Source organism: Parasteatoda tepidariorum, chromosome 3 (genome assembly GCF_982258835.1).
Source record: "Parasteatoda tepidariorum strain Cologne lab strain chromosome 3, Ptep-v5.0, whole genome shotgun sequence".
Lineage (NCBI taxonomy): Eukaryota > Metazoa > Arthropoda > Arachnida > Araneae > Theridiidae > Parasteatoda > Parasteatoda tepidariorum.
Window position 1 is genome coordinate 59497169 of NC_141757.1, and position 70061 is coordinate 59567229.

At 30.1% G+C, this 70061-nt stretch overlaps 1 protein-coding gene across 1 annotated transcript; it reads left to right on the top strand.

The window, feature by feature from the left end:
* Positions 1-478: 478 nt before the first annotated feature.
* On the top strand, positions 479-24757 carry LOC107450360 (peptidoglycan recognition protein). Its single transcript, XM_071185462.2, has 5 exons — positions 479-676; positions 8373-8482; positions 18706-18918; positions 20986-21191; positions 24109-24757. The coding sequence occupies exons 2-5, from the start codon at positions 8392-8394 to the stop codon at positions 24583-24585; spliced, it is 987 nt and encodes a 328-aa protein (XP_071041563.2). The 5' UTR covers positions 479-676; positions 8373-8391; the 3' UTR covers positions 24586-24757.
* Positions 24758-70061: the final 45304 nt, after the last annotated feature.

The window sequence follows — 70061 nt, forward strand, 5'->3', positions numbered from 1 at the left end:
AACATATTTTTTTTGTGTTTTGAGGGGCATACATCGTTACTGTAACGTACTCTGTCAAAATGTAAAACTTCGAAGGTTACCATTTACTCATTTCTAAGAATTCCATTTTCTTAAAAAATTTTCACAATTTGATCATCACGTTTTGTGCTTTTATTAAGGCGCGGAGTAGCATCATAAACATCAACAGTAAAATATAGCACTATACTTGTGAAACATTTCAATTATATCCTTTAATATCCAAGACCAAGTATCCATTTTTGAATAGGACATGCAATACCTAAACGGCAATCTCTATTGTCTTCAGTGTTCTTTTCTTGGGTTAAATTCAGTGCACGCAGTCTAAATGAAGACTCTAATAAAATGGATGCGGAACACAATCGTGGAGTATTTTACAACTTTCTTTCATAATGGGAAGACTGGGTTATTTTGATGGCTCATAAATATGCAAATAAACACACTGAAAGAATAGGTACTTCTTCAACACCAGAGTAATGTCTTGTACTTCATAAACTTCCCTCTCCTTGTATGAACGAGATCCGAAAGTCTGCCACTATGGTCTGAGACTTTTATTGGAAATGGTGAATTTTTTTTTCTTGTTTGAGGTAACGGTCAAAAACCGCAATTGATCAACAATTCTGTTTTGTGTCTACTACTTTAAAAAACGTTGTTTTGACAGGTATGCTTTTGATAAACTATTTATTTGCTTTTTTTTAGTAATGCTGTTTTTAACTAAAATCATGTTTTTGAACTAGTTCAAACTATTTAAGCGATTCGGGTCAAATTTGTTTAATAAAAGGAATATAGTTAAGGAAACATCTTTAAGTCAATGCAGTTGTAGTGGTTTTTTCCTTAAAAGAAATAGTTTAAAAAAACTATTTTTGTTTATTTATCATGCAGATAAGACCACCCTTTTAGTGCAAAGGTGGGCAGTAATTGTTTAGACTGATCATTAGTCTATTTTGGAATGTGTATCAGACTTGTATTTGTCACCGAAGACGAATAATAGCCATACACTTAACATATAGTACCATGTATGAAAGAAAATTAATGAAATAAACATAAATGAGGAAGTATAGTTATTTTATGTATAATAGAACAACATTTAAATTAATCAATTAAAACTCAGTTATTACACATTGTTAGTTTAAATAAATTATTGAATTTTGAAAATTCATATTCTTGAATTTATTATGATATAATCGAGTAGGTATATGTGAATTGAAAAAAAATTATGAAGAAGCAGTAAATGTTTAGTATGCAAATTGATCTTTAATAACAGGTCAAATATCTAATACGTAGTTACCGTATACGTAATCTAACATAATACTGTTTAAAGTGAGCTAAATTCTTTTTTTTTTCAAGTTTTCCAGCTGCTGTTAACATTACCGCATGATTATCAATAAATTATTAATGTTATGTATTCCCTGATGAACAAAATCTTTATAAGTCAAAAAATGTTAAAGCATACATTTTGCAATCACATAAAAGATTCGACAAAATATTCCATCAAAAAGCGTGAGTAGTTGACAACTATGATATAATACCCAAAAAAGTTCGTAAATACTTATAAATATTATATTATCTACAGTTTTAACACATTGTCTACAGTTTTAACACAAGTCACGTTGTAATACGATTTGGAAAACGTAAAATTTTTATTATATGCAATCTTTGCAATAACACAAAAGTTTAGAAATTGGCAGCAATTTTTCTCCTGCTTTGCAAGAAATTAAAAAAATACCACTTCATTTTTTCCTTGTTTTTGGAATGCAAAATATTCGAGATTACACCAAGACCTGCTAAATGTTAATAGAGCAGAAATTTACACATGTAATCTCTTACAGGCCTGATTTATTAAAAATTAAGCGAAAATAGCGGATGTAAAACTTTAATTAATGTTAATTATAGAAAATCTCCTAATTTTGTGTTTTCTAATATAAGAAAAAGCGGTAAGTAAGATGGAAAAGAGTAAAACTGGTATTAAATTCATTTCATTTATATATTCGGGAGGTGCAAAATAAGTTCGTACTATATTTAATGATAAACTTTTCATCTCTTATTTGCTTTTGTCTCCAGTTAATATATACAATTAGTCCCAAATACGTATTATAAGTGAAATCTGGCTGTCAAGGTGATTTAATTATTATTATTATTTTTTTTTTGAAAATCAGTTAAAATGGAATGATTTTCATATCGGTTTTTGCTCTTCTCCGTCTCGATGTATCAGCCTTATAAGAATCATAGAATTTCCAGATTTGCCAACATTTAAGGCAAGTATGCCAACTGCAGAGCTTTCTGCAGAAGTTTCAGTAAATTGATGGCGAATGAAATAACAAAGCTAGTAGAATAAGGATAATTAAGTCCACTCTTTGAAAGAGTCACCGCTATATAACTGCTGTAAAGTTGTTTTTAATATGATACTTTGAATTTTCAATATATAGTGGTTAAAAAATTACATAAAAATGAAAAATACTAGCTAACTAATAATAATGGTAACCAAATTAAAAATAAATTTTGTTACCACTAGAAAATATTTTTTTACAATGCGAAGCAATTTGGCATCTCTGTTAAAGTGGTACCAAATTTTATAAATTAATGTTTGGATTAAAATGGCATTGACTACCACGACACTTGAAAAATTCTATGACATAGTCCCACTAAGTATGCTGCGTAAACTTCCAGGTTAACAGCCCTGATTATGGATACATATTAAAACTGTCTATAGCCACATACCCATTCATCATCATCATCAATATTTATCTGGGCGCCTGGGGCCGTTAGCGGCCTTTTTCCCATTCGTCTTGAATTGTGATATTTAGGGTGGTTCTTTCTGGTAATTGGAATGCAATCGGAGTAAAAGGAATTTAAATATTTTGAATATTAGATAAAATTACGTCACTACAAATGTAAGCTGCCATCGGCCTGAGTTTTATGTCTTCTCTTAAGTTTTCAAAAGTAAAAATTTCGTTGAATCCTGCGGTGTCACAATTTATGGTTTTTTCAAAAAATCTGAAATTTAACTTTGCAATATGATGATCTAAAAAATCTATGTTGAGGTCGCGATGCATGTTTTTATTTCGGATAAACCATCTTGCTTTTGTTATTTTCCTGAGGATTTTGTTCTGGCATGTTTTGAGTGCCCCATTAACTTACTACGGATTTTTTGTAGTTTGAGAAAATATTTTCCTAGTGGTATCATATGTAAAGTATTATTATTCCAATAAATTCAAGATAAAATTTCATCCACCACTGCATATATAATTTAAACAAATATATTAAAAGCTTTACAGTCAAATGTTCTTTAAATCTGATGAAAAGTTTATAAAAATTATCTTTGTTTTTAATTTTACTGCTTTAATTATCAATGAAAAATTTTATTTGCAAACATTTTAAATGTTGGAGTGTATAGTCAGGAAAATAGACTATAGGAGTTTAGACGCCACTGTATATACAAATGATCTGATAAGCATGTTGTATTTTTAAATGCTAGTGATAGAACATAATAGAATTGTCCAACTAATAGTTCCCCTATGCTTTTACTCTTTGAACATTTCGTTACACACCTTCGTAATTTCAAGTTTTTAAATCTTATACCTTTTACAAAGCAAAGCAGAAAGTATCAAAGAATTGAACATCCTAAACAACGGCAGAGGTTACGATTTTTCAACACACATTTTTGACATTTTTCAAATAGTCAAACAGTAATTTTAGAAAATATATTATTTCATTCACTAATTTGGTGTCAAGCTGTGGTGGCTCCAGGGATAGAGAATTCGCCTTCCAATGAGGTGATCCGGGTTCGAATCCCAGCGATGGCTAATCAATACGAACTCTCGCACCGACCACAGTGAGGTAAAATATCATCAGTGGTATACAGATGTGGTTAGAGTCCCCTTTCCGTCCAGCTAACCGTGGGAGGTTTTTGTGGTTTTCCTCTCCTTGTAAAGCAAATGCGAGTTTGTTCCATCAAAAAGTTCCACACAAAGGCAAATTTATCCCAATACTTGATTCAGGAAATCCTTTGTCTTCAGTATTGGGTTCAAAATTACAAGGTTGAACAGTAGTTGTCATTAAAGTTAAGTTGAACATTAGTAGTCGTAAACCCAAAATTGGGTCGGGTGTTCAACGACAGTTATAAAATAAAATAGTTTAAAAAAAGAAGCAACTGAGTTGTGAGATTTTTCAATGACCTTTACCCACTTGTTGAAGACGAAAATGTTTAAAATGAATACTTTGAAAATCATAAAAATATTTTTTAACTGGGGAGAGTTGGACAAATATTCTGAAATATACCTAGCTCTATTTTATTATTTATTATAAAGAGAAATTGAGATCAACTACATTGTTACTTACTTATTTTGAAGAAAGTCATTATCTAGAGAAAATATGGATATAAAACTTTTTTGGTCACGACTTAAGACTGGAAATAAGATCATTCTAGGTCATTATTTAAGTATGCAAAAATTTGAGGAAAATAAGTAAGTTTTTAGGTATAGAAAGAAACAACTGATAATATACAGATATATTTAGCATGAAATTTTAATTTTCAGCCCAGAGCTTTCAGAATTTTATAAAATTAATAAATACATAAAAATAATTTTTAAAATGTTATGTACAGTAAGCAAACTAAAAATAAAAAAAGGACTACCCTGAATAACTTTTGATCTAATGATCGGATCTTCGCGTTGTAGGACTTTATGGTTCGAAGCGATGACCTGAAATATGCTAATTGACTTTGCACTGACGATATTCTAAGTTACGAAATTTGATAGAAATACATACTTTTTCTGAATAAACACATTTTTATTTTGACGGATTAGGATTTCTAAGCCCTAAAATATAGGGTGCAGCGCAATCTGGGGTATATAAACTAAACTTAGTGGCGTGTCAGCCTATAAAGTGCAAATGCCTACTGAGCTATCACAGTTTTTTTTTAACCTTTGGCCCGGGGGTGCAGGAGCAGATGTTCCGGTTGGATTGTCAACGTGGAACTCTCAGTGTTTAGTTTCCAAGCATGCTTGGTACTCATTTTATAGACCCACTGAAGGGATGAAAGGCTGAGTCAAACGGGCCCGACCCGAGGATCGAACCCAGACCTGTGGCACGAGAACGCGAAGCTCTACCACTCAACAATCAATCAAGGCATCAATCTGGGAAATATGGTCTCAATAATTTGGACAAGAGAAATTTTGAAATGAAGAGACATTTTTTAAATTCCGATTTTGAACGATTTAGAGCAAATTTCGAATTTTACCATTTAAAATTAATTCTTTAAATTAATGTAAAAAATACAATTCAAAATTTTTTCGACTAATATTAGATAAAATAATAAAGAGTAATGAATATTTACTAAAAGTTATTTGATTTCTTTTTTCGCATATAACTATCAGAAACAAATTTTATATAGGATAAACAAATTTTATAATTCTGTGCAAAAAGTTTTCGATTCGCTAAAAAAGTTTTCGAGAAATGAAATACATCAAAGTAAAAATTAAAATTAAGAATTTCAAATTTGGACCTCTCTTCTGACCAAACTATTGAGACCAAACTATTGAGCGGTTCGTTGAACTCTGGATTGAAAAATCGCATACGGAGAGAATTAATTATTGCTATTTAAGCAAGCTCATCTGTTAAACACTGCTATTTAAACAAATGAGCCATTGTTTTCGATGTGTTTTCAAACGCTGAAAGGAATAAGACCTAATATAAGAGTGACCTACTAGTTAAGAGTCTACTACTTATTATCTACTAGTTAAGTGGTCTACTACTTATAAGAGTTTTACGTATAATAAGTGTAATTCTGTACTTGCATATGTTTACGCATCTAACATTGCTATGTTAACTAGAGAGGCAAATAAAAAGCTTATATATTTCTCACTCTGCATTGAATAAAACCAAATACGAGGTTTGCTATTTATATTTCTGGCCTTGGCAACAGTAAGTGTTGCTAGGTGACCGCAGACGATTATAATCGAAAGTTTGATATTTTTAAACATAAATTCAGCAGACGATTTACCATTATAGCTTCATTTGTGTTGTTGACAGTAAATTGAAAAGTTCTTCTCCTTCAAAATATGGAATTGAATCGTGAACATTTTCGTGCCATTATTTTTCATAGCTTTCGACGTGGATTGTCAAGACAAGAGTGCTTCGATGAACTTAATTCTTTATTCAGCGATAAAGCGCCATCCTACAGCACTGTAAAAAATTGGTATAACGAATTTAATCGTGGTCGATGTTCGATCCAGGACGAATCCCGTGCAGGTCGTCCGAAATCAGTTGTTGTGCCAGAAAAGATCGATGCTGTGCGTGAACTGATAAAGCAAGATCGTCATGTGACATACCGTGAGATAGAGGCGTCTTTGGACATTAGTATGACTAGCATCAATAAAATATTGCATGAACATTTGAGCGTAAAAAAAAATTTGTTCGCGTTGGATCCCGCATAATCTGACAAACGCTCAAAAAAAGGCTCGTGTCGATTGGTGCAAGGAAATGTTGGAAAAATACGTTCAAGGTACATCAAAGGCTGTGTATAAAATCTACACAGGTCGCGAATCATGGATCTATGCATATGAGCCGGAAACAAAACAGCAATCAATTGTATGGGTCTTCCAAGACGAGGCAAAACCAACAAAAGTTGTTCGAGGAAGAAGCACATCGAAACAAATGATTGCCTGTTTCTTCGGCATTAACGGTCATGTGGCAACAGTGGCGTTAGAGCAACGCAGGACGGTCAATTCTGAATGGTACACGACCATTTGTTTGCCAGAAGTCATCGGAGAAATTCGAAAAAAGCAGAAGAACAGGCGAATCATTCTTCATCATGACAATGCGAGCTCTCACACATCGACTCAAACAAAGGCATTTCTGACGGAGCGAAAGATCGAACTGATGGGTCATCCGTCGTACAGCGCTGATTTGGCACCCAATGACTTCTTCTTATTCCCACACATCAAAAATAAATTACGTGGACAACGATTTTCGACCCCCGAAGAAGCGGTTGATGCATTCAAAACGCATGTTTTGGAGTTACCTCAATCGGACTGGAAAAAGTGCCTTGAGAATTGGCTCAAACGCATGCAAAAGTGTATTGATCATCATGGAGAATATTTTGAAAAACAATAAAACCAATTTCGATCCTACATATTTGTTTTTTCATTATTTGGCCAGAAATATAAATAGCAACCCTCGTATGAATAGGAAAATTGGGTCAGGAATTGCAATGATTTTTATATATAAAAGTACTATATCAGACTTAGAGTTATTTACACTTTTACCATTGATGCTAGATGCTATTTGCTATTTACTAGTAATAACTTTTGAAACCCGTAATTATAATTCATATTCAATCAATAATACACTATTTATTTAATAATATGCTTATTTAAATGGAATAAATAGGAAATTCAATTAAATAAATATTGAAATAAAGTAATATAAATTGCGAAATGAATTTTTATCGAAGTAAACAAAAAATGCTTATTTTTTAAATAGCTATTTTAAAAAAAATGCATAATACAAAATAAATAAATAAAAACTGAGCCTGAAGCCCCTTCAGCACTATGATTTTTATTGTCAGACATAAATCCTAATTTTAAAATTATAATAGATAAAACTATTAAAAATTTCATTCTTCATATTAAATATTTTCAAAATAATTAGTTGTCGTTCTTTGTTTAACATGTTCAGCATTACTAATGAATCTCAAGGTTTGGTCAACAACAAAAAAAATCTATCATTTATAATTCTATAAATAAAATACTAAGTATCGCTTCTCTAGATAGCATTTTCAAGAATGTAAATGTATTCACTTCAAAAATGATACTTTTTACACATTAAAATCTATGCAACTTGCCAACTACTATTAGACCATTTGACTTAAGTTTAGTTTTATTCGATTCAATGGGGAAAAAAATTCATATTTAGCGTAATCCCATGTAAATGTGTGCCTAATATGTACATAATACAATGCGTAAATATGTACAAGTACAAAACTGTACTTTCTGTACATTAAGTCAGTTATAAATTTTAAATTATCAATCCGATAATTTCGTGTTTTGTCTGATTCGATTAACGTCAACAATACTTAATTTACCAAAAAGCAATATTTAAATATCTATTTCTTTTACAAAACCCGATGCACCACGTCCTACGATTTTTTACCACGTATTAAGAATAGGGTTTGAAAAGAATAGTTTAACGTAGGTCATATATTTCCTTTTTAGGATCTCCAGATTTTGACAATTTTTAAACTATCTATCCTATAATACAACAATGAAAACATTTAATATAATATGTTAAAGGAACAATCACCATGTAGTTTTATACGCTATTAAGTTTTTCTTAAACAATGACTTTTTCAATCCTAGATTCAAAAAAGGGAGAATTATGAAGATAAGTAGTTGTTATGGAATGATAAATATCATTTATCTATCTTGGTTCATTGTGCCTATCAACTGCTGCTATTGGCCTAATATACGTAAGTCTAAAATAATATATCATTTCATTCTCCAAATCTATCTTATGTTTGTTGTCATTTCAGCAATTTACGTAAATCATGCAATGAAAATTTTAACTATTTTATGAATTTTTTATGCTCAGAAATTATATTCTAGGAATCATTTAACATCAGTCTGCTTTGCTCTGTGGTAAAAAAGTAATACTCGTTTGTTATTCTTTTATCAAACCCGATGTTAACCATACTTATATAAATAATGAAAGACGTAGTGGTATTTACTTGATTAAAAAACTTCATTCGCTTCAGATTAAAAATAAAAATCGACAAGTTTCAAGCCCTCAAAAATAAGCCCCCATTTTAGAGACTTGCCAGACGTGAATGAAAAGAGACAAAAGTGATTTGAAATATAAAATGCAAAAGTTGCCAACGAGAAATGGAAAATAAAGGTGAGAAAAAAAACTAGAAAATCCTCTTTAGTCGAGAGAGAGAGAGAGGATAAAAATAAATAGGAAAAACAAAACAAGAAAAAACACGGTTTCTGAGAGAGGAGAATCAGGGTAAAATGCATTTCCACGCGCTATGCAGAAGTGGTGAGGAACTAATGTCGTTAAAAAGGGAATCAGCCTTCATATGAGAAAAACAAGATCATCATAGATGATAGAACATCAAGATGAACGAATTGACGAAATTAAATTAATGACCAAGATTCCAACAATGGGCAGCTATTGACATTTTCTCGAATTCTTGATATCGGTCATATCTATGTCCCATCAAGTAATATATTACCGGTTCAGTTTCTTAGGATTATTTATATAATAGTAGTGGTATTTAGTCTAAATCAAATGAATCATAAGTCAGCTGTGAGTAAATAAGCTAAATCTTTTTAACCATGCTTTTCAAATAATAAATTTAAATATTTTTGTGCAATCAACCTTTGAATAACAATATCTAAGAATAGTACAATTCGGAGGTTGAGGCTCTATATTTACTTTCTATTGTATTCAGTAGTAATGCAATGCATATTTTAAAAGAGATCGTGAAATTTGGTTTTTGATTTAATAAAGGTGTGACTCTCACATTTGAAAAACTTTTTTTTTTCTTTTTATCATATGTTGGTTAAATTAACATTGAATCACATAAGGTAAATATATATTTATTTGTTGTTTGCTTTTGTGAGAAATTTTGATTTGAACTTATGTGACCTTTACTTAACTGCATTATATTATTCAATCCAGATCAATTCGTGCAGGAAAAGTTTCTTATGAAATTATACAGATTTTTTTTCTTCTTCTTTTCTCTATTCTTTTTCAATATTCCCACGGATGTGATGAAGCATTATCCACGGCAGCTTAAATGAGTCAAAATTTTCAGTGAGTATAGTTTTGATACATTTCTTGTGGGAAGTAAGCGAACACAATTTTTTTTTAAAATTGAAAGTGAAACCGTTTATTATATTTTTCGGACGTGACAAACTAAACGGAAATGCAGCTGAAACGGAATGGTGAATTTACTTCAACAAGGATGTTCATTAACACGCGGATACTGCTTAAATTGGCGTACTAAAAGGTTTGATTGGCCTTTCAAAGAATGCAGTGTTTCTTTTTAATGTATTTAATCATTTTTCTTTTTATTCAATCAACTACAGTTCCAATATTGAACTGATAGTTGATTGGTTAAACAAATTTCTATTTATCGGCATTCTTTACTTCATTTCAAGAAATGAATAACAGTATTAAATTATATCATGAGTTGCTTGAAGATCATTAGCATACGTCAATGATGTGTAGAATTTTGAAGCTTTAATTTCTATGACCCCCTTGGCCCACAGTGGGCTGTAGCGGGAATATGTTTACTTTAATGGTGTGCAGAGAAGAAGGCAAAGAGGGCAACGCACATTTCCTCAAAACCTTTGTTTTTAGGAAACATGTATATACTGCTAAGGAATTAACACTAGAAAGACTGAAATATCTATATTGCCCAAAAGCAGTCAAAATGACTGCACTGTGAAAAAGTAACTAATGTATACAAAAATTTATTTAAAATTAATTTTTAATATTTTTGATATTATTTTCATTTATATAACAAGTTATTAGTAAATATAAACAATAAAGAAAATGATATGTTGTACAAAAAGTCACCAAATTCTAAGAAAATGTGTCATCATTGTTTTTCTAATTGAAATCAAAAAGCAGTCAAAATGACTTCCTTAGGCAATCTAGTGTTAAACCAAATAGTTTTTCTTACGTACTTTGTCCTTTCGCAGAAAATGAAATTAAAATCAAGTTTATAATTTTTACTAATATGGAAAACTCATCTTTTATTCTTTCTTTTCGTCTTTATCTTGTTTAATCTTGAATAGTGTTGAAAATGTAATCTAAACGAGTGCACTGCACATTTTAATGAAAACATGCAAATCATTTAATAACACACATTAGAATGAAAAAAATTTAGTTCCAATCATCAATGTTAAAATTTAAAAAGCATATCCATTTTATTTTTTAAAAAAACTATAAATTAAATTTATAACCGTAAAGGTTTACTTAAAATTAAATAAACAGATAAATAAATAAAAATAAATAAATAAGTTAGGTAGTAGCTGAATAATTATTTATTTCCATTATAAAAAAGTTTTTTAACCGATAAACATTTGACTCAAGCAAAATATTTTGTTATAAATAAGTATAAGACGTCTTGCGCAATAGAGTTATTACACATTATTTATTTTAGAGAATTATAATACAAAATTCTTAAATCTATCTAAATTTGAAATTTTTATTTCTTTCGCTGTCTTCATTTATTTATTTTTCTTTTTAAATTTTAATAAATATTTTCCTGTTGAGAAAATTAATTCGCTCTTTTTTATTAGGCAAGAGATTACCAGAGTCACGGAAAAGATTATCATATTTTAAGTATTCTAACAATTTATAAAAAGTTCATCCGTTTGGTTTTGATTTACAAGTTTGCACGAAACAAATTATTCTATTTTTATCAGATCGTTATCTTGAATAGTGTCAAAGAAAAATTTTACTAATCCACAATCGGTACAAATTTGATTTTAATATGTTTTGAAATTGTTTTGTTCAAAAAAGGGCTGCATTCTTGAAATTTTATACTTACATCTCAATTGCATTGTTTCTGTCCCAAATATCAGCAAACAAAACTTTATTCAAACAACTTAAATACTCATAAAAGCGACTAATGTAAAACAATGTACTGAGTTTACCATTCAAAATTGACGAAATCACTGAAACTTTCGATGTCCAAATTGTTTGTCATCAAATCATTATTTCTGAAATAAGATGTTTATTTGGTTTTTAAGGGACATCATAGTTATTTAAATGATGCCGAAATAACAATAAAATAAAATAATGATTTCTATTTTAATATTTTTACATTGTTTTCCCGAACAAAAAAATAACTGAAGCGTTTAGGAGAGAAGAATACCGCTTTATGTGAAATTCCACATAAAGCCGTATATAATATAACTATTGGAAGGTACTATACACATTTGTATTGTCGTTTTTGACTTGCGAACAAATTTTCAATGATAATTTAAGGACTTTACTTTAAAAAAAACTACTATGAATATTTATAATTCTAACAGAAATAAAGTTATTTATTATAATAATTATAGGAGATACCCTAATTATTTATGTTCACATCAATATTATATGAATATTTCAAAATATAAAATTAGCAATTTAAAACTTCAAATATTGGATAAAAAATTTCAAATAATTTATGCTTAAAAATTAAAATGGTTGATATAAATATAAAATTTCAATTTAAGTTAAGTTTTTAAAAATAATACTTTATTTACTATACTGATATAGCATAGAATTAAACTAGATCAACATAGTTTGTCAATATTTTTGTTGAAAATCACTCTAGATTTATGTAATTTAGTGCTTCGGGAAAATTTTATTCTCAAATTTTCTGTACGTATTTACATATGTACATATTACCTATGTTCTCTACATATTATTATATTAATTTTCAATGATAATTTAAGGACTTTATTTAAAAAAAACTACTATGAATATTTATAATTCTAACAGAAATAAAGTGATTTATTATAATAATTATAGAAGATACCCTAATTATTTATGCTCTCTTCAATATTATATGAATATTTCAAAATATAAAATTAACAATTTAAAACTTCAAATATTGGATAAAAAATTTCAAATAATTTATGTTTAAAAATTAAAATGGTTGATATAAATATAAAATTTCGATTTAAGTTAAGTTTTTAAAAATAATATTTTATTTACTATACTGATATAGCATAGAATTAAAGTAGATAAACATAGTTTGTCAATATTTTTGTTGAAAATCACTCTAGATTTATGTAATTTAGTGCTTCGGGAAAATTTTATTCTCAAATTTTCTGTACATATTTACATATGTACATATTACCTATGTTCTCTACATATTATTATATTAATTTTCAATGATAATTTAAGGACTTTATTTTAAAAAAAACTTCTATGAATATTTATAATTCTAACAGAAGTAGAGTTATTTATTATAATAATTGTAGAAAATACCCTAATTATTTATGTTCTCTTCAATATTACATGAATATTTTAAAATATAAAATTAACAATTTAAAACTTCAAATATTGGATAAAAATTTTTAAATAATTTATGTTTAAAAATTAAAAAGGTTGATATAAATATAAAATTTCGATAAAAGTTAAGATTTTAAAAATCATATTTTACTCATTATACTATCGATAACTGTTATAGCATAGAATTTAACTAGATCAACATAGTTTGTCGAAATTTTTGTTGAAACTCACTCTAGATTAATATATAGTGCTTCGGGAAAATTTTATTCTCAGATTTTCTCTAGATATATACAGGCCAGGGCTCGAAAAACCGCCCGTCCTCGGCGGTCAAAAATTTTCCGCGGACAACGAATTTCTCGAATCAGACGTCCGCGCGGACGGCCATTTTCCCGTTAATGTTCGTGATACACTTTCAATTTTTGTTATCCTACAAGAGTCTAGAGCCTCACTTCTAAAATGACCCTCTAATCTAGAAATTCCGTACAGCAACATACTGCGCATGGTGGATTGATGCTTTCTCCGTCTGGAAATACTGCAGCAGTTGAAAGGGACTTTTCAGCAATGAACTTACAAAAAAAACACATTACGTAAGCGTTAAATACAATTATGAACATCCACCTAAATGGAAAATCCTTTTCAGATTTCTGTGCAGAAACCTCTGTAAATCATAGGCTTGATTGTGGAACTGGCAAACGTCATATTTGATTCATTTAAAAAACGCAGTATCCTCGGATATTTTGACATTTAAGATAACTTGACCTTTGTCATTTAAATTATTTCATAAAAGAAATAAATTATTTCATGAAATAAATATTAGGTTTTACTATTAGTAACCTAGTATATCTTTTATTACTGTATAATGTAATCCTAGTAGCTACTAATTCATAGTGTAATTTATATAAATTTTTGTAATAAATAAGAAAAAATATTATTTTTGTTTACTTAGAAGCGACGTGTTAGTTTCGAAGGAGGACGGGTACATTGTTGGACAAGCCGTCCTCGGGGAAGGGTAAAATTTCTGAGTTTTTTCTAGCCCTGCTACAGGCGTATATGGGTACAGTACAGTAATGGGTAAAACTTCTACGGAAATATATTTGTAGTCATTGCAGATTCATTTAAAAATTGATTAAAAAAGTTTGTCTGATTGTTAATCTTTTTACAGATAGATGAAGCTTGATGGAAAAAAAATATACCGGTCTATAATAGTTTGGAACTTAGAAAATAGTAACTTATCGACTCTGTAACTGCTAAAAAAGCAATAATCAGCTCAAGCATTTAAAGCAGATGAAGCTTTTTAAAAAAAACATATTTTTTAATGCAATTATTTGTTTAGATAGCAATAACAGCATAATTATTTCAGAAAATTTGTAATTTTTAGAAGAATAACGTATGTTTATAACGTATAGTACCAAATAAAAAATCTTAAGATTAAATAGTTAATTTTCCTCGACTTGGTGTTAGTTTGAAGTTTTTTTAAAACTCGTTTTATTGTTTATTATAATAGCTCATAAGTTTATAATAGCTCAGCAGCAATGCAATGCAGATATTAGAAGAAATCGTGAAATTTCATTTTAGATTTAATAAAGGTGTGACTCTCACATATGAAATTTTTTTTTCTTTTTATCATATATTGGTTAAATTAACATTGAATCACATAAGGCAAATATATATTTATTTGTTGTTTGCTTTTGTGAGAAATTTTGATTTGAACTTATGTGACCTTTACTTAACTGCATTATATTATTCAATCCAGATCAATTCGTGCAGGAAAAGTTTCTTATGAAATTATACAGATTTTTTTTCTTCTTCTTTTCTCTATTCTTTTTCAATATTCCCACGGATGTGATGAAGCATTATCCACGGCAGCTTAAATGAGTCAAAATTTTCAGTGAGTATAGTTTTGACACATTTCTTGTGGGAAGTAAACAAACACAAATTTTTTTAAATAAAAAGTGAAACCGTTTATTATATTTTTCGGACGTGACAAACTAAACGGAAATGCAGCTGAAACAGAATGGTGAATTTACTTCAAGGATGTTCATTAACACGCGGAAACTGCTTAAAATGGCGTACTAAAAGTGTGATTGGCCTTTCAAAGAATGCAGTGTTTCTTTTTAATGTATTTAAAAAAAATTTCTTTTTAATCAATTAACTATCAGTTCCAATATTAAATTGATAGTTGATTGATTAATGAAATGTCTATTTATCGATATTACTTCATTTCAAAAAATGAATAACAGCTTTAAATAATATCATGAGTTACTTGAAGATCATGCGTCAATGGTGTTTAGAATTGTGAAGCTCTGTGACCCCCTTGGCCCTCAATGGGCTGTTGCGGGAATGTGTTTACTTTAATTGTGTGCAGAGAAGAAGGCAAAGATGGCAATGCACATTGGCTCAAAGCCTTTGGTTTTAGGAACCATACATACGTTACTAAGACATTAAACCAAAAAAAAAATTCTTATATATTTTTTTTCCTTTTGCACAGAATTAAATTAAAATCAAAGTTAAAATTTTAACTATTATGGAAAACTCATCTTTTATTCTTCCTTTTTGTCTTTATCTTGTTTAATCTTGAATAGTGTTGAAAATGTAATATAAATGAGTGCACTGCACATTTTAATAAAAGGATGCACATCATTTAATAACACACATTAAAATGAAAAAAATTTAGTTCAATCATCTATATTAAAATTTGAAAAGCATAAATATTTTATTCAATATATATATATATATATATATATATATATATATATATATATATATATTGAATTTAAAACCATGAAGGTTTACTTGAAATTAAATAAACAAATGAATAAATAAGATAAATAGTACCTGAATAATTATAAATTTCTGTGACAAAAAAGTTTTTTAACAGATAAACATTTGACTCAAGCAAAATATTTTATTATAAATAAGTATAAAACGTTTTGTGCAATATATTGTATTCCATATCATTTATTTTAGCGAATTGTAATACAAAATTCTTAAATCTTTATAAATTTGAAATTTTTCCTTATTTCTATATCTTTATTTATTTATTATTTTTTTAAAAAATTTAAGCAAATATTTTCCTGTTGAGAAAATTAATTCGTTCTGCTGAATTTGAGAAATTGTAAATAAGTGTTTATAAATATATCTATTAAATATATTTATTAAGGGTTACAAAAAAATTCTAACTCTCAAGCCCCTGTGAATCTTCTACGGAACCCTAGGGCTCTTCGGAACACGTTTTGAAAGCCGCTGAGTTAGGAAAATGACCGAGGATAACTAATTTTTAATATTTTATGTCAATGAAAATTATTTCTGCAATAATTTCCTGGAAAATATATATAAATAGAGTATGAAAGAAAAACATAACTTTTTTACAAGAAAAAAAAAACTTATAGCATTTTAAATAATTTTTTTAATTTTCTTGAAACGATTACGCTGTGCCAAAAATCCAAATTCAGTCAATGAAAAATAAAAAAAGAACGAAGAAAAAAACGAGAATTTCCTTTTGTCTATTCTTTAGGCAAAAGATTACCAGAGTCACAGAAAAGATTCTCATATTTTAAGTATTTTAACTATTTATAAAAATTCATCCGTTTTGTTTTGATTTTCAAGTTGTACGAAACAAATTATTTTAATTTTATCAGATCGTTATCTTGAATAGTATCAAGGAAACATTTTGCTATTCCACAATCGGTGCAAATTTGATTTTGATAGGTTTTGAAATTCTTTTGTTCAAAAAGGGCTGCATTCTTGAAATTTTATAGTTACATGTCAATTGCATTGTTCCTGTCCCAAATATCAACAAACGAAATATTATTCACAGTTTAAACGCTTACAAAGCGACTAATGTTGTTCAAAATTGTCAAAATCACTGAAACTTTCGATGTCCAAATCATTTGTCACCAAATCATTATTTCTGAATGTAGATGTTTATTTGGCTTTTGGGGGACATCAAAGTTATTTAAATGATGCCGAAATAACAATAAAATAAAATAATGATTTCTATAGTAATATTTTTACATTGTTCTCCGGAGCAAAAATTAACTGAAACATTTAGGAGAGAAGAATACCGCTCTATGTGAAATTCCATATAAAGCGGCATATAATATAACTACTGGAAGGTACAATACGCATTTGTATTGTCGTTTTTGACTTGTGAACAAATTTTCAATGATAATTTAAAGACTTTACTTTAAAAAAAACTTCTATGAATATTTATAATTCTAACAGAAGTAGAGTTATTTATTATAATAATTATAGAAAATACCCTAATTATTTTTGTTCACATCAATATTATATGAAATTTTAAAACATAAAATTAACAATTTATAACGTCAAATATTGGATAAAAAATTTCAAATAATTTGTGCTTAAAAATTAAAAAGGCTGATATAAATATAAAAATTTTTGGTTTAAGTTAAGTTTTTAGAAATCATATTTTATTTATTATACTATCGATTATTGTTATAGCATAAAATTAAACTAGATCAGCATAGTTTGTCAATATTTTTGTCGATACTCACACTAGATTGCAGTCTAGAATTTGGTTCTTCGCAGTGTCTAGAATTCAGAAGAGTCGTCTGGAATTTAGTGCTTTAGTGCTGCACGTCTAGAATTTAGTGCTTCGGGAAAATTTCATTCTCAGATTTTCTGTAAATACAGGCATATATCATTGCACAGAAAAAAGGTTCAAACTTTTGCAGAAATAGATCTTTTATCATTGTAGATTCATTTAAAAATTGATTAAAAAAGTTTGTCTGATTGTTAATCTTTTTACAAATAAATGAAGCTTAATGAAAAAAATATATTTACATGGTCTATAATATTTCGTGACTTAGAAAATAATAACTTATTGATTCTGTAACTGCTCAGAAAACAATAATCAGTTCAAGCATTTAAAGCAGGTGAATCTTTTTAAAAAGAGGAAATTTTTTATTGCCATTATTTGCTTAGATAGCAATAATACCATAATTATTTCTTCAAAAAATTTGTAATCTCTATAAGAATAACGTATGTTTTAGGAAGTACTAAATAAAAAATCTTAGGATAAAATAATTAATTTTCCTCGAGTTGGTGTTAGTTTGAAGATGAAACTCGTTATAATGCTGATTATAGCATTTTTTTTTTAATGAAAAATTGTATTTCTTTCTTTGTTTTCGCACATTTAATATCCATTCCCCTCTGAAAAAAAAGCAAAATTTAGCATGGAGAAATTCTAAGCATTTATCCCTCTATTATTTCACGAATATACACTTATTATCACCGAAACAAAAGCATAATTTTTTTTCAAATGTGAACTGTTAGTTTTTCATTATTTTCAAGCTGAAAATTAAAAAGTGAAGAAGCGGCTATTAAAATTACAGTATATATCGAATATAGCAGTCGTACCTGTACATTTATACTTTCTTTAAAGTGATTTTTTTAAATGATATAAATATTTTATTTTGAAAACATGAGTATTAATTACGAAAAAAGAAAGAAAAATGAAGTCAGAGTAAATGCTTAAAAGAGCGAGCAATAATGACATATCATAGAAATACATTAAAAAAAATAGGAATGAACACCCAGGCACAACTTTTTCTTTAATTATAGTTTATAAATAGAAATATTTAATTCTGTGCTTATTTATCAGTTTCGACAAAACCATTAGTCTTATCTCGTATTATCTTATTAAAGGCAAAGAGCCATGGTGGGTGTGTGAAAGCTTGAATAAGTTTCTTGTCCATCGATCTGACTGGGGAGCCAAGGAACCAACAGGAGTACTCCAGTGCCTACCAGGCCCAGTGGAATATATTATTATTCACCACACAGTCACTCCCTCCTGCACTTCTTTCACAGAATGCTCAAAATCTATGAGAACAATACAACTACAGCACCAGAAGGATAACAGTAAGAAAAATTTTATTATACTTTTAATTATAATATAGAGGAGGATGAGTAATCAACGTCCTCAATTTATAGGGTGCTCACTAAAATTTCAATTCAAATTCTGAACTTTCGATTTCTTGTAACTTTCGGTTGTCTAACACTTCTAAATAAAAAAAGGTGTATAGGCATAGCAAGTGGCCATGCACAATAAGATTAGACAGTTTACAGCGCCACTTGACAGAAAATTACGGTATTAGCGTTCGTTTCTATCTCGAAAACGGTACAATATGTGAGATACAAAGCTGTAGAATATCATCGATTTAGTAAATATATATACCTTGTAAAAATTAATGCAAAAACGAAAAACGCTCAATTTTTTTTTTTTTTTTACGTGATGAAGTTGATAAAAGAACTGCAGCTTGATTAAGCTAAAGAACTTAACTCATCAGTTGTATAGAACGCAGTTGGTGAATATGATTACGAGATAAAACTATTTCAAGTAGGGATAGAATAAAAATTTTGTTCAGGGTTTAACTTAGATTGGGAAGAGAAGTAACAAAAGCTCTTTTTCTTAGATTGTACTTTTCTGGTTACCATAGCAGTAGACAGCATCAGACTTTGTGATGGGAGGAGTTCTTTGGTTAGACAGACAATAGTTTTCATGGAGTACCTTTATTACTAACAATTAATATTTTACAATTGTGTTGCAGGTATTATACAGGTATGATGCAATAATTAAGTGGTTTTTCCGCTTAAGACCATTTCGTCAATTCACAATTGTTTCATAAACAAATAAATGCGTTTTTAAGTATTATTTTCTTAGAATTAATCTTTAGAAAATGTTTATTCATTATAAATCAACGATTTTATGCAACTTTGCAAATCACTTTTTTTTTATATCTCTTATCATTTTGGAGACTCTATCAACTCTATCAATTATCTCTTATCAACTCTAAGTGTACCACCACCGGATAATGCAATAAGGGATCTTTCATTGTGGCACATTGCTACTTAACTATGTTTGATATGAACTAAATGTAACTTGATAGAAACTGAAACATCACAAAATCTGATAATCAAAATGCCAATTAGAGCAAAGAGAATAAAAATAATTAAAGCTAACGGTTTGTCGGATAGGACTGAAAACTGGTTAAAACTAAGTGAGAGTAATAGAATTGAATTAAGATTGTTAGACAATTATGAAAAACTTTGTTAATGACTTTAAATCTAATTATTTTCAGATAGACCTAATTTATCAGATTTTGCTAACGTTCTTAATTCTCAACAAGATATTCATTTGTCGTTTCTAATTTGCACGTTCGAATAAAAAATTGACACCGTGGAGACAGCGTAACTCAAAAAATTTAATTTTTGTAGATTTTTCTAAATCAAAATAAAAAAAGGGATTAGCTTTTTAAGGATAGTCGCGAAAAAGATGTATATATCAACGATTCGAATAAAAAATATTGTCAAAGATTTATAAGAATTTTTTTATGAATATTTAGATAATATTATAAAATTGAGTAAGATATCAACGATTCAAATAAAAAATATTATCAAAGATTTATAGGAATTTTTTTTATGAATAATTAGATAATATTATAAAATTGAGCAAGATATCAACGATTCAAATAAAAAATATTTTTGAAGATTTATAGGAATTTTTTTTATGAATATTTAGATAATATTATAAAATTGAGTAAGATATCAACGATTCAAATAAAAAATATTTTCAAAGATTTATAAGAATTTTTTTATGAATATTTAGATAATATTATAAAATTGAGTAAGATATCAACGATTCAAATAAAAAATATTTTCAAAGATTTATAAGAATTTTTTTATGAATATTTAGATAATATTATAAAATTGAGTAAGATATCAACGATTCAAATAAAAAATATTGTTAAAGATTTATAGGAATTTTTTTTATGAGTAATTAGATAATATGCATTATAAAATTGAGTAAGCCACTCAGACACACAACCTAGTGAAATTTAGAGCAATCATATAATCATGCAATTATATAATTAATCCATCATATAATAATATAATAAATGATATAATCACATAAATTTTTCCTTTTAGAATGGCTAGACATAGGTTACCATTTTGTGATCGGAGGAGATGGTCATGTCTACGAAGGTCGACCGTGGTACAAAGTTGGAGCTCATACAAAATATCACAATAAAAAATCTATTGGTATTGCTCTGATTGGAGATTTTGATAAAGAAGCACCAGATCCATCTATGCTAGACCTTATACCGAAAATTGCATGGTGTGGCGTGGAAAAAGTAAGTTAAATCAATACGCCAATTTCTTATAGCATAATTAATTTTAAAGAAAGTAGCAATAAAATTAGTAATTTTTAAAAAGTGCAGAGTATGGGTTTATCGGATTGAAAATAAATCGGTATGTCTAAAAAGGTTTAAACTTAAAAACCAAAATTCCAAATTTATTTTTTTCGTTAATTTTTCTTTTCAAAGTTTTCATATGATTTAGCCACTATAAACATGGTTTAAAACAGATTTGTATTGGAGCAACGTTGTTACAAAGTTCACAATTCTCTTTTCTGAAAATAAAACTTATTTAAAATCAAAGCCGATAGCAACACAACAAATCATTCAATTGTTTTTTATTTATAGATATTTGCATAATCTAGTTATTATTTATTTTTAAAAAAAAAACATGTAAGTGAATGTTGAATCCTCAGAAGATTCCGAATACATTTAAAAGTATATCATTTTACTAAATATTCAAATTTCTGAAATCTCACTCGATTGAAATTTCAAAATGCGATTTATGTAATAAAAAAAGACTATGTTCATTATAAATGCTTTATTAACGTCCGATATATAGTAAGAAATTCAGGATCATGGTTTAAAGTATCGGCACTTTGGGTGCATTTTACAAAATCCATTTTTACCGCAAAATACTTCCCCGCAACTTGTACGGAAATACTTATTTACTGAGAGTGATTCAGTGATTTTACCGTAATTATTACTGCAAAAAGACGGTGTATCAGATTTTTTGTTCTGTAACATGTCGTGGAGAAAATAAATTTTACTGCAAAAAGTACCGGCTCCTTGAGTGCCAGTACTTTTTACCGTAATTTGATCTGAAATTTTTGTTGCTTTGTAGATGCATCTGAAACAAGGGTCGCATGGGGTTTAAAAAGTAAAAGAAGTTGGGTCTAATTTTACCATTTACAAGACGAGAATTATTACTAGTTTACATTTTAGAGTATCAAATACTGATGATGTTTCAATGTAATGTATTTGATGAAGTATCTGCTTTTTGGCACCTTCCTCTTCATCTGTGGTTGACTACCAGTGGCGATGAAGCAGTGATATCGAGAAACTGAAAGCGATGTAACAATATAAGATATGCAAAAGAAATTTTTTACAATATATACAAGTTTAAAAAAAAATGGGGAAAATCATCTCACTTATCCTCAAGGACATAATAATGAAATAAATTGTATAAATAAGAAAACAATTTTTTTGCAATTTTTATCACTTCCCGTAACGGAAAAATAAAGGAAAGGAAAGATAAAGGGGGGGCGGGAATTATGTTGAACAAGGAGTAAACCAAAACTTTGTTGTCTTCTGTGAAATTTAGAATTTTTCCATTTCAATATTTAGTAACTCAAGTAGTTTTAAGAAAGTTCACGTAGCTTTAAGTTAAGTAGTTTTAAGAAGTTCAAGTAGTCAAGTAATTTTAGTAGTTCAATATTAGTAAAGTATTCAATGATTAGTTATAATGTGGAAAGAAAAATAATACTGGATTCTGCATTTTAAATTTTTTAGTATTCGTAAAACAAAAGGGTAAACCTAAGTTGGGCGTCTTATGTCCACTAAGGCTACTATACTAGGGTCTATATGTCTAATTCAGGGGCTCTAATGTCTACCACAGAACTCCACATTATGGATAGGGCTTATTATTTATTTATATATTTTTATTTATTTACTTTTATTTATTTATTTTTATTTATTTATTTATTTACTTTTATTTATTTATTTTTATTTATTTATTTATTTATTTTTATTTATTTATTTGTTTTGGTGGAGCTGACAGAGAAGCTTATTTTTATAAAGTCTACTGCAAACTATCAAGTTAAGTCAAAAATCATTGCGTTTTTTTTCGTTTTTTTTCGTGCAACATATTGAAGTAGTGCAGTTTCTGATATTCTTGAAGCATTTGCAACAATAATTTTTACATCATTGATAGCTGACCATTTAAGCTTCATCGTATATAAAGAAAAAATTTAACTGTTTTGATGAGTTTTAAAGATTAGATAGTTGAACATGGAAACTCAAAGTGCTGCCATATTTTACTATTTTACTTTAGTCGAAGGAAAATCGTGTATCAAGCTTGTGAAAAATTACGTCAAGTTTACGATGACAATGCTCTACATGAATATCAATGCCAAAACTGGCTCAAAAAATTTCAAGCTGGTGATTTTTATTAGAAAGATGCTCCTCGTTTAGGAGGGCCTTCTCGGATTTATGATGACACAATAACGGCATTGATCCAGTCAAACTCACATTACATGACACGAGAGATTGTAGAGACATTGAAAATCAGTCAAAAAAGTCTCAACGTCCATCTAAGGAAACTGGGTTACGTAAGCAAGCTCGAAATTTGGGCTCCTCACGAATTCGAATAAGTTCATTCGACGGCACGAATAAGCACCTGCCATATGCACTTTCCTTTACAAACTATGAAGTGTAATGTAGGTCACTGAAAGCACTTGTTGAAATATCCAGTATAGTGACATTTAGATACGTTAAGCTAGAAAATTGTTTTGTAAAAACTATTTTAATTAAATTAAAGCTATAATCTGGTAGGAGATTTTTGAACGATGAAATATTGTTGTTCATTTCAATTTTCATGTTAGGTTTTATCGATGTAATAATAAATAAGTACTGATGTGATATGATTTAAATTGGTTTATAACACTAAATAAAATGAAAATTATTTGTTTTTCACTCAATGAAATAGCCGAAAGCGGAAAAAAGTTATAAAAATCTTCTCGCCGGAGATTTTTGCTCGCCAATGAATCGATGACAAGTGCTTTAGTTATTTGGAGAACAAATCAAAGTTTCATAAAAATTGCCTCTTGTGCTTCATTAAATTATTAAACAAATATATAAATGATATCTGTAAAAATATTTAAAAGATAATTTAAAATATAGAATTTTTTTATAGGGGTATTTGAGAAGTGATTTCAAGGTAATCGCTCATAGAGATGCTTATTGTACAACCTGTCCCGGAGATGCTCTTTATAAAATCATTAAAACATGGCCGCGGTTTCCTAAAAAAGTTCCAATTCCGTCATACACATGTGATGTTACAGAGGCACCAACAACTGAAGCTGCCACAACAGCAGCGCCCACTACGGAAGCTCCAACTACTGCAGCACCTACTACTGCAGCACCTACTACAGCAGCTCCTACTACTGCAGCACCTACTACAGAAGCTCCTACTACTCTAGCTCCAACAGAAGCTCCAACAACATCAATAGCTGCCACTGAAAAGCCAAAGGAAACTGCACCTAAACCTATTACCAAAATCGTTTATGTGGTGTTTCCACAACAACAACAGAAATATCTCCCTCAACAGAAATATCAGTCCTCTTGGCAAAAAAATCCATGGTTGCCACCTTGGGAATGGGAATGGAAATAAATTAAATAAAATGACTAAACCAGTAAAAGCAACTAAAAAGTATTAATGACTGTTAAAGTAATCGTAATTATTTGCGCTGATTTCAGTTTATGGTGACTTTGTTTCAATTTTTGTCGTAATAAATACAAATTACCAACGTATGAATAAACAACGTATGGTGGGCGGAGCTTAACTGTTTCGTTTTTATAATGGTTTTTCGATGCTCTTTCGACAAAAGAAAATAAAAAAAGCCACAGTTTGAATGCCTAATGATAATTTTGAACTATACATGCCATCCTGACGTAAAGAATTGTCTTGGCTTTAGAACGGTCAAATAACTTAAATATTTCAAAGGTTATTAAACTTTTTTAAAAATACCTTATTCTAATTCTTTGCTAATTTTCATGAGCCGAGATTATGCAGTATCAGAGAAAGTTTTTAAATATTAAAAAATTAGACCACAAACGCTTTTTACTTTCTTAAAACTGTGTCATTTCTCCATATTGCCGCTTTGCGTCACTTTTAGAATAAACATAGACGGCAATGGCTTACGATAAGCTGAACTTGATCTAAAAGTCATGAGTAACCTCTGCAAACTTACTGCAAACTACAGTTATAAAAATAGTACATTCGCAAAAAAGCACCATTTCTTGCGAAGACAGAGCCTTCGAAAAACAGCTATAATGAAAACATTTGCTTCAATCTTAGTTCGTTTGAAAGGTACAACCGTTTATCAGGTTCAAATTTTGCTTGTTTCTGTGTGAGGAAGAAAATTTCTTATCTAGTTATTGTAACAGTATGTCTTCATGTCGAACAAGATTGAGGCAAATAATTATATTTTGATTTGTAATGTCAGTTAACAGTTATCTTAACAGCTATGACACAAAATGAAAAAACAATCACGTGTTGTCTATGTTCTCAAAAAAGGGTAAAAAAAATTAAACTATAACAGTAATCAGATAAAATTATTCATATTATTGATGTTTGTAGCTTCTGATACTGCAAAGGTTGTTAGGTCCTATTTTTCAGTTGAATGAGTATCTGTTAACTGCATCGCTGCTTTCCCTCATCCCACCAACTGGTTATAAGCCTATGGAATTATTCTTTCTGTGGTTTTTCTTACTTTTCAACACAATAGGCTTTTAAAATGAGGAAAGAGTTCTATTCACTTGATCTAAGGATGTAAACAAAAAATTCATATTTATAACTTTCTATTGATTGAGTGGCAATTAAAGTGATATTTGAAGATGAACTTCTGATTTAGATGTCATTTAAAGTTAAACATCTCAATTTGCAATGGATTTATACCGGCAGTTTCATGCAAGCTTTAAACGGAAAAAAAAAACATTAAATTGAAAAATAAAATTTTAATATTGCTCTTTCGTTCGCAGAATTATTCATTCACCCATTTTTTCTTGTCAAAGATTTAAAAGAGAAATTTCAATCCCATGGAAATTGGTGTTTAAGCTCCTTGAGATCCGTGCCTCAAAATTTGAGAAATTCATGATCGAGTAATTCCTTTTTCACGTATCTAAGATTCGAATTTTTATTCGTTTAACTTGATTTATTCCATTTGTATTTCGATGACCATAAACAAAGAATTTGTCAGATAGATACTAAAATCTCTCCAATTTTTTTCGCAATTTTCTTCTTAATTTTATGAAAAAGTTAAATAACTCCAATTTTGTCTCTGTTTGTTCTTTGCGAAGGGAGTTATTTCTATAGACAAACTATATATGTGTTATGACTGTCAAAATGATAGTCAGAAATATTCCAATTCCCGCGAAAACAAAGTAAATATGAACTGATTTTTCTCCAGTTTTCCCTCTTTTCTGAGTTATGTTTACTTTACTTTACTTTACCTTTCAGCATCATCATGATTAATATGTATATGGGAGTCTGAGGTCAATTACGGTTCTTTTGCCACCATCCATATTGTAAATAGAGACATTGAGGTGATACTTTTCAGTGACTGTAATGCAAATTGGAATAAAAACATATATATAAATATTTTGTATTCTATGAAAAGATGTATTGCTCTGTTACAAAAGACAAACAACCTAGCACTTACATGTTCAGATATAGTTTCTCGTTGCTATAAAATCTGTGAGGGAGCTAATTATTTTTTATTTATATCAAAAATGTTTTCATACCAATTTCTTTTAAACAGGGTTCCCACGGTCTGAAAATTATTTTAAAGTGATAGCGAAAGTGATATAAATCTAGATGTTTTAAGCTACTAATAAATTTTTAATTTAATGTAAATATAAATGGGTGCCAAAAAATTACTCGGGAACAATTTCGTAATTCTCTTTCCGTAATTCTCTAAAATTTAGCTTTCTATGAAAGCAAAATTTAAGCATTTTTCAGTAATCTTGAAAAATCTTAGCTACAACTCATTTATTTTTTCCAGATCGTGGGAACCTTGCTTAAAATAGATTTCTCAGACGGAATTTTTTACTTTATATATTTCCCTTAACGCTTTAGCACAGAATGTTTATTAAACATATTTTTCATGCTTTTTTCATTATTTTGTATTATTTTTGGTCAAAATAAAAAAATATATATATTTAGCATTTTAATAATTTATGGTTAGGGAATATAGTATGAAACTCACGATATCTTTTTCTGAGTTAGAAGTAAAATCTTCCCAACACGGCTCATTTCGAAAAATAATTTTACAAATTTGCACTTTTTTGCGAAGCTAAGAAAAACAGAATAATCTAATGGATTTAAATATATTCATAATGGGATGCCGTTAGCTTGCCTAAATCTCTTAGCACATTTTTTAAAATAAGTTTTTTTTTTTAAAAATATTAAAAGTCAATAGTTCTTTTAAAAGCGCTTTTTCATCATACGGCATGACGCCGATCAAATCGGATAACGGCATGACGGAACAATTATATCGCTGTCAGATGATTAGGCTGACGCTTTTTCATTAGTCCGATGTCGCTTCCTTGTGCCGAGAAAGACGAAAATACTGCTGACCGTAGTGAATATCATATAAAGAATTTGAGTGAGTGGAAGAAAATAAAATGCTTTTCTTCACGAATTTTCAAAGCAAAATATTTCCTTTATACATTTTGTTGAAAACGCAAACGAGGAGTAGTGCCATTTATAAAATGAGAATAATTGCTAAAATGGCAAATAAAAAAATTTTACTCGTGGTATTTAATGGTAAATATTTGAATTCCCGTTGATTCGATTTCTCCGAGAGCGTAATGTACTCTTTGAAGGAAATTCCGATAAAAAGGGTCAGGCTGTGTGATAAGTGCCTGATGATCTGCAAATCACCGACAAAGCATATTCAACATTCAAATGGATCAAATTTTGCACTAAAGAGAACTTACAACAATCAGCATTTAAACGAAAATCATGCATCATATTTAAAACCAAATTCAAGAAAATCAATTTACTAACTAAGTCTTCTATTTTAAGTAATGCACTACTGACTGAGGTGAAAAAAAAATGACGATTGATAATGTAATGTAAATAGTTATTACTAGAGCCCGGATTTTGATGACCTAAAAAATCCCCATTAATGCCCTTAAAAAGTGCAAAAAATGCCCTTAAAAAGTGCAAGAAATGCCCTTTAAAATGCGAAAATTGCGCTACAAATGCCTTATGACATGACTTAAATAAAGTAAAAATATTGAACTGAAACAATGTTTTACTCTTTAAAATTATTATGAGCCATTTCAAAAAATGTAAAGCAATGCAATACTTATTCTACGTTCATTAAGGTTTGAAAAATATGTTTTATATCCTAAAATAGCAAAAAAAAGGAAAATAGATTGACTCCAAAACATTTTCATTTTGTATAGAAACTTTAATGAATGTAACAACTTCCATCTCATAATATTACTAAATATCAAAATTACATTGGATTATTAATTTTTTTTTTTGATATTTCGAAATGTAAACGAGCGTCTCTTGTCTGAAAGTAAATTTTTATACCTGGAGAAGCTTCTTTCAACGTTTACTGATGTTATTGGTGCGTACTTGAAAAAGACGGTCTCACTTACTGACAATTCTTCTTTAATTTGAAAAGATGTTGCTTCACCTGTTAATATCCTAGAGATTTTCCTCACTGTTTGGAAGCCAGTGTAATGATAAAAAAATAATAAGAATTGGAAAAAACTAACAAAAAATTTAAAAAATGTTTTAAAATGCAAAATAAGCCAACAAATTTAATGAAAAATGCCCTATAAATCTAAAAAAATGCTCTAAAGGACAAAAAATTTCCAAAAATGCAAAAAATGCAAAAGAATGCAAATGTCATCAAAATCCGGGCCTTAGTTATTACAATACCTTTTTTATAGAACAATTTAAATCGCTAAAAGGGAAATCACTGTAATTAAAACTGGAAGATTGCTATCATCCTAGTACATGGTACTCACAAGACTTGGTGAAATACACAGGTTCATATATTACAAAAAATTTTATTGTGTGTATCAATAAATCTTCGTTAAGTAATTAACTCGTTTTTTTCTCGTAAAGTAGATAAATAAGTGAAAGCATTTTAGTTTCAAGGCTCGCACCATATAATAGAGTTCTAAGGCTAATTATAAGCTGTCGAAAAGACGTTTTTGAGAAGCTTCAGGAATGTCAATAGAAAGAAATTCAAATTTAATGTTCAAAGTTCAGAATAAAATAGCCTATAAAGCGTTCGCCTTCCAATAAGGTGAACCGGATTCAAATCCCAACGATGGCTGGTGGATACGAATTCCGCACCCGGCTCGGACCGACGACAGTGCTGACTTAAAATAATATCAGTGGTAGACGAATCATGGTATAGAGTCCGATTGCCGTCAGGCTAAAGGTGGGAGGGTTACGTGGTTTTCTCCTCCATGTAGCGCAAATGCAGGTTAGTTCCTCCACAAAGTCCTCCACCAAGGCAAATTTTCACCCCAATACTTGATCTAGGAGTTCCCTTGTTTTCTGGATTGGGTTTAAAATTACAAGAATACGGAGTTGAACGTTAGTTGTCGTAAATCCAAAAACTGGGTCGGCTGTTCATCGACGGTTATGAAATAAAATAAAATAAACTAACTTTTATCTAACTGTATCTATGTGTTTAGTCGTGCCAGTCAACCCAGCGATATTTTTTGTTTTTATTGTTAGGTACCAGGGATATTGTGGGGTTTTATAAATCAACTATGTCAACCTTCATCTATCAAAAGGTACTTCTTTATAGAATCAAGTTAACATGTCTTATATACTAGTGAATTAGAAATTTAGTATTTATAGTGGTAGTTACGCCACATTGCTCCCCTTCCAGAATTTTATTTGTGATAGAATTCGATGAACGATTACCACTAGTTGATTCATGCTGCTTATTTATTTATTTATATCAATTTTGCTCATAGTATTTTTTCTTATTTTTTTTGTTTATAGCATTTCGCTCATTATTTTTCCCCTTAATTTTTGTTCATTGACCGGCAGACTTAATTTACTTCACCGGAATTTTTTTTCTTTGAACAGTATATATATTTTAAGCAAATCAACTGATTTTTAATGTGAACCATCCATCAATGACAAGTTCACATCACGTCCGCAGGTCACCAATGAGGGGATTTAACTATCGACTGTGTCAACCTTCATCTATCAAAAGGTACCTCAAAATAGAATCAAGTTAAAAAGGCTTATATACTAGTGAATTGGTATTTAGTATTTATAGTGGTAGTTACGCCACAAATTTTCAATAAAATTCACTTACAATATATAATATATAAATAGGTATTCTTTTTCTCCCTTTTCTTCTTCGTAGTTTAAATCTTTTAGTCCATTAAGTAAACTTGATCACTTTATTTTACAGTTTCTTCACAAACTTAAAAACTGAAAGGTTGGCAAAAATAAGAATCACTGATTGCTAGGTGAAATCTAAAAAAGTATTTTTTCTTCTTTTGAGTAAAAAAACTTGCTATTCTATGTAAACATTGAATTTGAACTTAATTATTCACAGACACTTAATAAAAACATATAAGTTTGAGCTTCAGTTTGTTTGAGCTTCAGTTCCTATAAGTTTGAGCTTCATATTTATTTAACAAGCAAACATGGAATTTGTCTCTCGTGAAAAATGGGGAGCTCAAGATCCCAACGACGTAGCAAGTCTTAGTACTCCAGTTTCTCTTCTATTTATCCATCGCACTGGAGGTGAACATGAATACGATGACGAGAAGAGTTCCATCAGAAAGATGAAACGTTTGCAAATTATTGACATGGATACCAAAGGGCATGATGATATAGGATATAATTTCGTTATTGGTGGAGATGCTCGCGTCTATGTTGGACGTGGTTGGGACAAAATTGGAAAACACACCTTTGGCTACAATCATATCTCTCTTGGCATTGCTTTTATGGGAAACTTCATGGAGGAAAAGCCCTCGATACCAATGATCGAAGCAGGAAAATCACTCGTCGAATATGCTGTAAGTGAGGGTTATCTTGCGAGGGATTATAAGCTGTATGGTCACAGGGTAGTTAGTCCAGGCACTATCGAATGTCCGGGTAACAAACTTTACGATGTCATTAAAATGTGGCCTAATTTTTCTCCTCAACCACCGCATCAATTAAAGAGAAAATTATCTCTCGCCCTTAACTAATCCTCTCTTCAGAAGATACTCTCTCATAACAAGTACCACAACGTTGGATATAAGTGTAGTGAAGAATTTTTAAAACCTGTTAATTAAATATTACTGAACACTCTCTTATTTTAAATAAACCTTTCAAAAGAAATTTATTGTTGTAATTTTTTACTGTGTGCAAATTTTAATAGTAATATTACCAAATTGGTATGAAATGAAAGAACACTTCCTAAAACACCAATATATATATAATAAAACAACTTTTCGGTTTGTGCATGTAAGTTTATTTTGGGAATTAGTACCAGAAGAACTTTTAACTACCTGATGACGAAGAGTCCTTTCATTTCGCATCACGTAGTTGTTTCATTTTATAAAATGTCATAGTCTAAACCAGGGGTTTCCAACTTATGTGAGGCCGGGGGTCACAACTAAAAACACAAATCAAGTGGCGGGCCGTAACTTTATCAAAATTTTGTGTAAGACTCTTTTATGTTTGAAGGAACATTAAATATAACTGTAAGATTTTTACCAAGTTCTACAAAACAAAACGATTGAATTACAAATTAAAATAAGAAGTAGATTTTTAAAAATATTTAATTGGTTTTAGCAATATTTTTAAAAATATTAAATAAATAATAAAAATTCGGGCTACAATAACTTCAGTGTGCACCTATGTATTAAACAATTTATGTGCAACAGATATCTAATTGTTAACATATAAAACTTTAAAAAGGTTGGTATTAAAACTTGCATAGTAGCATACAAAATGTTCAATGAGAAAATTGAGGTTTGTCTGCTGCAACCACCAGAGAATAGATATTTACATTTAAAATTTAAAAATGTGTGTAAATAATTTAGTCCAAAATGAGTGGTTTCAAAAAGTTAAATCGGGGAATTTCTTTGAAAAAATTTCTGATACACACATGCTAATTTATATTTACAAAATACAAACAAAAAATGAAATAAAAAAAGAGCAACATACACGATTATTTTTGTATTTCAATAAATATTTTCTTGGATGCAAAACCTGAGTATTAATTTTTTTTGCACCGCTGGTATGTTAAATTTTACAGAAACGAAGAAATTAGGTTTTTAAGATAAATTAATTGAAGAAATTAGAAAGAAAAGAGAAAGAAAAAGAAAAATCGAAGAAATTAGTATTAACGAAAAAAGTATTTTAAACCAATATAGATTTTTAACAAAAATTGTCCGCAAAAAAATGACAACTAATATATTTTAGTTCGCGGGCCACAAAAAAAGCTTCGCTGGCCGGATGCGGCCCCCGGGCCACCAGTTGGAAACCCCTAGTCTAAACAATATCTAAAGAAAAAGTGTTAGTATATATTCATAAATGATGATGATTTTAATAGAGGGTCTCTAGTTTGGCAGCATTTTAAATCGCCAATACAGCGAAAACTGAAAAGTTCAAATTAGCAAATGGCACCGACAGTAAATAAAAGAAAAAGAAAATATAATTTTCTGGCACAAAAACCACTGACATTCTAACTAAGGGCAAAATTAAAAAGGAAAGAAAAAAAACAGGGAATTTTTGCATGTTTTCTGCTTACAGAAAAAAAAATTGATGAAAATTTTAAATTCTTTGCAAAAGTAATACAGATTTAAAAGAAAGTAAACTTTTGCACCTTACTTCATACTAAAGGTGAACACTAGTTAATTAAAATGCATTAAATGCACTCTTCGTAGGATACAATATTGCGTGAAAATTTAATCATTATATTAAAAATTATTTTGGGGGATTTTTATTTAACCAACAACAGATAATAGACATATAACATCTTCTTTCATTCAAAAAGTAAAAAAAATCGGATTGTACAAGAACATGCATTTTTTTACTTAAAAAAAATCCTCACTCATTGAAAAAGTTTATGTCAAATCAATACAGTAGAGAAGAAGCGTGGGCGTGTGTCTAACAGGAACGAACAACACATTTCTGTTCTTTATCAATCAAAATTTAACTTTTAATTTTGATAGATGGACAAAATTATGTTATACTTTCACATGCAGTAGCAACACAGCACACTTCATTGACAAGTAACAAATTTTTAAAAAAATTAAGGTGGAAAAATATTTTCTTGCTTCCCTTTAGTCTATTTTTATGGAATATTTTTTTTAAAATAAGCGATATTATCTAATAACTTATTACATATGATAATACTTTTGATAATTACTTTTGGTTTGCATTTTTTAATTAACTGATAATGAACTGAAATGAACTGTCACCACTAGGTAGTGTGGATACAAAATTGTGGGACATGGTTCTTAGAAATATTTAATTGTGATGGGAAACTGGTGTTAATTCTAGCAGAAATTTCCTTTTTTACTCGATTAGAATTTTCCTGAAAAATGGTTAAATAGCAATTTATTTAAATGTTACTTTAACATTTTCAAACAAAACAGTCAAATAACTCTAAATAAGATCATATTCAAACTGTTAACAGTGAAAAAAAAACTTTTATTAACTGCTTTCGCATAATACGGTTAAACAACCAGAATTTTATCGCATTAACTACGCCCACATAATGAAGCTACTTAGTTCCTGATAGCTGGGTACTGTCCAGGGCTAATCTGCTAATCTCATGACCGGTAGAATGGAGGTTCGAATCCCAACATTGACACCACAATATTTTCTCCATTCCCTTCAACATATGAATAGTTTCCAGCGTCCTGCACCTTAGACTATTAGAAAACGATACTCCCATTAAAGCATAGTTGGCAGTACCATAGTACCATAAAACTGCCTAATAGATAAAAAAAAAAATCTGGTATTTCCTATTTATTACGATACATGAAACAACCAGATAAAATAATTAAACCACATTCCATTTCACGGTTCACTTGAGAAAACACAATTACTTAAAACACAATAACCATAACGTAACTCCAATATCCATTGCTTTACGAAAAATCTAGCTCCAACATCCAGTTAAATTTCTTTTTTGCTTTGAAACTGTGCTAATTGTATATGGTTAAAAAATCATATAGTTTCGTATTTATGGTTTTTTATCCGTACTAGTTGTAAACGGTTTAAAAATCGTAATGGTAAAAAGTGTTCTTTGACTTAAACTCTATGGTTAATTAGATGGGCAAACTGCTGCCGGTTATTTTACCGTAATTTTAGAATGAAAATTCTTACAGTATAAGATACTACTTTAATGTTTAACGGTCTAGTAAGTCAAAATTCTCATGCAGAAATCTTTTCAACATAGTATATATTGATGATCACAAATATATTCAATGATCAAAGTTTATCACGTATTTGTAACCAATATCAAACTTATTTAAAACAATACCATGATTAAGCTTTTTGTGATAATAACATTGGCTAATTATTGACACTTCACTCATTGGATAATTATCAAAAAAATTAATTAATTTTGTTAACCATCTAATTTATTTTGAATTTATAATTTTTCCACTTTTTAAGTGCTTATTGCGCTTAATTCGGGTCCAATGAAAATGTAAGAAAAATAATACTTCAGCACTTATTTTAAGTTATTTTTTAAATTCAAAATGCTGTTTACCGCTGGAACTTAACCCCTTAACATATCATTAAACACAAAAGTAATGTGTCTAGAAATACTATTTATTTCACACCAAAATAATTTTTTAAGAAAACGGTAAAACTACAAACTAAATGTTGCAAATATTTCACTATTTTTGCTTACTTTTTAAAAGCTATAGCATTACATAATTACAGGACTGGACTGTTTGGTCTAGCTGGGTTCCTGAGGGCAATAATGGCCCTTTTCCCATTCATCCTGTAATAAGAACATGAGTAAAAACAATAGACAGATTACATAAAATGCAACAAATAAAGGCACATGTTAATAGTAGAGAAAAAAGAATGACACTTTGCCATGTTAATAAGTAACAAATGATTGAATGTATAGCAAAGTGCAAGACATATTTACAAGTAGGGAAACGAAAATTACAAGAAGGAAAAATATTTACAAAAAATGGGAAGAATAAACAAATATTCATAATGAATAACGCTAAGATAATAAAAAACTCCATTAACACAAACGTTGTACCTCTGTTAAAGTAGAGGCTCGACAGATCTGGTTAACTCTAAAGTGGTGAATTTTATAAGTCTACGAATTATTTAGAAAAAGTAGTAGCTAAAAATCTATTAAATTGAATTTTTTAAACCAAGAACCACAATTGATAAACTACCACTTTAAAATATTTATTTGCTGTCTGAGCAAGTTGGCATCTCTGTGCTGAAGATGTCTGAGTCACGTCAATTATTGTTATGACATAAGAAACAAATGACGTCTCCCAGACGTCTTCGTATGTCAAGGGGTTAATTATTTTCTGTAACATGTGTATAATGTGTACGTTAGAAATTTGATTAATTCGTCTGCCTCTCAGTTGACATTTAATATTGTTTCGTCAAACTGATTAATAAAATATAAATTAAATTCGACTTAATTAATAAAACAACATTTTTTCTTCTAAATAAATCTTATAAATACATTTCTCATGGAGTCACTTGTTTCTAAAATGATTTTTCTGCATGATTGTGATTTTATCTTTTTTGGCAATTTTGTAAAAATTGTCCACATTTGTCCACCCTTTTACTTACCCATAAAATTGTATGTGTTTCGCAAAGTATTATCAAATTGGTTTAAAATGGTATTTCAACTAATATAGGAATATATGTAGTACTTTAAGAAGAAAATATTCTTATTTCTGTTATACACATTATTATTAAAAAATACGAATAGAAACGAAATGACAATTATCATAATTATTATTCATAATAATAATTATTCTTATTATTCGCCAGTCAATAGATACGGTAGTAATTCGAATCACTTACCACTAATAGAAGACTTTTTTGAGTTTGGAAGGTTTGTTTATGAGTTTGAAAGGTTTAAGGAAGGTGGAGATTTTTTGTACTGAACAGAAAAAGTTGAATTAGAGTTTGAATCAGAGTTTTTGGATCACTGTAACTGATAGTCTTAATTTCCTATTTATCATCTTAAAATCACACAAAATTGAAAATAATTTACAAGATTAGATATTATAACTATAATATAAAAAAACATTTCCATTTTAATCACGCAATATATTATTCAGTTTTTAACTTATGTTGTTGTTGTTGAAATAATAAATTAATCTAATCTATAACAATAAAATTAAGAGTTTGTGCATTTAGTGTGATGAGTGTCTTATAACTCCAGAATCGTTTGCGCTGAAACTTGGACAGTAGGTGAAAAGAACAATTTTAGCCCCCAATTACAAAAATGGAAAATGGAATTTTCTCATTAGCTTAAAACTCGACATTGATAAAATATTAAATTGAAGACGACACTGTTTTTTCAAATATTTTAAAGATATTATCAGTGAGGTTTGCTAGCTTATAGCTCTCATTTGCAAAATTAAGAGTTCATTGCGCGTTTTCTGATATTTATTTATTTTTTATTCGTTATGTCATATAAACTTTGATCAATTTGAGCGTAGTTTCATAGATGAGATGCGTAAGTAAATCAGCATTTCTAAACTTATCTGAAACCACCTGTTTCTTTTGTTCATAGCAATGCTTTTAAAACGTGTTTATATGAAACTATAAATAAATATGAAGCCAACGGTAATTGAAACATAAAATGAGTTACATAAAAAGTTAAATTAATGGAGAAATGTTACTGATTCTTTTAATAGAAGTGTAATAAGTCGTCAAACTATTATAAGCGATAATGATGCTTATATAATTTTAATTGTAAGTACTAATTGAAAATAAAAATTATGTACTGAAAAGCAAAATTAATGGAGAAAGTTACTTAATTTTTTAAGGAATAAAAGTGCCGTACCATTATTGAAGCTGATGAACTTTAATTAATCTTGATAATAGTTTTTAATTAAAATTTAAAAAAATGCTATGTACTAAAAGACAAAATTAATTGCTAAATGGTACTTATTCTTTTAAGTGAACCGTAAAAAATCGCCAAACTATTATTGACGCCAATGATACCTTATTAATTTTAGTAGTGGTTAATTATTTTATTTTATTTTATATCCGTCGTTGAACAGCCGACCCAATTTTGGGTTTACGACTACTAATGTTCAACTCCGTAGTCTTGTAATTTTGAACCCAATCCAGAAGACAAGGGAACTCCTGGATCAAGTATTGGGAGAAATTTGCCGCCGTGGAGGACTTTTTGATGGAACTAACCCGCATTTGAATTACATGGAAAGGAAGAACACGAAAACCTCCCACCGTTAGTCTGACGACAAGGGGACTCTAAACCATGATACGTCTACCACTGAGGATATTTCACGTCACCACTGCGGTCGGTGCGAGCCGGATGCGGAATTCGTATCGAGCAGCCATCGCTGTGATTCGAACACCGGTTCTCCTCAATGGAAGGCGAAAGTTCGATCCTTGGAGCCATCACGGCTTTATAGTTATTTATTGAGAAAAAAAAGGCTGTGGGCTAAAAAAAAAAATTAATTCAGAAATGGTACGAAGTTATTTAGGAGAAGTGTAAAAAAAATTGTCATTCTATTAGTGACGTCAATGATTCATAATAAAATTTGGTAACAGGCACTACTGCTATTATGGTAATTGGTGCAGTTTTAATAGGTACAGAATATACTAACGTAGGTAATTGGTACCTTTCAAAACTGCCCCAATACAGTACAATTTTAATATATATATTGTGAAAAAAGATTTTAACGGTCCCTCGAAAGGGATAAGTTCCGGAGATAATTGTTCGATTGTCCAAACAAATGGTACTAAATGCAGTTAATCTTTATTTTGAAGAGATGAAGTACTAAAAAGAACGTGTTGCTTAATCTAATAACGTAAAGACAACGGGAAGAGGAAAAAAATTTAATTATTTTAGCTTCAGTAATTGTGTCGGTTTATGTGTTTCAGTTTTGTGCATAATTTCGTATCGTTTTTCAGCACTGATTCGTTGATTGTTTACTCTTTCCTCCCATATGGAAACGAGTATTCAGCTAGTTCAGAATATAACAATCATCAATTAAATGTAATAATGCTTTTATATTTTAGTACAATAAACAGTAAGTAACATAAATGAAGGAAAAAAGATTCAAGAATAAGACTTACACGATGTAACATTATGTTACAACAATGAAATGAAACTTTGAAATGGTGAAATGGAACTTAAACTAGTAAAGATTTTTTGACAACTTCAATAAAATGGTGCAATATTTTCCTTTCATATTAGTTTTTATGCTTCATGGTAAGAGTTTTAGCAGTTAATTATCAGTTTTTTCGAGATTAGTTCTTCTCTTTTAATATTGCAAAGTTCAATCGATCAATAATTGTTTATATCTATTCATACAAATTTTTTTATGCATAACATATTAAATGAAAAGAGAGTTTTTACTATGTTATAATTTCCATTTGATGTTTACGTATTTTTTTTTCCTTCAAATTTACACTGAGGAACAATTTTTTTACTGATGCACGAGCTTTTTGAGTGGACCATAGATAACACGCTTCACTGATTTCAAATCTGCAATCGGGTTTTTCCTACTAGCAACAGTTTTTATTCAATTTAATGATGTATTCCAAAATTCATTCAAGTGGATATTAAGTGTCCCCATTTCTCTGCGACATAAGAATTGGTAGTAAGAAAGCAATAATACATTTCAATTTATGTATGCGACAGGTTTAGGATAGATGTTTTTGTGTTCAGTGTTATTTTCCAAGGAATAGGCAAATGTATGTGAATATATACCTCTACTTTCAGACTTGCATATTCAGACAAAAACTAAACAAAACTGACAATACGATTTTGAAGAAATCAGGGGCTTTCTGAAACAATCTAATTTTAAACTTGAGATCCCCGAAGCAAGATTAGGTAAGATCAAGTACTTCTATAACTGCAAAAAAACATTTGCGTCCCAGTGTTATCTTTATAAGAAAGGTATCAGAGATAGGTCGTATCATTGTTTCTGATATTTCGCACTTTGTACTTAAAAAATCATGGTATTTTAAATTAATATATCCAGAAAATAATTAGTATGTTTTGCATCATTTAATATAAATTATTTCTAAAACAAAATTTACTAATTTTATTCTTTTTCAACTTTGTGATGTTATGAACTTACCACATAGATGATAGCACCATTTTAAAATTGAATCTTATAACCGAGTAACCATTCGTATTATTAGTCTATAATTAGAGTCCACTTGTAACAATGAAAAGTACGAACTCAGAAAAAACTGTTATTTCGAACTTAGCTTTTGCTCGAGTCAGTAACAATCAGCTAACTCATTTTTGATTAGTACCGAACCAGTATTTTTTTCTGAACTTGTTGAATGAGTTAATATCTGAAGATTAAAACAGATTTGATTTTTTATATTCTTCATGAGCTTTTTGCATCATATGATTAAATTTTTTTTGTTGTTGTGTTAAATCAGTCTTATCATATTTTAATAATTTTTTTTTCAACTTGAAAAATTATAGAGGAATTTCCACAAATATTTATTGTAACTTAATTATTATAATTATTTTTAAATCTTTGTTTTTACTATAATTTCAATCTGAAATAATTTTTTTAAATATATTGGCAAAAATTAGGAATCATTTATTTATGTTTCGTCTGCTATCTACAAAAAAATTTGTTATTTAAAAATTAACATCGCTTAAATAATTTTTGAAAGCATTTATTGAAAATAATTTATTTTCATTTATTTTAAAAAATATTTCCGCATGAGCTGAGATGCACAGTTGATTTAATTATCAGAAAATAAATAAACTAAAAATGTTTTGTTGAATATCGCATTTGGTTTATTATTTAGTTGTAATTGTTATATCAAAATTGGCGATAATTATATCCTATAATAATCCGTGGATTTATTATACTTTTAAAACTTTATCGAAGGTAATGATCATGAACAAAGATAAAAGATACGTTATTTTTCAAGGAAATATTTTTAATTTGGTGCTCACTTTAACACGTTCACGCCTTGTGTTGCTCCTGAAAACGGGACGGAAAAGAGAAAATACTGGTAGAAGAACTATTTCAGTATTAGATAATATTCGGGAGGAGCTAATCTATTCTCAACAATAACAAATTCACTGTAAGGATATTTTTCATGGCGAAAAAGCAATTCAATATAAAAATTGCATCTGTTAAAAACAATTGGTAGTTATGGATTTTTATTATTCCCGGAAAAAAAACTAAAAAATGAAATTTATTTGTTACCAGTTTTTACTCCGGTTTCCCGCCCGATGAAACAATCTAGCATGACCCACCGGTGGGTCACCCCAGCGTGAACGTGTTAAATTAGTTGAAGTTTTATCTTGAAACCAAAATTGTTCTTAAAAGTTTTATGTAACATATTTTAGCTCACCATTTTGCTCATGCACATATTAATCCCTACTCACAAATGACAGTTTCCAAGCGTCACTTGCGGCCCATTCGATACACAGCTCAACATTTCAGAAGACAGCAAAGACCTGTGTCTTTTTATCAAGGGAAATCAAAAGCGGCAAAGTTTTTCCATGGTAAGTTTAAGATTTATGTTAATTGCAACTCTCGTGCTCAATTTGTAAAAGCATACTCCTAATATATATAAGAGGGTTTGTTTGTTTGTTATTGCTGCAAATGTCAGTTGCCAATATCAGAAAGTCTTCTTGAAATCATAATTTTTATTAAGGCAGATGGTGCACTTCTTGTTTTTCAATGGCACCAATGGCCACGAATATGATTTTGCCACACGCATGCGTCACAACCCGTTTCTCACAGAGGACTCAATCATACTCCATTCATCCATTTGCAAATCGTAATTTCACCTGAACCAGAGAACTATAAATCTCCCGCTCAGTACCCCCAGAGGTATTGATTTGTAATGGGAACTTGGAGGAGTTTGCGAGTGCCACAGATTTAACGAGCACCAATCATTATTTAATACACAGGATGGTTTAAAACTCTCGTTCTCACGAACCCGAGTCCAAAGTCCTGGCCAGCCCATGAGAAAGTTTAGAAATGTGATGTGGTTTACAAATTTATATCAAGATGTCTGCCACTTAACTATTTTGTTTAACTTTAATTTCAATAGCAGCATTTGAACTTGAATTAAAAAAAACATGATAATGCATTATTAGAATTGCTTAATTATTAAGTAAATTAAATTAACTATGAATTTCATACTTAAATATTGGTTCGTGAAATTTCAAATGGACTTCCGGAAATCTCTTTTCAACGAAAGTAAGAAAGCTTTAATCCTGAAACTTGTATTTCAGCATTCTTATGTATTTGTCGTATATGTCGCATTTGTCTTATGTATTATATCCTTCGACAACTTGTATTTCGGTGTATATTTCGATATCATTCAGTTCGCTACTTTCTGTAAAAAGTTCATTATTCGTCAATAAATTCTATATTACTCAAAACTAAGTAAACTTAAAAGACTTATTTATGGTTTGTATTCATAAATTTCAAAAAAATGGGTTTACTATAGTTAAAAATATGTCGGTTCCTCCCATTGAGTTACAATAAAAAGTTATTTTATTTTATTATAGTTTTTAGTAAAGAAGGATTTGTTCAACGAATAAAAAATGAATTTTATATATTTTTTTACAAATAAATTCCGAAACATGGATTCGCAAGAGATTGCTACCAGCTCTTGAAACAATTGCCTTATTGTTTCATCGAATGCGTACCTTAAGGGTTTTTGCACAAAACAATATAAACTAAATTGCATAACAATTATTATTGTATAAACTAGTACGCTATACTATTTAAAACTGCGTTTGTAAATTTTATTTGCCATATAACTATCAGACCAGAGTTGATTGTAATTAAAATGTATTTCTTAACCCTTTGCAAAAAAGACCAAAATTTTAATCCAGAAGAGCCATAAGAATTGTGGTCATTTTTTGCTCATCTAAAATGAGGTGATCCACTTTGTTTTTTTTAGAATTTAAAGTGGTTAACTTATTTATTATTACACATAGATATACACGATTTCTTGCTCATTACACAAATGGCTTTTAAAACCGTGTCAAGCCAAAGAAAGAGAACATAAATTATAGAAGAACGTCACAAATATGCATCCAGAGTTAAGGTTGGATTCGAAACCAGCTATCTTTATCGCTCAGAACAGGGAGACCACTTGACCACAGATAAGTGATTAAAATAATTTAGTGCAATTTAAAAAATAATAAAAAAACTATTTCATTTTTAGTGGTAGTTTCGTTAGTAGTTTTGTTATAAACAAATGTGGAAGTGGCTCTTCGCTATGTGTCCGACTAGTAAATAAATAATTTACTATCTAAGAAAAGTATTAAAATTATATTTAAGGTTGCTGAACTTCAGTTTTCAATCTAAACTAAAATTCTAATTTATGAAATTATTAATTACCAGAAAAGCATTCAGAAGAAAAAGCTTTTCCAAAAACAACTTTTACTTTGTCATCAGTAAAAAATCTATTCATTTAATTAATATGTGTGAAGTAGGTAACTGGTTGAAAAAGTCTTCGTTTTAAACTGCAAATCTTTAGTGTACCTAAAATTACACTTTATCTGCTAAATATAATTAAAATACATATTTTCGAATATTATGACATGTGGAGAAGTTTTACAATACCTATGCGATCCAGATGTCAAAAGTATATTGTAGTTAGAACAATTTTTCCCTTGTTTTGTTTAAAAATTATGCACTCTTCTTCAAATTGTTTACTATAATCACGAAACCAATACTTGAAATACATATTTAGCGAAAACTGTCAGGTCTGAATATAAATACATACAATAATTATTCGTTAGGAATAAAATAATAATTTATTTCTAAAATTATGCTTTGACTACTAATCATTAATATGATGTCCGCAGAGCATTTCAACTTGGCGGATGAACCACATGTGGAAAGTTTTCACAAATTTCAAACTGAAATGTCACGTGATAATTCTAATGAAGAGTCAAAAGTTTATCAGAGTAAAAGAAAAAGAAGACAGCACACTACGACAGGTAATTAAATTAATTTTTAATTCATAATAACTCTTTTCGTTTATTTTATCTATAAAAGTGTGCACAATATGCAAGGTGTTTCTTAATCACTACCCTTAATTTATATTTTAATTATTTTAGCAATACCTAATTTACACTCCGAGTACTTAAAAATGCTGTTTGAACTATAAGCACTAATAAGAAATAGTATAATAAAAGAAATATAAGCACTAAATCATTTAAAATACATAATACAGTATCTTTATCAAATTTTTAAAATTCTTCAAATAATATGGTTACTAATTATTAAGGAGTAAAAAGTTTTAATTTTAGAGTGGTGATGGTTGATGGGGTCTCAGAGGCGATATCGAAGTGCAAAGGGTTAAACAATATTGCGTAATAGTATTGTTGGTTGAAATAATAGTATTTATCAATATTATTATTATTCCTTTTACCGATACTAAGTTGAAAAATATTTACGATTTTAATTGAAAACAATATTTATGGGCAGAAAAAAGTTTTCATAATTAGACGAATACTTATCGGATTCAGGTACAACTTAATTGCTGTATATAACTAAATGGTGTTTCTAAATGTCACGCCAAATAATTTTTTAAACTTCTCTTTCGTGAAAGGTTTTTTACTGAAAAATGTATTTTTTAGAGTTTTATGAACCTAAAGTATATAATGGTTAAATCAGGGATAAATTGAGCAACAAATTCCAAAAAGAAAGGGGTTTTGTTTCTGAATATTTTGCATTCATTTCAGCAGAAATACCTAAAGCTGATTTCAAATTATTTTTTTATTTTCTTACACAACTTTTTTTGTGAATCAAATTTTAGTGTTTGCTATGCAAAATGGAAAAGGCCGCAAAAGGCCTTAATTTGAGAGAACCCGGAAAATTGATATCGACCCTCTAACATAGTCGAAGAAAATATTTAGGATCGAGATGGTCTGATGTTCTGGGCAAGCCTCGTGGCAGACGAGCATACAGATCTTCAGGTATCCAATAGAGGTAGTCTGACAGGGCAGCGTTACAAGAACGAGATCCTTGTACCCTATGTTAGACTTTTCAGCTGAGCATATGGACCAAATTTCATCTTTATGAACTATAACGCCCATTTACACAGGGCTTAATTGGTGGACGAATACTTACAATCAGAGGATATTTAATGATTGGAGTGGCCTGCGATGTCACCTGACCCTATCGAACACGTTATTAGACGCCCTTGAACTCTCAATTGCAGCTCAAAGATAATCTTCAACGACAGTCTATAAGCTCAAAGATCATCCTCTTCGACAATCGATAAGCTCAAAGGTTCCTTGGTTCAAAATTGGGTGCGGTTATTCCAGATATTGATGAGGACCCTGGTAAATAATGTAAAACGCTGATGCGGGAGTTGTGAGAGGGGATCATACGCCATATTAGAGATGTTTTTCTCTGACTAACAGAATGTCGGTCAGCTGGGACAAGTGATCAGTTTCCTTTATATAGGGTACGAGGTGTGTCCAATTTTGTTTTTTCATATATTGGTCAAAAATCGAAAGCTGTTTTAGCCAGTTTTTTTTTCTTTCTTTTTTTTTCAATTGCAAAAAAAGCATTTGTCCCTTTGATTGTTCTCCCCAGTGTATTTAGTGCTTTTGAGTTCATATCAGCAATGTATGTATGTATAACGGTAACTGGCTTTATTATAATTGCTAAAATAGAAGTTGAAATTAAAATATATATTTGTAAATAAAATGGAGAAAAAAATTTAAAATCATTTATATTGAGAAAAATAATTAAAAAAGTGAATTAGACAAGTTTGAAATCAAACTCTTCAATCACATTTTTTTCGTTATTTTGCTCTTAAACGTTGATGAAAATTTTCGTTGAATCATAACTTGTTTTACAGATCCCTTACAAGATAACTATACTTTCAAAGCAGAAATATACTACAAGAGTTTCGTAAAGAATCTAACAGCTACTGAAGATCCTCAGAATTTAGTTACTCTTGAAGAAAGGAACGGATACACTTCAGGTTAATTTTGAAAATTATATTGTGACAATCCTATTAAACTAGGACAATATTTTTTATCTTATTTCTGTAGTAAAAGCTTTAAAAAAATATTTTTCAAAATCATGTAGACCAATTACACACAATTTAGGTTGTTTATAACCTTCGTAATTTAAAAATAGGGTGTTCAAAATGCTTTAACTTTTTGTTTTAATTCGCATTAAATATGCAGGTGCTGCAATATGAAACGATTTGGTGTCAATTTTGGCAAAATTTGCAACAAATTTTCTGGTCGATGGGATTCCACATAAGTACCATTATTTTGACCACTACTACAATCATACACATAAATGCATGATAATTTTAAGCAGGCGTTTTCCTAAATCTAGAAAAATAAAAAATAAAATATTTCTATCTATAATTATTTTTCTATTGTTATTTCACTACCTCTTGAAAAAATTACCATAAAAAAGCATGGAAAGTTACCAGGTATGTTAAAAAAAAAAAAAAACATACACAAGCCCACACATACATATCTAGCCTCATTGATGTCGTGGCTACAATTGATTGAACTATGCGCGGATTTGAAAGAAAGTCAACTTTATCACTGAAATGCTGAGTAAAACCCGGTAGAAACTAATTTTTTAATTCATATTCTAATTCTCGTCTATGATATAAGCTGACTGCTCTCCGGAGGTGGACGAATAGTCCACAAATTTTATTTTTAATTTTTAATAAAAGCTTGAAGTTCTTCATCATCGATTCCGATCGATTCAACAAGAGTTTCTTTCTCTAATAATAAATCATTTAAAAAGACATCTAAAAAAAGCAATAGAAGTGTACAATCAGAGCAATTGTATAGCTTTAAGCATTTTGAAAAAGTTCTAGTTCTTGAAATGTATGTAAATATCTTGAACTAACACTTATTTACTTAATTTTTTTCAATTACGATTCTTTACGAAATACCCAAGTAGAACAATTCACAAAAACGATATCGTAAAAACTTAGCTTTGAACATTGTACAATATCATAGTGAAACATTATACTTTATAAAAATGGACCCCTTTTATAGCGTATATTCAATATCGCGAAACAATATTGTTCGATATTGTAAAAACGTTTGGGAACGTTGATTGATATCTCTCAGCATTTCGGATATCTCTAAATTTATATTTTAAATATATTTTTTGGAATTATGACAATTTGACGTCATTTTTTGTCTTTTAAATGATTAATTTTGATTTAAGAACACAATAAAGTTTAAAATGAAAAGTTTGACAAACAGACTTTTAATGTGAAATCGACGGGAATCGTACAATATCGTACACGCAATGTCGATTTCCGCCAATATTGACAATGTCGGTCGATGTAGACTAAAGCTGTTACAATACCTCTGTGCTACTTGGGTATGAGAGATTCTTTATAAAATATTCTTCACATATGGGTAAATCCATATATTAAGTCAAGTCATATCCAGTATGTTGCTCTCACAATGAACAATGGATAGTGGGCGTTGGCTCGTTTGACCTTACAGAGTTCCCAATTTTTACACTTTTTTGGAAAATTTCTTCTATTGTTAACTAAGTTTATGTTTCAATGTATAATTCTTTGTTTTGCAAATTTGATTTAAAGTTAGTTTGCAAACCGCTACATTTAAATGATTCAAAAGTTTAAAGTTCATATGAAACGGAACTTTGTTCCAGCTTTCTCGTGGTGAAACTTTTAGAATGTTGGAATCCCTGACCTAGTGATCAAAGAAATTTTTTTAACGTTTGCTGAAATCAAAATCAAGGCAAATAAAAAGATTCATGATTCCTGGAGTTCAAATTTTGAAAAATATCTCCGCGTATATGAGAAACTTTTATATAAATTTTGAAGCTGATATGAATGTGTTGTGATGATCAGAATCATTATAAACTAATTTTTAAAAAAACCAAACAAAAATTGATTTATATTTCTCGATGTTTTTGTAAACATTTTGATGCTCTACTGGGATACATGCCCATAATGCTTTTTCTAAATGATACATCTACAATCTCTTACTTATTTCTATTTTCTTATGTATTTCCTATTTTCCTGTGTCCATTTGAACAATAATTCTAAAAAATAATAAAATAGTTTTTATACTATAAAAATATAGCCAACTCCTATAAAAATACAACCCTCATTTCAGCACAAAAAATATTATTGTACTAAAAAATTTAGTTTTCCTTGGACCACAATATTCTTAGGTCCAGTTTAAAAGTTAATTTTTTAGGGTAAAATCGAACAACTTTATTGTTTACAAAAGTTATACTTTATACTCTTTCACAACAACATACACGGAGAAAAAAAATTCTAGTAAAACTACAGCAATCTATGGCAAAGACATTTGTGGTTAAAAAAATAATAATTCTGGTAACAAAACCAAAATATATGGTATTTAAACCATTTATTTGGTAATTCTCCCGTTCATGAATGTAACGGTTTACAGGAAACTCTGGTTTTCAAAATTCTAATTCTTATTACCATACAATTAGTGAAATCAGCAAACTGGAAAGTAAATTGAAGGGATATATGGTTTTTTTATGCCATGCTCTAAGGTATCACGCTTTAAATAACCAAATTTTACCACAATTCTAAAAGTTTAACACGCATTGCAAAACGATATTTTACAGTTGATTTTACTAAAATCATTACCAAAGAGCGTCGGTAAAAATTATCGAGTTTTTTAATGTTTCCATAGAGCTAGAAATACGATAAATTTTACCATATTCTGTTAGTTTTTACCAAACATTTTTTTCTCAGTGTAAGTTAAAGTAAACAAATGAGGAGTTGTGGTGCAAATTTAAACAATCATTTTAATATAATTGTAAAACCATTTTTTATCCGTGAGTAAAACTTTTATTTTAATCTATCAATTTAGTTAAGAAAAAGAATCCTTTAATGCTTTTAATTTATGAAGAGAAAATTTTTCAAACTATTTTTGTATGTGTTTCAGTGAACTCAAGAGGTTTCAAGAATAATAAAAAGAAAAGGGATTTTTCCAGTAAAAAATATAAAGGACAAGCAAACAAAGGTACGTTATTAAGTTACACGAAGCCTTAAGAACTGAATTAATAAAGTTTCAATCATTTCAAAATTCAATCTATTCAAAAGTATGTAAACATATATTTTTAAGTTTCAACTTGAAAAGACAGGTTATTTTAAAAGGAAACGGCAAGTCTATATACAATGCACAAGAAAGAATAATGTACTAGATTTGTCTTAGTGGTATTAGATTATAATAACGGGCACCATTTGTGTAACATCATATGTCTGACGCGCAGTAGAAAAATCAGTGTAAGAGATAAAGGTTAATCTGCAATTTACATTGCAACAGGTTAATCTGCAATTTACATTGATCGGTTCAAGTTTGAGCTTAATATTGGAGCACGGCGCTTCTTTTTGCACTTTTCCGAAATGATCAGAGACGCCATGCAAATAGTACAATACGTTTACAAGTTATTAGTGAACGTTAAAAAAAAGGTGGAGATGACTGAAATATTGTAAACTTGAAATACATGTGATTTTGTTGCCGCTTAAGAAAAATATATAAATAAAATGCTAGATTGTTTGTTCAGTACATTTTTTAATGTTTCCTTTAAAGTACGTACTTTAAAAGAAACATTAAAAAAATGTACTGAACAAACAATCTAGCATTTTATTTATATATTTTTCTTCGGTATTTTTCTTCGGTAAAATTTCTTTTCGGTATAAACAACTAGTACTAGTTGTTTATACCGAAAAGAAATTTTTAATGTATTTTTTATTGAATTTTAGATGTCTCTCAATCTAAGTCAGCTGTTAAAGAAAAAAAGAAACTGATTAAACTCACTTACAAAGTTAAAGAAGAGGAATTAGATGCTTTTTTCCTAAACCCAGAAAATGAAACCCAATCTTCAAACACCAAAGATCAGGATTCACCATTTCAAGAAATGCTAAAAGAACCAAAAGAAATTGCAAGGGATCTCATGAGAAGAGCAAGAAATAAAACTCTCGGAGGGTCGATATTTTCGGAATCTGCTAACAGTTTTCCCGAAAATGAAGAAGATGTGTTAGCATTTGCAACATTATCTGCTAAATTAGGTTCTAAAGATAATGATGCAGACAAAAGAACTGAAAATGGTAACAAGCTTGCAGAAGCTTCAAGGATTTATCCATCCATTAAAGTGACAGAAAATGCAACTGGAAATGATATTAATACACTTAGAAAGTTTCTATCGGGCATATTTCCAAAGAGATCACTTATTTATAACAAAGATATGAAAGATAATATAAAGCTCATTAACAAAGATCACTTAAAAAATCTATTTGAAAGTGTTAGTAACAGAACTGAAAGTCTTGAAGGAGATATAATGGCAGCAGACTTCTTGAGAAATACAACGCAGGAAAGTTTTACGTTTGCAGAAACGGAAACGCTTCCGATGGAAGCGACATTAAAAAACATGGAAGACTCAATGTCGTTAAATGAAGTAGAACTAAGTACAGACCAAAAAGTTGGAACGCTTCTTATGGAAGCAACATTAAAAGAAATGGAACGAAATCTTTCATTAAATGAAGTAGAACTAAGCACAGATCAAAATGTTGGGACGCTTCCTATGGAAGCAAAATTGAAAGAAATGGAACGAAAACTGACATTTAATAATATTCGGTTAAGCACAGAACAAAATAAAGAAGCACTTTCAACAGGTACAAGTTTGAAAGGCATGGAACAGAAATTGTCGTTAAATAATTCTGACCCAAATACTGCGCGAAAGAATGATACGGATATGTTCGCCAAAATATCATTCCACGATACAGATGGACACAGAAGTAAGGGGTCAGAAACTAAACTTCATGGGTCTCAAAAAGCTGACATCATTAATGATCAAGAGGAAGGTGTTCCATATAAAGAAAAAAGAATGGTTGAAAAAACTGCCCAATTACTCCAAGACTTATCAGAATACTTTTTGATGAATGTTACTAATCAGTCATTTAATTTTACATTCGAAGCTATAAGTATTGAGCCAACATTCTCCCCTGTAAATAGAATGGTAAAATCGATTCAATGGTCGCGAAGATTTAGACAATTAAATCCCCAAGATACTGAAATTAGTTTCAACCGGCAAAAGAAAACTAGATCATATAAAAGACATTTGTTTTCTAATCGTGAGGGAGATAATGATGCAAGCAAAACTATGCACTCAATAAAAAATAAAGAGTTTAGAAAACCTAACGAGAATGGAAATAATCAGCCAGCGCGTTATTCTATAAATCGGATGACAAAATCGATTCATTGGCCAAGAAGAATAGATTCGCAAGTTACTGGATTTCGTTTAAAGAGGCACGAAAAATAATATTCATAAAAAAATATTTATATACTAATCTCAGAGAAGATATTCTCCTTAACACTGATGATTATGGTTGAACTGAAAACTGAATTCAACTGGAAAAAAAATGGGTTTATAAAACTTTTTAATAACTGAATAAAGCACATGTTGCTGCAACTGATATTTATTATTGTTTGCATAAAAGTTTAGCTTAGATTCAAATAAAAACTAATATAATGTGTTTTAAATTTATTGGGTTGTTCGGAAAGTAATTAGGTTTTTTTTTTTTTTTTTTTGCTATGAAAAAGGAATACGATGTTCCTAAGGTGAATAAATATTTTATTGAATTAAATATTGTTTATTCTATTCCAATACCTTTAACAATCTTCCCAGCAGTACCAGATTTTTTGCTCATGCAATTTTTGTTCTTTACTGGCAAAAAACTGCCTCATTTGAATTTCCTCAATTGAAGTAAAAGTATCACTGTCTAAAAATTTTGTAGTGACCAGATAAATATAGTAGACAACACGTTTCTCGTCTCCAATGACGAGGCGTTTCAAAAATGGATAATTTTCTTGATGTTTGAGAAGCAAATCACAGATGAATGCGACGGCCATATATTTAGTTCCGTAGGAACACGAGGAACCCATATGTCGAGCTTTGAGAATAAACCTAGACTTTTCAACTGATCGTGAACGGTCGAATTCGACAGTTTTAATCTCTCAGCGATCTCACTAGTTGTTATTCACCAGTTAGCATCAATTAATGCCCTTATTGCGTCTTCATCAGCCTAAACTTTCGTAGTGCATCTCCGTACGTCTTAATTGAAATCTTGCCGGATCGAAATTTTGCAAACCGGTTTTGGCATTAGCTTACTGTCAATGTATCTTCTCCATATTCATCTGATAATTTTTTTCTCCCATGGACAGCATTTTTACCTTTTTTAGTAAAAAAGTAAAATGTGTCGAAAATGCTGCTTTCCACTTTCCATATTTGAAAGAGTACCAACCAAAAACTACTACACTGCATCAATTGGATCTTTTCACAAGTAAGTCTTCCTTTATTAGCTTTCAAAATGTATAATGATTATACGACTTAAATATGAAGTTGATTGTGAAAAAATACAATGAAGTCCTCTGTTAGGAACGAAACGGAATTACTTTCCAAACAACCCAACAGAATCATTTTTTTTAAAAAAAGCGGGATTTTTTTTTATTAAAAAAAACCTCTTTTGGTAAATAAAATCAAGCTTTATCTTATACACTTGCTGCTGGACTCAAATAATCATTCAGACTTACATAAACTGCAAAATAATCCAACAGTAGCGATAAAGGAGTAAAAAAAAAATAGCAATATAAAAAATATGAATATCATTGATTGGAACGATAAAACAATTTTTTCTAACTGATTACACAATGAAATTTGTTGAATGACAACACCTGCTCGCCAAAGAAATAATGACATTATCAACAACAGTGTATAAACATTTCATCTTTTCAAAGAGAGATCTAGATATAAAAGATGAATAATAAAACTTTTTTTTTCTATTCACTGTATGATTTCCTGCAGAATACGCGTTTAATCCTAAATTCTAAAACAAAATAGCAATTATAATAGTAACACCTGATTAATTTCCGCAAGGTAAGAAATATAATTCATTAATAATTATTTAAAGGAAGGTGATTTTATTTAATTAAGAAAATACATATTTCAGGATTCCCGATGGTTTGCAGAAATATTTTTATGTAGTAGTAACTATTCACGAAAGCGAATGGAAGTTCCCTAATTTAGTAACCACTTAATTTTAAATGGTTTTTATGTAATGGGTGTCATTTTTCTACATTTGTGTTTGTCTTACTGAAATAATGTACAGACCAAAAGAATATTTTATGATAAATTTCTAAGGGAAAAAAAATTTATGATATAAATTTTTAAACCGCTTTAACTATTTTGGTAGACCACTAGGGAGAACTGATATTTTCAAAAAAAGTATGTTTAATGTTTATTCAGTTGTTAATTCAATTTTTTTTTATTTAATATTTTCGTAAAAAAAAAATTTGTAGTATCCAAACTAATGGTTGGATGTAAATTATGTTCTTATTTCTAAGTTTATTAGTATTATTTTATGTTCATATTTTTCTTAACAACAGACCTGCCAATTTCTTCAGCTTTCATTCGTTTTTAAATATTTAAGTGGTGCAAACTTTATGCTTTAACATTAAATTTTAAATGATTTCAACTGCCACGATATTTAAATAGTTCAATCGTGCTTGAGACCACTTACGATTCTATTCCCATTCCAATCTTTTATACGTATCAGTGAATTATTTAAATTTCACCGTATTCTTTATTTCATTTTATCACCGGCGTTGAACACCCTGCGAATGTATGCAATTCCAATAAAATAAAAAAAAATGCTAATTTTAAAAATTAGTGCACACAATTCTTTTTTACCTGTAGTTTTTCCCCAAATATATATAATGTAATAGTGATATTTATTCTCTGACATTTGATCTAAAATTATTTTGACTAAGACATATCAAAAAAGATAAAAAGACATGTTGTGATGTTTTCAGGCTCTAACAAAATTTCTGGAACATTTGTTTACGGAATGGACCTTGCCATAACACTTCAAATTGCGCGAGTAGCAAGATATTTTGGATTAATTTCAAGTCTACTTTCGTCACTCATTTATTTCAGCTAAATCTGGAGGATTTTTAATCCCAAAATTTTTAACAGTGAAAGAATTTGTGTTTAGCCATCGATGAATTCTAGAGAAAGTTTTGATTATTTTACTATCTATGCATGAATTCTAAAAACAAAATAGTGAAATATCACCTACAAAATACATGTATTAGAATTAGCATGCGATAGCAACACCTTATTAGTAGAACAAACCCCCAAGAATTGTGAAAAGTTTATAGGCGAAAATATAACGTTAACACGTTGAATGCCATGCTAATTTTACATGGCTTGCCCGTCAAGCCAAAATGATTTTCTCGGTATGTATTGCATTAATTTCTTCAAACCTTTTTAGTAACGATAATAATATAAAAAAATAAAAAATATTAAAATTTTACTCGAATTGTGTGTTTCTAACAATCTTGGCTTCGCCGGGGACTCCCGTGGAGCTACGAACAAAGTCAGTACCGGTCACCGGTGACCTCCATGGCTCTAATGGAATCTCGAAAGGTTTAAGTTTTAGTCTATTAATGATTATTATATTCCCCCACCTAAGACTTTATGAAGAAAAAAAATTTATTTTTTAAAACTTAAAAATGCACTTCTAGATCTGATTAGTTCGATTAATATCAAAGAGGAAAAATATTTTTTTGCAAGTTGCATAGTTATAATATAACCATACATTTTAAGAAAGGAAACTTTTGAAAGAATGAATGAAAATTAAATTTCTTTTTAAACGTGGAACTAACTGATAGAAATGTTAAACTTCCGTCAAATCTTGACTACGCATTCTCTTCCCAGACTTTGCAAAAATGTAATTATTTTATTAATTAAAACCCGATAATTTTCCACATAATGCCCAACAGTTGTGTAAGTGATTTGCAGCAAGTTCGGAAATAAAAACTAGATATAAAGGAAATTATTCATAAATAAAACTAGTTCGAAATAAAAATAAATTGCAATGGCAAAAAAAGTTTTTTTTAAAAATTTAATGACATAATTTTTATGAGCATTCAGGGCGGAAGTTCTTAAGAAGAAAACTATTTGATTTGGAAGCCCCATTCGACAAAAAGCCGGAAACGAAGAACAATCTCAAAAGAAGATTTTCGCTCGGAAAATAACTGAAGGGAAAAACCAAAAAAAATATATGGTATATGAAGTAAGCAAAACTGCGGCGAGCGTCTGCCTCGATGCATGGTAATTCCCAATCATTGACAACGTGATATGGTGTTTTACATATAAACTGCTTAGGAATACTATAATTTTTCTTCCTCATAGATTATCGCATTTGAATATTTTTTTATACTGTTACATTACTTTAGCTCTTAGTAAGTATAGGTTTAATAAAACTAAGTACTTTCTTTCAGGAATGCTTTTTTCCCTTTTGCAAAATAGGGCTGATTTATATAAATATATTTTTTTTTATTGTTTATATAGTAAGGATTCTTAAAACTATGTACTCGTGTTTAAACACTTTCATTTTTTAAAGCAAAATTAGTTTTTAAAAAAAGAAAGAAAATAAACCTTTTCAAATATATTTTTTTTAATCTATACTTTCTAATATTTTTAAATCTAATATCTAATATTTTTTTTCTAGTATCTAATATTTTTTTAAAATAATTTTTAATGTTATTGAGTATACATTCTATATTTTATAATAGTAGTATATATATAGTAGTATATATATATATAATAGTAGTAGTATTTTATAACAGTTTTATATAGGGAGTATTGCCTATAAAATTATAATACTCCCTTTAAAAAAATATTAAGAAAACCAAAATAGAATATTTATTTCGGTTTTCAAAAAAATCAGTCGCCAAAAATAAATTGATTTTCTTTAAAATGTACTAGACTTAGTATTATGATTATCTCGTTTTCAGAAATTGCGTACTGAATACAAACCTAAAAAATTATTATTCCTTTACATAATATTCCACAATTTTTAATTAAATTTCAAGTATCCAATAAAATAAATAACGCAAAATTAAAAAACGCGTGTGGTCGTTAATGTAATAATTTTTTGGAGGTATAAAAGTATGGCAAGCACGATAAGTCCTTCAAATTAATCCTCAAACAAAAATATGTGTCTGCACAAAATAATGACAAACGAAAAATGTCCTTAAAGTCAAGGCTTAATCATATCAAACACTATAACAAGACTAAAAAAAGTTACTTATTTAATTTATTATTTATTCATTAACACGTTGAATGCCATGGAGGTCACAGGTGACAAGCACTGAGTTTGTTCGTAGCTCCACGGGGGTCACCGGTGACCGGCGAAGCCAAGATTATTAGAAACACATAATTGGAGTAAATTTTTAATTTTTTTACATTATTATCGTAACAAAAGTTGTTTGAAGAAATTAATACAATATCGAACACACAAAAATAGTTTTATTTATATACACAGAGATGCCAACTTGCTCCAGATAGCGAATAAATATTTTCAAATGGTAGCTAATTAATCGGTTTAATAAATTCAATTTAGTAGATTTTTATACACCGCTATTTCTAAACAATTCGTAGGTCTATATAATTCAGCACTTTTTTTCTGACATGTCATGCTAAACCTCTTAAAAAACTAGCAAAATCTGTCTAAATTTGCAAAGTTAGTTTGTAGTTATTTAACGTTTGGCCAGACGGACAAGCCGTGGCATTCAACGAGTTAAAAAAATAAGAATGCTGTTCAAAATTGAAGTCGCTTATTTCAGAATAATTTTTTTTAAAAAATGGATTGAAGCTTGACCAAAAAGGAAAAAAAATGAAAAAAATCTTTTTCTCCCTATTTTGAATTGCAATACAGCAAAAATATAAATTTTTTCCTTGAATGACTGTCATTTAAGTAAAATAAAAAAAAATCAGCTACGATATGGTCGAAGTAGATTTTTTACTTTTATATAGTTATAAATAAGCAAAAAATATTTATTTTTTATTTCCTAACTTTGAGTGCTTAATTCAAAGTTACTCTATCAATTATACATTTTTGATCTAACTAAAATAATCATATACATCATTAATGAAAAACTTGTTCTTAAATTTTTCGTATAAACATGTCTTACATATAGGTTCATTTTATATTGTCTGATCAAAAAATCAATTTCTATGAAGATCCTACTACTAAAATTGTGTGTCTTTTCTCTGACAGGTTGCATGCTACGGATAACAGGTAAGATAACTTTTCAGACTCTTTAACATTTCGAATCTGACGTCCGCGCGGACGGCCATTTTCCCGTTAATGTTGGTGATACATTTTCAATTTTTGTTATCTTACAAGAGTCTAGCGCCTCACTTCTAAAATGACCCTCTAATCTAGAAATCCCGTACAGCAACATACTGCGCCTGGTGGATTGATGTTGTTTCCGTCTGGAAGTACTGCAGCAGTTGAAAGGGACTTTTCAGCAATGAACTTACAAAAAAACACATTACGTAAGCGTTAAACACAATTGTGAACATCCACCTAAATGGAAAATCCCTTTCAGATTTCTGTGCAGAAACCTCTGTAAATCATTAGCTTGATTGTGGAACTGGCAAACGTCATATTTGATTCATTTAAAAAATGCAGTACCCTCGGATAAATTGACATTCCAGATAACTTGACATTTGCCATTTAAATTATTTCATAAAAGAAATAAATTATCTTATTAAAGAAATACTGGGTTCCTATTAGTAACCTAGTATTCCTTTTATTACTGTATAATGCAATCCTAGTATTTGTAATCCTAGTAACTACTAATTCATTGTGCAATTTATATAAATGTTTGTCATAAATAAGAGAAAATTAGATTTTTATTTATTTAGATGCGACGGGTTATTTTCAAAGGAGGACGGGTACATTGTTGGACAAGCCGTCCTCGGGGACTGGTAAAAGTTTTGAATTTTTTCGAGCCCTGTTCTATTCTCCCTTTAACTTTATGTTATTAAATCTGATTAACGAAAAAAAAAAAAAAAGACTTAATCTTTTTTTTCAATCTTGATTTCGACACTGCATAGTCGTTCCCAGCACTTACAATATTTAGTCTTGTTACAATTCGAGAGTTTACTGTAGGGAAAAGGTTTTCATGTGTAAATAGAACTAAGCCTAAAACTGTATTTTTTATACTTAAAGCACTTGTAACTTCTAAGCTTTTTATCCTATCAACTAAGGTTTAATCTCATTCAATTCAGCGTAAAAGAATAGTAGGTAGCAATACCTCATCTGTCTAAATAGCAATATAACGGTTAAGCTTCTCTCTCTCTCTCAGTAAATTCAAGACAGAGAATAAGACCAGTGCAAAGGTGTGTAGGTGTCGAGGGTAAAATTTCTCGATTAAGTACCTCTGAAAAGAGGAGCATTATCACCGGTGGGGAAAAAGCCCTTTAATAAAAAAATATTAATGAGTAATATATTTATGAAATTCTAGATCCATATTTTAATTTTATGTAAATGTCAGTAGGAATTATTTAAAAAATAACTATTTTCTACAATATATTCTTAATGTAAAGAAAATTTTATTTCCAATGAGCTGCACAATCAGTCTTCCCGGTGAGCAGACCTAGTGGGTTCTCCAGAAGTGGTATCCACTCTTTCAGGACCGCCACAATGGGTGAGATACCGTTGGCCAAGTTAATTTGGACGTCTAGTTTCTGCCACACTAGATGGCAGTACCGAGACTCTATTTGGATGCTAAAGTGCACTAGGAATTTAATTTTGCCGAAAATGCCAAGAGAATGTAAAGAAAATAATGATAATAAATTTTACTGACTTAAAATTTCATGAAAGTTGCTTTAAAACTATGCATTTATCCTCTTAACACATTTTTGTTTTTAAAATGATTAACTATTAATAAAATATTTTGTAATAAAAACTAATAACAATGGATTTTAAGTGGTGTTCGGTCTTAGGCGAAGCGCCATCTGTAGCAATTGTTGTGAACTTCTCAGTTTCTCTTGAACTCTTGTTTGAGCCAGTCGTGGCTTCCATTGTAATAGTGCAATGATTTTGGTTATTTACAATTGTTAAAATAAAGTATTGTTTGTTGAAATTATACTATTTAATGAACCAGCGCACTGTGTACAATCGTGTACATAATAAAGTGATCCTAGTGGAACCGGAGAAATCGTACTTTCGAACTTTCGGTTTGTTGTGGAATGCGTAGTTTCATTTCATTTTCTTCATAATGAGCAGTAGTAGTGAAGAAGACAAAAAATCAGAAAAGACTGTGCTTAGTCGCAGAAAGGGTTATTTGAAATTTCGAATAACCAAATTAGAGACATTTGTTCGTGAGAAAGCCGAAACAGCTGGACTATTATTGCTTCAATGCAAATTAGAAAACGTTTTGGATACTTGTGATAAACTAGAGAAATTAAAACTGGATTACTATGCCACCCTCGATGAAAAAGATTTGCCCAATTTTGAAGCTGAAATGGACAATTTAGAAGAGTCTATAGAACATATAAAGGTAATCTTGCAAACCTTTATATTTAAGTTTCAACATAATGAAGTGAGAGGCAATGATTCTATTGTAACTAAAGTGAATTTGAAGTTACCAGATATTAATTTGCCTACATTTAATGGACAAGTTGAGCATTGGTCAAGCTTTAAACAACAATTCGATAGTTTAATATCTAATAATTCTTCATTGTCTGATTTACAAAAGTTGATTTATTTGAGATCATCGCTTAAGGGCGATGCTAAATATATAGAAACTAGTGAAGATTCATTTGAATCTTTAATGAAAGTTTTAATTGATAGATATGAGAATAAGCGTATTGTGGTAAATAGTTATATTTCTAATATATTAAACTTAGAAAAGTTATCGTATGATTCTTTTAAAGATATAAGAAATCTTATTGATGTGTTAAACCGTAATTTAAGAGGTTTAAAACTTTTGAAATTAGAAAGTAACGATTTATGTTATCAATTGCTAATGAATATTATTCTACAAAAAGTAGATAAAAATACACGTAAGGAATTCGAAATGTCTCTAACAACTTCTGATTTACCCGAATGGGATAAGTTTTTGGACTTTCTTCATAAAAGAGCTCAGTTATTAGAGAATTTACAAGGTGTGCAGCCAAATAAATCGAAACTTCATCCCGTAAATAAAAGTAAATCTTTTATTCTAAAATCTAGTTTGAAATGTTTGTTGTGTAAAAAACCGCATGAACTGCATAATTGTCCATTATTTTTAGATCTTTCCCCTTTAAAAAGGTTTGAAGAAGTTAAAAAATTAAGGCTTTGTATTAATTGTTTTGGTAATAATCATAAACTTTCCAATTGTTTTTCGAAAGTTTGTTGTAAAATTTGTAACTGTAAACATCACGATTTACTTCATAGAGATAATTCTCGCCCGCTTGAAACTATTAAATCGAGTTCAGATATGCCAAAACAATCCCCCTCCCTGGGGCCAAATGTATTGAGTAATATTTCTGAAGCCGGTGAAATTGCTGACTCGGAGAAATCGAAAGAGAGTAGCGCCTCCCACGCATTCTCAACTCGTAGTTTAAATAGTAATAAATTAGTTCTTCTATCTACTGCCTTAATTAACATCTGGAGTCCGCTTAAAAATAAATATGTTTTAATAAGAGCATTGTTGGACAATGGCAGTCAGTCGAATTATTTAAATTCTGATACTTGTTTTGATTTGGGATTGAAGCGAGAAAAAATAAACATTTCTGTTAGTGGATTGGGAGAGAATAAAATGAATGTTAAGTGGAAGGCGACTTCTTAGATTTGTAATAAGGATTTATCTTTTTCTTCGCAAGTTGAATTGTTAATAGTTCCTAGAATTACGGGCTTGATTCCATCGACTCCCATTAAAATTAGTGAGCATTTAATTCCTGATCGTGCGTTATTAGCTGATCCAAATTTTGAGATACCGAGTAAAATAAACATGATTATAGGAGCTGAGCTCTTTTATGATATTTTAAAGGAAGGAAAAACCAGAGTTTCTCCTAATTTGTTATTCCAAAATTCTGCTTTTGGTTTGATAGCAACGGGTAAGGTTCATGAGAACAATTTAAATTCCTTTTGCGGTTTAACACATACCTCTGAAAATATTGAAGATTCTCTTCAGAAATTTTGGGAAATCGAAAGTGTTTCGTCAGATATGCTTACTGGTGAGGAGGAATATTGTGAAAATCATTTTTTAAAAACTCATTATCGCAACGAATGTGGTAGATATGTGGTTCAAATGCCACTCAAAAAGGATCCCCAATGTTTAGGTGATTCAAAGAAACTAGCTTTAAAGAGATTGAATAATATATATAGAAAGTTAGACTCTAATCCTGAACTTTGTAACTTATATAAAGACTTTATGCTTGAATATCAAAATTCAGGACACATGCAACTTGTTGACACCGATATTAATGTAAACACTAGTTACTATATTCCCCATCTTGGCGTACATCACCCTGACAAAACTACCACAAAATTGCGTGTCGTTTTTGATGCTAGTGCGCAAACATCGAGTGGTGAATCACTTAACTCTATACAAATGAAGGGGGGCGTGCTTCAGGGTGATTTATTTTCAATTATGTGTAGATTTAGGAAACATCCTGTAGCCTTTACGGCTGATATTAGAGGTATGTTTCGCACTGTCTTAATTGATGAAAATCAACGAGACTTACAAAGAATATTGTGGAAATTGAATAAAGATGATGAAGCTAAAATTTACAAGCTCTGTACTGTTACCTATGGTACTACCTCTGCTCCATTTTTGGCAACGCGTGTCTTAAGACAAATTTCGATTGATGAAGGGAAGGATTTTCCCATTGCAGCTCGTGTCGTCCAAAATGATTGTTACATGGACGATGTAGTTTCGGGGGCTAATGATATTTCTTCTGCCTTAGAGTTAAAAAATCAGTTAATAAACCTTCTTCATCGGGGTGGCATGGATTTACACAAATGGTCATCTAATGAACAGTCCTTGTTAGAAAACTTACCGTATGAAGACCAGGAGTACCATTTCGATATTAAAAACAACGAATGGTACGATTGATGAAGGGAAGGATTTTCCCATTGCAGCTCGTGTCGTCCAAAATGATTGTTACATGGACGATGTAGTCTCGGGGGCTAATGATATTTCTTCTGCCTTAGAGTTAAAAAATCAGTTAATAAACCTTCTTCATCGGGGTGGCATGGATTTACACAAATGGTCATCTAATGAACAGTCCTTGTTAGAAAACTTACCGTATGAAGACCAGGAGTACCATTTCGATATTAAAAACAACGTTAAGACTCTCGGTGTGATATGGAACCCAAATGTAGACTTGTTTGAATTTTCAATTTCAGATAGCACTAATCTGACGAACTGTACTAAAAGAACTGTTTTATCGTGCATTTCAAGACTGTTTGATTCATTAGGCCTCTTGGGGCCGGTGATAGTGAAGGCCAAAATTTTTATGCAAAAGCTCTGGCTACAAAAACTGGACTGGGACCAGACACTGCCAGATTGCAAAGTTAAGGAGTGGGAGAAATATGCTTCCTCTCTTCTCTGTGTGAAAGACATTAAAATAGACCGCTGTGTAACGAATGGAACTGTTTCCCAGTGGCGTAGCGAGGGGGGAGCAAGGGGGGGCATCATGCCCCGGGCGCTACTCACAAAGGGGCGCCAAATGGTCAGCAAAACAAAAAAAATTGTTGGATAATTTTTATTTTTATTATAATTTATTTCTGCAAAAAATATTTTAAATTTAGTGCCAGTGAAATATGATAAATGTTAATTCGTAAATAAAAAGGAACACTAATCAAACTGTAATAATATATTCATAATAGAAATGACACGTCTTTTCTAATGGCTGGCTGACTCGACCTGTATCTGTCAGCACTTCCTTATGGCATCTACGCTGTGTGGTTACATATATTATCTCCAAATATTTGCACTGTACAAAAATCGTTTGTATGTTTGTACAGTGTATAATACAGATTTCAATGGAATAGAACTCTTTATCGAAGAATGTGACTGTAAAATGTTACTCCTTTGTAGAAAAGAAATTGAACTTAAAACTCCATTAGAATTTCTTACTTTTATAATCCCGTATGGAGAAGATGTTTTTCCAAACCTGAGAGTGGCACTTCAAATACTCCTGACTATCTCAGTATCAATCGCTAACTGCGAATGGTCATTCAGCAAATTAAAATTAATTTTGACATATCTACGATCAACGGTGGGACAAGATCACCTAAGTGACCTGGCATTTTTAAGTGTGGAAAGAGAAAAATTTGAAATGATCAACTTTGATGATATTATTGATAAATTTGCTTCATCAAAAGCGGAAAATTTACACATAGTAATTAGTTTTATAATTGTATTATAATCATATTATTAAATATATGTATCTCCTTAGAGATAATAAATATTTACTTTTTTATTGTTTTAAAACTGCGTGTTTTTAAAATATTTCTTTATAAATATGTAAAATAAATAATAGGTATCTTATGAACTAATTTTAGATGATCATATACATTTCAAAGTCTAGTCTTGTTTTCTCAAGTACATTTTTTGTCTCAAATTTAATGCCTAACTTGAGCCTATGACTTTATTAATTCTACTTTATTTATTTATTACTTTGCGAGTATATTTTAGATGGATTTCGAATGGGGGGGCGCTAAAAAGGTATTGCGCCCCGGGCGCGAGTTAAGCTCGCTACGGCACTGCTGTTTCCTCCTTTGAAATCCATGGCTTCTGCGATGCTTCGCAAGATGCATACGGTGCAGCGATTTATTTACGATGTAAGAATGAATTGAATCAAGTGACTATTAACTTACTGTGCAGCAAGTCACGCATAGCGCCGATAAAAAAGTTGACGATTCCTCGTTTAGAATTATTGGCGGCTGAACTAATGTCCAAACTTCTACAGAAACTGTTAAGAGCTCTTCAAATGGATATACAAAGTGTCTATTTGTGGTCGGATTCAACCATAACTTTGGCGTGGATACGAACTGATCCATGTTTGTTGAAAACTTTCGTATCGAATAGAGTGTCCAAGATTCAAGAAATCACTAGATTATTTAAATGGGGACACGTGCCTTCCGAAAGCAACCCTGCTGACCTCATTTCGCGTGGTGTTACTGCAGACAAAATCTCAAACTCTGAACTTTGGTGGAATGGCCCTTCCTTTCTAAAGACTGAGGACTATAAGCAATTCGAACATTCTCCTTCTTCCAGCGATGAATATATGGTTGAACTCAAGAAAAATTCTGATCTTAATTTTACTGTCTTTGAGAAAAACACTTTTATAATTGATTTTTTGAACAAAAGCAATAGTTATATGAAACTAATCAGAATCTTAAGTTTTACTTTCAGGTTTGTAAGAAATGCAAAAATCTCAGCAAAGAAAACTACGGGACCGATTTCGAGGGATGAGTTAAAATTATCCGAATTATTTTTGATTAGAGAAGTACAGAGGGATGAATTTTCTTCTGATATTGCAGATATTCAGAAAGGTGCAATTTCTTCTAAGAGTAAGATTAAATCACTTAACGCTTTTTTAGATGCAGATGGTATACTGAGGGTAGGTGGTCGTTTGGCCCACTCGCAGGTAAGTTTCGATGCTAAGTTTCCCATTATTTTGCCTGCGGGTCATAAGCTTACATATTTAATTATGTTGTGTTTCCATTTAAAAGATTTGCATCTTGGTCCCCAGGCATTACTTAATTCTGTTCGCCAAAGGTTTTGGCCAATTCACGGAAGAAATCTTGCCAGAAAAATAGTGCACGAGTGTGTTACTTGTTTTAAATTTAGACCTGTAGCTATTGATCAATTAATGGGTAATCTTCCATCTTATCGATTAAATCCCGAGTTCACCTTTAATAAATCAGGCTTAGATTTCTGCGGACCGTTTCTTGTCAAGCAAAAAAATCAAAGAAAAATAAGTCTTCAAAAAATGTATGTAGCAGTCTTTGTGTGCCTTTGCACTCGGGCAGTACATTTGGAAATTGTCTCGGACTTAACAACTGAGGCCTTGATTGCCACATTAAAAAGGTTTTTTGCAAGAAGGGGGAAATGTTCTATGTTAATGAGTGATAATGCGAGTAATTTTTGTGGAGCTCGGAACGAGTTAAAACGGTTATATAGTTTAGCTCAATCCCCGGAACAAGAATTAATTGATTATCTGTTAACAGAAGAGGTTAATTGGAAATTTATACCGCAACGGGCCCCCCATTTCGGGGGTATTTGGGAAGCAGCAGTGAAATCCTTTAAAACCCACTTTAAAAAGACAGTTGGAATTTCAAAACTAACCTTTGAGGAATTTTTGACCCTTGTTACGCAGATAGAGGGAATTTTAAACTCTAGACCAATTACCCCATTATCTACAAATGCAAATGATATGAACGCTCTGACGCCAGGTCATTTTTTAATAGGGCGTCCAATAACTGCCCCCATAGAACCCGAAATCACTCAAATTCCAGATAACAGATTGTCTAGATGGGAAAGAGTTACAAAATTGACTCAAAATATTTGGAAAAGGTGGCAAAAAGATTACTTGTCTAATTTACACGAACGAACTAAGTGGCAATTTTCAAAGGATAATGTTACCCCTGGTACAATGGTTCTAGTTAGGGAAGATAATCTTCCAGTATGTCATTGGGTAATTGGTAGAGTTGAAGAAACTATAGCTGGCAAAGATAAAAAGGTTAGAGTTGTTTTAGTGCGAACTCCTAAAGGTTTATTTAAAAGACCAATTCATAAATTGAGTATTTTACCTATTGAGGACACTAAATAGTTTGGTAATACTTATAACCTCATTGAATTAATTTTAGTTTATAATTGTATTGTATCATTGTATTTTAATAATTTCCTTTAAATTTGGAATTGGGCATTCATTTAATATTGGAACAAATATTTTTCTACAGTCCATAATTTTATTCTATTAATTGAAATCAAATATTTCTAATAATTTTATTGTGATTCTTATAGTTTCAATGTATATTAGTTATTGTTGAAATATGTTAAATATTTCAAGGGGCCGGCATGTTCGGTCTTAGGCGAAGCGCCATCTGTAGCAATTGTTGTGAACTGCTCAGTTTCTCTTGAACTCTTGTTTGAGCCAGTCGTGGCTTCCATTGTAATAGTGCAATGATTTTTGTTATTTACAATTGTTAAAATAAAGTATTGTTTGTTGAAATTATACTATTTAATGAACCAGCGCACTGTGTACAATCGTGTACAAGTGGTAGTGCCCTTATAGTCATTGAATGGGTGTTTCTTTTGGTTTTCGTCCCTGGAACCTTTGCCACACCCAAACCAAAGTAACAGCAAACTTTAGATATTGATACAAGTCCGCTATCTAAAATTTTTATTATGGACGTGCACCCTCTCTTTGCCTCCCACTGTAAGGTTCACATAAGTTTAATTTTATCACAGTGCAGAAAAGTTTAACATTTATATAAAAAAAAAAGGTGGTAACAAATTAGATACAGAAATAGAACGCTTCGCTTTAAAATATTTGTCGTTGTTTATTATTATTTACTAAAATATTTTTTTTTAAATATTTTTTTTTCAAATATCTTCTCGATTCTTAACGACGCAATCGAAGCCCGGCCTATAAGAATTTTTTATTTTATTTTATAACCATCGTTGAACAGCCGACCCAATTTTATGGGTTTACGTTTACTAATGTTCAACTCCGTAGCCTTGAAATTTTGAACCCGATCCAGAAGACAAGAGAACTCCTGGATCGAGTATTGGGAGAAATTTGCCTTTGTGGAGGACTTTTTGATGGAGCTAACCATTTAAGTTACATGGAGAGGAAGACCACGAGAGCCTCTCACGGTTAGCCTGACGGCAAGGGGACTCTAACCCATGATCAATCTACCACTGAAGATATTTCACGTCAACACTGTGGTCGGTGGAAGCTGGATGCGGAATTCGTATCGACTGGAATTCGAACCCGGTTCGCCTCATTGGAAGGCGAACGCTCTATCCCCTGAGCCATCGCGGCTGTGTCTGTAAAACTTAGACAAAATCTGTCCCAGAACCTTTGTTTACGCTTCAAAGTAAATACCTACATTTAGCATTGAGCGGGCCAAATGTAAGATTCGCATAATTTTAACTTTATCACAGAAAAGTTTAACATTTATATATAAAAGGTAGCAACAGATTAGATATAGAAGGCTTCGCTTTAAAATATTTGTAGCTGTTTATTATTATTTATTGAAATATTTTTTTAAAATATCTTCTCTCTTCTTAATAATTCATTTAAATTAAATTCCTTGTCTTTCAACCTTACCTTGTACCACCACGCACGGGGTCGGCCGGTTGCATTTTACAGATTTTAAGTGATAAAGTTTTGGTCTATATTTGTTTATTAAAAATATCTTTTATAATTGTTTATTCAATATTAGTAAAAATAAATATGATAATTCATATAAATAATATTATTAACTAGTACAAATATTAACATTATCTGATGATATTTTTAAAAACTTCTACAGGGGCGAATGACACAGCGAAGTGAAACCCAGCGGTCCTTCTTTCTGGTTTCTCTTTAAATGTTGGCCTGTATTAGACCTAAAAAAGTTCTTACTTTCTCTTTAATATTTTCATATTGGTATTAAACAGATTGATTTTCGATTATTGATTTTTGTATTTCTCTGGGGATAGAGCGATCGCCTCCCAATGAGGTAACCCGGGCTTGAATCCCAACGATGGCTGCTCAAAACGAAATCCGCATCGGTGGGAGGTTTTAGTGGTTTTCTTCTCCATGTACCGCAATTGCGGTTATTTCCATTAAAAAGTCTGATTGTGTCTGGATTGTGTTCAAAATTACAAGGCTACGGAGTTGAACATTGGTAGCTGTAAACTGAAAATTGAGTCAGCTACTCAAAGATGGTTATAAAATAAATAAGAAAAATCATGGTATTAAGCCTTGGAAGGGATAATGTTAGAAATTAATGAAACGCTGTACTGTATGGATAAACAAAGTAAAATTCATTTGATAGAAGAACACAATAAGTTCGACATAAAATAGCGTCCTTGGCGGACGAGAGCGGTAGACTCACGTGACTCGATATTCAGAGTAAGAACGAGATTGAATCTAGTAATCCTCCGAAGAGCGTGATGAATGCCATCTCCACCCACTAATGAACCTTTAGCTTTAGAGATCATGTGTGAATGTTACATATTCTCATAATTAATCATGTGATTTATGCTTAAAAAAAGCCTTTTTATAAACAGAACTGGCCTATGTAAAAGTACATAGAAATTGACAAGTTAAAAACGCTTTATTTCAAGCATTTATTTATTTATTTTGAAACACGCAAATCTTAGTTTTCTGAAATTATGCTACAAAAATCATAAATATACTGTGAAAATGACTCATGAGTGGGATGGGGAGATGGTAGCATTACTTTCTAAAATTATCAGTGAATTCATAGATTTCTGATCGCTTCGTCTCCCTCACTTAGAACAGCCTATGATGGCAGCTGCTTTTTACTGTAAGTAGTTAGTTTGAACTTTTTTTTGTGCTCATAAATTAATGCACATAAATCTTTCTATTTTAGGCATAATCTGTATAAGAGTCTTTCTTCTAGCTAATTATTCATGTACAAGAAGCTTTATTTAGTTTACAATGTTAGTTTTATTTTGGTTGCGAATCATTATTAACCCTTTTGTGCCGAGGAGCTTTTTTAAAAGGACGATTCATTTTATCAAAAAATAGAAAGGGGCAGCATAAGTGTTTAGTTATTAAGAGTTATTTTACAGAACTGGAGGATACTAAGAGCCATTTTTGGAGGAATACAAGTTGATGGCTAAGACGCTCATCTTTAGAACTTTATCCTGCCTTCAAAGAATCCGACGTCATCGAACAAATAAAAATCCAAAGAATGAAATGAGCTGGTCATGTTATTAGAATGAATAAAGAACGCCCAACACAGGAAATATTCTTGACCAGGCCCTCTGGAACAAGAGCTAGGAGCCGACTTAACCTCAGATGTGTTGCTTGCCTAGAAAGGTATCTCGCAATTTTAAGAGAGATTAATTGGAACATGACCAAAAATAGAGAGGGCTGGAGGAAAATTCTTAGGAAGGCCAAGGCCCTCCCACGGCTGTCGTGCCGTTGAAGAAGATTTTAGATAAATAAGGCAGTTTTCTCTACCATAATAGAATAAAAATATTTAGATTTTGATCTAAAATACAGCGCCTTTTAAGTCCCCTATCCCTTTATTTTTCAAAATAATTTGGACCTGACATTGTTTAACTTATATTAATTGAAGTTGATGAATTATCATGCCTAGTTTCTAGGTTGAAGATCATGACACACTCCAATTACACAGAAACGTGTTATTTCAGGAGAGCAGCTCTACTTATTGAGGGAGGCAAATCATTTATAGCAGTTGGCGGAGAAATACAAAGATAGACATTTTAAATACACAACAGAAGTCATTGCTCAAAGCATTTTAAAAAATAAAATGGCAGGTATTATAAAAAAATGTGTATAAATGTACTAGTACTTTTTTCATTGTGTTACTAATATCAATTAGAATTTCTTAGCAACTTGTAGGAAATATTGTTCAATAAATTTATCCGAATTTTAGATGAAGAGCTTGCAGTGGAGAAAAAGTTCTCTAAATGGCATTTAAGTGAATTTGTGAAAATTAACCAGAAGGTTTATAAGTTAATCTTTTTCTGTGTTTTGAGTATATTTATGAAGGTATAGCACATTTTTTCGGAGAGGGGATAATATTGAATATGGCACTGTTAACTTCAATGAAGGAAATTTTTAATGATTTTGCTGATGTATATTTTCCCGTTCTACTCACTTCTTGAATCGAAAAAGACAAAACTTATTTTATTTGATAAAATTTTTAAAAAAAAGTAATTGGCCTGAATAATAAATTTTGATAAAATTACAAGTTATACATATACATGGAGGGGCTCACTTAACATACAAGTGTTGACCTTGAATTAAATTTGGAATCAGATGCGTTTTGCTATAGATTCTCACGATTAATCAGAATTTTTCTTCCATTTGAAAACAAAAAATAAAGCGTACGCTTGGCATATACCAGGGATTTTTTTCTTTCGATTTAAATTTCACAAAAATTACTTTTAATTGTATTTTTAATGAGAAAATACTCTATTAATTTTACAAAACTGTCTAAAAATGGTATCTTTTTAATTTTCTTTGTAGCTTGTCATGATATAGAATTCGTTTCGAGGGAAGAATGGGGCGCTAGAGAGCCGAAACACATAGAAACAATGCCTACTCCAGTTCCTCATTTATTTATTCACCATACTGCAATGGGCGAGTGTTTTCATTTTGAATCCTGCTGTAAAATGATGCAAACAATACAAAATTTTCACATGGATGATAGAGGTAAATTTATATTAGAGGTATGAATATTATGCATTTATGCATATTTTATGATCTGGGGTGATTGGCACATAAAATGAAAAGCCCTGAAAGTTTTATGTGCAAAAAGTCTGTGCCAAAATATCAATTTATGTACCATACATGTTTCATATTTAACAGAATTTTTTGAAACTAACATTTTAATTAAATTACCTACTCATATCACACCTTTATAGTAATTAATTCAAGAAAAAACTTACTTCTTATCACGATATTGGATTTTAAAATCGCGTGAATATGAACCGCGATATCGAATTTTAAAAACGCGAAAATACAAATTGCGATATTGAATGTTGAATTTGAGTGAATATGAACTGCGATAAGGGATTTTAAAATCACGTTAATATGAATCACCATATCGAATTTAAAAATACGAATTGTGTAAATACGTATTCTGATGCATAATTTTTAGACCGCGAGAATAGGAATAGCTTTGCGTAGTTTTTAAATCTCGTATAAATACGAAAATTGATGTTTGATATTAAAACGCGTGAATACGAATCGCAATATTGGATTTTTAAAAACGCATGAATGGGAATCGTGAGGTACGATTTCTAAAGAATACCAAATGCAGCGCGCAACTTTTAAATCGGGTGAATACGAAAATCA

Coding starts and splice junctions, on each gene's coding strand:
- LOC107450360 (XM_071185462.2), top strand. CDS start 8,392: ATGAAGATAAGTAGTTGTTATGGAATGATAAATATCATTTATCTATCT. Junction 18,919..20,985: donor ACAGCACCAGAAGGATAACA/GTAAGAAAAATT, acceptor TTTTCCTTTTAG/AATGGCTAGACATAGGTTAC. Junction 21,192..24,108: donor CATGGTGTGGCGTGGAAAAA/GTAAGTTAAATC, acceptor ATTTTTTTATAG/GGGTATTTGAGAAGTGATTT.